General features: G+C 35.0%; 3 protein-coding genes across 3 annotated transcripts; 2 read left to right on the top strand and 1 right to left on the bottom strand.

Moving 5' to 3' along the window:
• Positions 1 to 5,315: 5,315 nt before the first annotated feature.
• LOC126673359 (BTB/POZ domain-containing protein At1g30440) lies at positions 5,316 to 10,411 on the top strand. The gene is made up of 4 exons (XM_050367469.2): positions 5,316 to 6,310; positions 6,854 to 6,923; positions 7,985 to 9,205; positions 9,611 to 10,411. The coding sequence occupies exons 1-4, from the start codon at positions 6,252 to 6,254 to the stop codon at positions 10,160 to 10,162; spliced, it is 1,902 nt and encodes a 633-aa protein (XP_050223426.1). The 5' UTR covers positions 5,316 to 6,251; the 3' UTR covers positions 10,163 to 10,411.
• Positions 10,412 to 10,949: 538 nt separating this feature from the next.
• Positions 10,950 to 13,793, bottom strand: LOC126675537 (protein AE7). Its single transcript, XM_050370191.2, has 6 exons — positions 13,683 to 13,793; positions 13,246 to 13,383; positions 12,450 to 12,549; positions 12,263 to 12,362; positions 11,739 to 11,784; positions 10,950 to 11,314 (listed from the first exon to the last, which is right to left on the bottom strand). The coding sequence occupies exons 2-6, from the start codon at positions 13,376 to 13,378 to the stop codon at positions 11,214 to 11,216; spliced, it is 480 nt and encodes a 159-aa protein (XP_050226148.1). The 5' UTR covers positions 13,379 to 13,383; positions 13,683 to 13,793; the 3' UTR covers positions 10,950 to 11,213.
• Positions 13,794 to 56,442: 42,649 nt separating this feature from the next.
• Positions 56,443 to 71,531, top strand: LOC126673101 (cation-chloride cotransporter 1). The gene is made up of 13 exons (XM_050367086.2): positions 56,443 to 56,871; positions 57,725 to 57,871; positions 58,750 to 58,828; positions 59,130 to 59,221; positions 60,961 to 61,075; positions 61,664 to 61,764; positions 61,951 to 62,012; positions 62,144 to 62,374; positions 64,316 to 64,430; positions 65,404 to 65,598; positions 66,618 to 67,018; positions 68,966 to 69,127; positions 70,329 to 71,531. Exons 1-13 carry the CDS (start codon positions 56,720 to 56,722, stop codon positions 71,414 to 71,416), a joined length of 2,940 nt encoding a protein of 979 aa, XP_050223043.1. The 5' UTR covers positions 56,443 to 56,719; the 3' UTR covers positions 71,417 to 71,531.
• Positions 71,532 to 72,089: the final 558 nt, after the last annotated feature.

The following is a 72,089-nucleotide window of genomic DNA, read 5'->3' as shown; positions in this document are numbered from 1 at the left end:
TTTCGTTTATATCCTGACTTAGGAAAAAATTCATTTATACCCTTTTTTGATTTTTCATTTTTGTCTGTATCCTAAAGAGCTAATTTGACCTCTTTTTATTTGGAAAAATATTCAAAATGATTCTTTATATTTAGTTTATATTCTAATTAAACATTAATATTATTAATCATTTATAATGTTTTCATCCTTTAGTTAATTTAATTTTCAAAAATTTAAATTTTAGGGTAGAGATGAAAATGAAAAATCAAAAAAAGGATACAAATAAACTTTTTTCTAGGTGAGGATATAAACGAAAACATATTATAAGGTGGGAGTTTTTTTTAAGTAATTAGGCCAATAAGATATAACTGATTAGAAGCATGCGTATGTTGGCTTCATATCTCAAAACTAATGAATTAATTCTTTTTTCCATCCATGATTGTGTCTATATATATGTTATTTTTGTTATGTGTGCCTATTCTTTAATTTTGTGGTCCAACTCCAAAGAATACAAATTTTTATTTTACCATTTGTTATTGTAGATGTTTTAATTAATTCATTCAGACCTCAATTTAATTTTGTGCATGTAGAAATCTTTGTGAGTTGAAATAAACTTACAAAAGATAAATGTGTTTAGGGAATTAAATTTTCAATTATTTGTGGGGCACTCATTTTTTTATATAAATGAACTATGGAAGTTTCCGGTACAATTTTCACATTGTTGCAAATAGATAAATTAGTACTAATCGGATGTTAATGTTATTGTTGGTACAAATAAACTTTTTTGGCTTAATACATTTTTTTTTGATAATTAGGGGAGGGGGAGCGTTTGTGGGAGGAATTGAACCCACGACCTTGACAGTTTACTGTCCAGCGCTTATACCATTTGAGCTACAGCTCGTTGGTTTTTGGCTTAATACATAATTTGATTTTAAAATTTGTACTTTTTTATCCATCTAATCTATAAATTTAACATTTGACCCTGAACTTGTTAACTAATTCTTCTTAACTCCTCAAACGGAGATTGGGTCTTAAACGCATGTCAGCAAGTTTGCCATATCACCAAATATATAACGCTTAATACATCGTTTGATTACTGAATTTGTACTAATTTACCTATTTGAACCCTAAATATTTTGTTTAACCCATCACACATCTAAATTTGTTAAATTATCATTCTTAACCCATAAACTTGAGAGTTTTATTTATTTTAATTTACATTTCAGTTTTAATATATATTTACATTAATCAATAACTAATAATAAAAAAATTAAACAAAATATTGTTTTTTTATAATTTATATACTATTTATTTAAATGATATCGTTTATTTTATGTATATTATCAGTTCTAATAAAAATTTAATGAAAAATATGTATACTTTAATTAATTATTATTTTATTTTAATTTAATATTTATTTTCATTTATTCTGCAACTACAACGGACGAGATGAGATATGAATGACCAGGTTAGAGGCATCTTAAATGGCAAGCAAAACTATTATATTTTATTGGTAAATATAGTTTTTATATAATAAAAAATAAATTTTAAATGAACAGATAATAAACATAAGTAAACTATGATATTCATAAAATAAATATTATACAAACTATAAATAAATACTATTTAAAAAGTTAATAATTAATAATTAATAAAAAATAAAGTAAACTAAAATAAATATTAGATTAAATAAAAATAATTAACAAATAAGGTATAATTATTTTTCATTAGAATTTTTTTAAAACTGATAATTTATACAAAATAAATGCAAAATAAACTATATATATAATGGAAAATAAATAATTATTTTATATAAGATATTTTATTAATAATTATTAATTAAATTAAAAAATATATATTACATATGAAATATAAATTAAAATAAATTTAAAACATTCAATTTTAGGGGTTAAGAAGAATAATTTAACAAGTTTAGAGGTCTGATGGGTAGAACAAAAAAGTCTAGGGGTCAAATAGGTAAATCAGTACAAATTCAGGGATCAAACGATGTATTAAGCCATTTTATTTTTCCCACCTAAGTTTTGCTTTTTTGTCCTGACGCGCTAATTTTTGTTTGAATACAAGCATCAAAACCAGGTGGACGAGGAGGGATTAAACATTTAAAAATTATTAAATTCAAAGGTCAAAAGGGATTATTTAACAAGTTCAGAGGTTCGATAGGTCAAACGTTAAATATAGAGGTTATAAGGATAAAAGGATACAAGTTCAAAGGTCAAACTATTTATTAAGCCAGTTTTCTTACTCATAAATTCAACAAATAATAATAAAAAGGATCATTAAATTATTTAATTACATCAAAACGCTTCACTGTTTTTTTCGGGTCTGCCATAGCCAGACATCAAATCCACCCCCCACCGCCGCCCCCTTGCTCGCACTCCTTTCGTGGACGACGAGAACTAGTCTTCCTCCATGTAAGAAGGAGGACCAGATCTGCTCATCCTCCTTCCATGGAGGACAAGACCTCCTCGTCCTCCATGGAAGGACGAGCAAAGCTACTCGTCTTCCATGGAAGACGAGCGGCAGCTGAGGACTCTGGTGGTGGGTCCAAAAAAAACGGTGTTGGATTCAAAAATATTGATATGTCGGTTTTTAATTTATTAATTTAAAAAAAAATATTTTATATGTATCTAAATAAAATTTTATTTATGACTTATTTGAATTTTTTAAAAGTTGAAGGATTTGTTTGAATTTGTTCAAGTAGAAAAGAATATGATTTTGTCCTTAAATTTAGTTGTTTGGAATGTTTTCATCCTTATAGTAATAAATTCGAGTAAAAAAATTCAATTTGGGGTACAATTGAAATATAAAAAGACAAATTAGGGTAAAATTGGAGATTTTCCTACGTCAGAGTGCTATTGAAAAAAAAAAGGTGGGGGAGTTTTGAGTAACTAAACCAAAATATATTAACTTCAATTTTTTTCAAGATATATATAGTCGTGAAATTAAAGAAATAAACAAAATAAATTTTCTCCGGTCATCTCTTCCGCCTTGTTCTTCATCTCTGTTCATGAAGAACAGACCGTTCTTCATCATGAAGAACAGATCGTTCGAACAGATCCATGTCGGATCTGTTCTTCATGAATAGACCCATGGTAGATTTGTTCTTCATGAACATATCCATGGCGGATCTGTTCTTCTGACAGTGGTTGGGTGGCAGCATGTGCGATGGTCGGATGGCGGTGGTGGTTGGGTCGGTGGTTAATTTGGGTTAGATTGAGTTGGGTTGGGTTAACTTTTTTAATTTTTTTAAAATTAAATTTAGGGGTGCATTGAGTGGTTTAACTTTTTAGGATATTTTAATGATGTGACAGCTGACGTGGCGCCGCAATTTTTTTAAAAGAATGTCAGTCGACCAAAAAAGATGATATCATGGATATTTTCGTCCATAGAAAATTTAGCAAGCATCATCACAAAAATCAGGAAATTTAGTTACCTTTTTTTTAACATCAGAGGTTTAAGGCACTGTTTGGATTGAGGTTTTTTAAAATCCATGGATTTTAATAAATCGATGGATTTTAAATCAATGGAATTTAAATCCATAGATTTTAAAATTCCATCGTTTGGATTGAAAATAAAATCAATGGTTTTTAACATTATTTATGGAAAAAAAAATAGTATAACAATCCATCATTCATAAAAAATGGTGGATTTGGACTTTCCCACCTAGTAGGTGGGAAATCAAAACCCTAAAAAATGATGGATTGTAGAAAATGAGGGAATCCATAAATTCATGGATTCTATTAAATTTTTTTTGAGGCAAACGATGGATTTTGTCCAAATCCATTGATTGTTTAAAATCCATCGTTTAGAATCCATCAATCCAAACGGTGCCTTAGTGATTACAGACCCAAAAATCAGAGGTCGTGGGTGATTATTAGCCTATGAAAAATAATGATTTATCTTCTATCCCATAATTGATCGGAAAAAAATATTTCATTCTTTTATGCAGGATCACACTTTCTATAAGAAACTATATCTTTTTTTTACTCTCCTTTTAAGTTATGCAATGCATACAGATTTTTACTTTTAATAAGTTCTTCAAATTTAAGAAAAAAATAATGTATCATCACCAAAATATCCTTTACTATTTCTATCGAATTTATCATTTTCTATTCCAATTATACAGTCTCTTATTCCATTAATATAAACTAGCATTAAAAACTAAAGATAAATTTAGAATAAAAATAAAGCCTCACTGATTCTTTAAAATGACAATTAATTAACAATATTTTTTAAAAACCTCAGTTAAAAGAAAAAGGGAAAGTTGGGATTCCGAATTAAAATTATGAAAGTGGAAAGTTTCAAAATAAAAGTATAAGGGAAGAAATCCTGAATTTTCCAAATTAAAAAAAGAAAAAAATCCGAAAATTGGGGGTCTTTGTTGGTGGTCTCATTCTTGCATGGTGCCCTGAAATTAAAAATGCTAAAGAAAAGAACTACTAATATTATTTTGTTTTCTGATTTTCTCATTTCACCCTTCTAGATTTATATAAAATATCCAAAATATCCAAATTTATATTTTATGACAAAAAAAATCCCACAATTTATCAATTTTCGATCAATAAACATCTTAAATTTGTGTCAGCTTGTCAATTTTGGGATGTAAAATTAATCAAAATTACAAACCATGGGGGATTTTTTTGTCGGACATTTTAATATTTTGTATTAAATTCAAGGGGTGAAGTTACCCTTTATTGATTAATCTTTTGAACATTGAAAATTATTTTAAAAATTAGACATTTTTCTCAAGTCAAGTACTTTAAAATTTGAACCCGACTCTATAATTAACTTGTATAGTTCAAACTCAACTCGATATTAATCTAGTCAACTCCGATTTTTTTTTCATGTCAATTATGAGTATCTCATGAGTTGCCTCGATTCGGTCACACTCTTAATATGTATTCCAATTTTATATCAGTTTATAAATTCCGGGTGTAAACTTATTCAAAAATCACAAACTATGGGTATTTTTTGTTATACAACATAGATTTAGACATTTTAAACTTTTGCGTTAAATTCAAGGGGTAAAATGACCTTTATTGATAAATCTTTTGGAACATTGAAAATCATTACAAAAACTTCTCTTACAACATGAAAATGAGTGGAAAGATTTTATATAACGCATGCACATGGCCTAGCTGGAACAAAACAGCTACCTGTAATGTAACTCTCAAAACGTCACTTATCATTAAACTCCATTAACACCCACTAATCAAACCTAGCAAAAACAAAAACAAAAACCCAATTTTTTTCCTTTTTCTCTGGTCAATTTGTATATTAAGTACACTGTTTAAAGATTTCATTATTACCATTATTATAAGATTTTAAAGATTCTCTCTTTAAACCCATTTTCCAGAACTGTAATGAGTGTGTTTTAAGCAATTGGACCCACATGGTGAGCCTAAGTTTAAGCCTATGTATTTTATAGTTATCTAGATAGCACGGAAACGGAAAAACACAACACTTAAACACGGACACGACGAAACCGTATTATTTTAAGATTTTTTATGTGAAAAATGGAACATCGAGGGTGCGAATTGATTGAATGAAATGTGCGTACTATCTATTTAGTGATAGAAAGAGAAGGAAAGTTGTTTCCTTTTTCAGCTTTTATGTTCTTGGCTCTCATCATTTAAAGTTGAAACCCCATCTTATGTTCACAAATTTCAAGTCTTTTTGGCATTGTATATCATTACATTGCAGACATAATATAAATCTTTTGTGGGTTTAATCAAACAGTGGCTCAGTTGTTGTCTATTCTTTAATGGGTATTTATTGAGTGGTTTTGGTAATTAACTTACAAATTCTTGTTTTTGGAATCTTGATTCATTGTTGGTAGGTGTATTAATTTAGTCCATAGTTGGTAATATTTTGTTTTTTGAAGTAGGAAATTTTGAAAGAGTTGACCTAAAGTTATTGTCTTGTTTTTGTTGACAAGAGTTCAAAGTTGGTGTCTTGATTTGAGTTGCTGTTGAATTTTTTGTGGGTTTGGACAGGATTTTTGGAGTTTTTCTTGAAGTGGGTATGTGTTAATGGAGTGGTTTTTTTGTGTTTTTAGAAGGTTGTAAGATTGCTGAGTCTTTGTGTAGATTAGGGGTTGATTTTTAGCCAAGTATTAGGGAAAAGAGCTGCATTTTGATACCAATTCAAGTTCTTTGAAGATTTGGCTTTGATTTGACAGTGGTGCTTAAGTATAAAGTTCATTTGATTTGGAATTTCTTGGCTTTTTGAGGGTTTGTTGGTTGTAGAAAATGGCTTGTATGAAACTGGGATCTAAAAGTGATGCTTTCCATAGGCAAGGGCAGGCCTGGTATGAAACACTCTTCTCTTATATGTGTTCTGTAATTTCCTTCCATTTCGTGTCGTTTTGTCCTAATTTCACATCTTGTCTCTAATTAACTTCAGTAATGGTTGTTTGATTTCTTGTATATAAACTGTTATATGTTTATGCCCTGAAGTTAAAATCTGGTTTCTACAATGGAGATCCGAAATAGAAGTCACTAAAACTGAGCGAGAAAGCTTACTTGCATTTTTTACTTGCTGTAATGTTGATGCTTCCAATTAGCAATGCTTATGCCTAAAAGCTTGCAACTCTAAGAGTTTTCTATAAAATATGTAGTATTTTCTACTATAAAAGTTTGTGCTGTAGTTTAAAGTGTTATCAGACCAAACTAGATACCTCCATATCTCTTCTAACTTTGGACCTTCGGTGAATATTTTGCATACGATATAACTCGTGTTAAAGCATAATAACGTGCTAGATACAATGTATAATTGTTTTTTGGTAATGGTTCCTTTATGTGAATATTGTGTTACTCTTGTTTAATCTTTCATCTGAACACGAAAATTGTAGGTTCTGCACAACTGGGCTTCCTAGTGATATAATTGTGGAAGTTGGGGAAATGTCATTCCATCTTCATAAGGTGAACTTTTATACCAATAAAATTATATCAAACTTTTCTGTTTGGATAATCTCATAGAACTTTTTTCTTGCTCATGTTTCAAGTCAAGCATAGGTTGCAACCATGTGCATTTGGGGATCTGGTTGGTTATTGATTAACTCTATTACTTAAGAAAATTACATTCTGATAGGCATGTAAACTGAAATCAAACTTTTCTTCTCAATCAAGTCATTAATTGGTCACTGCTATTTCATTGTTTCAACTACTTATTGACCATTTAATTATTGTGGCCGTGTTTGCTAACCCTCGTTCTTTTCTTTCTGATATCTTCTATCTTTGTGGCGGTCTTTGGTTGACTGTATTTCTACTTTTATTGTTACTTCTAGAGGAATTTGTTTGCTTTGCTAGCACAAGCAGATAGGAGGTCTTTTGTTTTCAGATGTGTGTTGAATAAACATAAATATAAACAGAGAAAGTTAATCTATGAACGATGATATAAATAACTTGAAGCCATTGGACTTAGCGGGTAACGTAAAGTCCCGAGAGATAACTGCATACCAATCATTTGTTGCAAAGAAAGTTTTTTTGAAGATCGGAAATGTTTGATGTGTGAAGTTAATCATACTCACATCCATTACTCTTACAAACAATTCGTGCTGTTCATTTAGAAAATAAAATGCAAGTCCAGTTGGTTTTGGTGGTGCAACACCTGCCCCTTCTATGGTAGGACTTAAGTATTAGGAGTATAGGTCAGGCCACATTGTTTTAATGGGATGTCTAATGAAATTTTGCTCTACAAACAATAATGTCGTTTCATGAGAAAAAGCCTTCATACTACCTAAAGTCAGTGACTAAAATTTTGCCACTTAATCATGATTATTTGCAACTGTTCTTTTTTTCTTTCATGTTTCTCCCACGAATTCATCAAAAAAATGATTCAAGATAAGTACTTGTCCTTCTCTCTTTGGAGTCTTTGTTTGACTTTTATATGGAATGGTGGACAGGGAATGCAATTTTGGTCTTAAGCAACTCGGTATATTGTATTCGCTGTATCTTACTTGTCCAGTTTTTTTTCCATGCAGTTTCCTTTGCTTTCTAGAAGTGGGGGTCTAGAAAGGTTGATCGCAGAAGCATCAGAAGAAGGAGATGAAAAATGTGTAATAAATCTCCCAGACATTCCTGGTGGGGCCAAAACATTTGAACTTTTGGCCAAGTTCTGCTACGGTGTGAAACTTGAACTTACTTCCTCAAATGTTGTGTACCTTCGATGTGCTGCTGAACATCTCGAAATGACCGAGGAATATGGGGAAGACAATCTAATCATGCAGACTGAGACCTTTCTTAATCAAGTAGTCCTTCGCAATTGGAAAGACTCCTTGAAAGCACTGCAAACTTGTGATGATATTCTTCCATATGCTGAAGAACTTCACATTACAAAGAAGTGTATCGAATCATTAGCCACAAAAGCATGCACTGACCCAAATCTATTTGGATGGCCGATGATGGAGCATGGACCCATGCAGAGCCCTGGTGGGAGCGTCTTGTGGAATGGGATAAGCACAGGGGCTCGGCCAAAAAATTCCAGCTCAGATTGGTGGTATGAGGATGTCTCAATTTTAAGTTTACCTCTCTATAAGAGGTTGATCTCGGTAATGGAATCTCGTGGCATCAGACAAGAGATTCTCGCTGGATCCCTTGCTTTCTATGCAAAAAGGTACCTTCCTGGTTTGAATCGGCGCCAAGCTGCCAGTGAGTCTAGTTCCCGTTCAATTCCATTGGCTTTGGCTCAACTGTCAGAAGAAGACCAGAAGATTTTATTGGAGGATATTGATAGATTGCTGCCTATGCAGAAAGGTCTAGTCACAACCAAGTTCCTATTTGGTCTACTTCGGACAGCATTGATTTTAAAAGCAAGCCCCTCGTGTATATCAACCTTGGAGAAAAGAATTGGAATGCAGCTTGATCAAGCAACACTAGAAGATCTTTTGATGCCCAATTTCTCTTATTCCATGGAGACTCTTTACAATGTTGACTGTGTCCAGCGGATAGTTGAACACTTTCTTGCCCTGGATCAAATCACTGGCGGGGCCTCTCCATGCTCAGTCGATGACGAGCAGTTGATTGGATCACCATCATTAACACCAATTACAATGGTGGCCAAACTGATTGATGGATATCTTGCAGAGGTTGCCCCTGATGTGAATTTGAAGCTTCCCAAGTTTCAGGCTCTTGCTGCTGCTGTTCCCGAGTATGCAAGGCCTCTCGATGATGGTCTTTATCGTGCCATAGACATCTATCTAAAGGTAGGAACCAACAACCACCTCATTATTGCACATTTATCTTAAAAGGGCTGCTTATTAAAGTTAAATTATATATGATACTATTTACATAGCAATACACTTGGTGGGATCCCTAGAGTTAGACCCAGGTAGGGTGTGTAAAAACCGAACTGAACTGACAATATCTGTTTGGTTTAGTTTTGAAATAAAATCCAAATTTTGATTCAGGTCTGAACCGAATGTAACCCTAGTCGCATTATTACGAAAGAACACATACTTATATATATGCACCTTTTAGTAGCTTCTGTGTCTCTACTTTAACGTGTCCATATTATTTTAGAACATAGAAACATTAAAACATGTTCGAAGACATTTTGTTCATTGGTAATTCAAGCTTGTTAACTTTTACTATGATTGTGGAATTTGCAGTCACACCCATGGTTGGCGGAGTCTGATAGGGAGCAGCTTTGCAGGTTGATGGACTGCCAGAAGCTCTCACTGGAAGCATGCACTCATGCTGCGCAGAATGAGAGACTGCCACTAAGGATAATAGTCCAAGTTCTCTTCTTCGAGCAGCTTCAACTGAGGACTTCAATTGCCGGCTGCTTTCTAGTTTCAGACAATCTCGACGGGTCGAGACAGTTAAGAAGTGGCTTAGCTGGGTCTACGGAGGGAGGAGGCTGGGTCACGGCTGTTAGAGAGAATCAGGTTTTGAAGGTGGGAATGGATAATATGAGAATGCGCGTTTCTGAGCTTGAGAAGGAATGTTCGAGCATGAGGCAGGAGATCGAAAAGTTGGGTAAATCAAAAGGTTCCAGCACATGGGGAAACGTGTCGAAGAAATTCGGGTTTAAGATGAAGTCGCAGATGTGCAGTGCTCAAGAGGGCTCTATCAGCAACCAAAATAACGTTAGTGCTAAAGCTGTGAAGGCAAAAGATAGGCATGGAAAGCACAAGAAAAGCTTATCTCCTGATCGGTAAGACGTGATAACGTTTCGTTCTTCTCCTTTCCGACTTGTTTATTTATCCATTCCAAATTGTAATTGTTATTAGTTGTACTTGCTAACTGTTAGTTCAGAAACTAAAGTTCTATCTCCTTGTTTGTGTCATTCCAGTTTAATATGCTTTTCGCTTTAGTGTTTCTTCCTTGTAATGTAGAGGGAACCCAAAAGAAAATAGTAACTTGGAGTTCTTGTAACATTGGTAATGAATTATGTCTCTTTAAATCCATTAGCCCCTCCTCTTGCCATCTTTCTCACTTGTTTTAAATTCTCAAAGTTGCAGCATTTGATCCTGATATTCTTGATAATTATGGTAATTCCGGGCATGCCACCGGAATGGAATGGAAAACGGTGCTCGGAAAAATACAATTTCTTTAACGTTAGTTCATCCTGATATTAAGAGAAAACCTTTGTGTTTGTTTTCCAAATGTCTCTCATATATTTTTAGCTGTTAAGAGTAAAATCTAATTTCAAACAATTTTAGCTATGATGAGTGATATTAAATGTTAACAAAATTAGCCATTCCTTTTTAAAGCATCAAAGCATTTCTATGTTCTCTTTTTCTTTCACTCTACGTGGCTATTTATTTTCCGAGATAAGTAATATTTCGTTATAAGTTCACTAAATTTAATAATTTCTTACATAAGTGATTACATTTACATTCTATTACAATGAACCAAACACGGTCTTAGAGTAGCAAAATTGACATGCTAGAATACTACAAGCTGTGCAGATAATTGAAATTGTTCACAAACTCTGCTACTAGATGAGAGAAAATGGATTAAATTTATTATTCCTTTTAACCTGCGTATACAAGCAAAAAGATGAACCAGAAAGGATATCTTTTGGTAGCACCAAGGCAAGAATATAACTTATATCTGGTGTTATGCATGGATCCTCCATAAACCAATTCTACAAAAACCAATTGGCGGAATGCAGAAAACAATTATACAATAGTCCTGACTACGACAATCGCTGCTACATAAGATACGCACGCATATAAGTTAACAACTACTTATGAAAACGTATGTTCAAGTATATGATGGACCCAAGCATTCGTCAACCATATCAACTAGGTTTGGGTTTTCCAAGGCTGCAGCCACTCGCTCTTTATCGTTTAGTTGTTTGTTAACTGCATAAAGAAACAACGAAAAGAAATAATACTTATTAATGATTTCATGCAAGTCAAAAGTAAGCAAAAGAGAGAAAATAGGATAAGGTAACATTTCCTCGCAGAGGTTTGATATTTTCATGGATTACATGCACAAGTCTAACATAAATCACATCGCTGAGAAAGCATTATCCTAAGTGAGGTCGTGTAGCAACTGAGGATACTACTACGTAAAATCCACATCAATTAAGATTTTAACCACATTCATGAGTCTAAGCTTCAAACTAATCATACTTATCCAATTAGTTGGCATGGTTTTATTTATATCCATCCGTATAAATACAGGAGTTGTTTCAAAAAAAAATTCCTACCAATTCAATTAACTGACAATAAAACAATCCTAGAAACAAATATGCAATAATCCGCAATAGGAGAGTAATAGTACCTGCAGCTTCAGTTGCATGGCTTCCAGGTGCCACCCTTATATCCACCTAAAGATGATGAATCATAACTATGAATGAGAGGCAAACAGGGAAATCAAGCATTGTCTTGTAAAGTTTAACAAACATTGAACAGATGAAAATATATAAATAAAACAATTATAGAAATAATATCATGCTTTCCAACCGCATCCATCATTTGTGACTATGATTCTTTTATATGCAAAATGTCTAAAATAGACAATCCAGATATGACTAATGAGGCGAATAAAGCTAATTTGTTTTTTCGATGACACAATCCTATATTGAAACAATCAAATGTACCAAAGAGGTAGCTGCAAGTCACTCCAGATAAGTATCAGTTCCTTTGGTAGAAATAAATCCAATATCAAGAACAATTGATTAGACTCGGAACTCAAAGCATCATGATAATGAATGAACTGAATCTAGTTTACAATTAAAAATCCTAAAATTTCAGAATCAGTTCAGTAATTAACAGTTAATATGAAATCTGAAGACATATCAATACCTTGTAACGAGAAGGCAAGCTTCTCATGAGTTTCACGCGCAAGCAAAGACCAATAACTGTTGCCATGCTACAATGCTCAACTGTTGGAGTGAATGTCACTCTGCAAAAGAGCAACATTAATTTCTTACATCACACAGGAAAATCCAATAATGAAGAAGAATAATTGAATTACATAAGCTCTAACTACCTGACATAACTATCATTAACTTCTATTGCGTCTTCTGTTATGACTTTGAGCTCTTCCAAAGAGTAAGGATGCTCGGGGTCTTTTATGTCTCTAATATGATGTAAGAATGTTAAGGAAATATACACTCCAACAAAGACGTGGTTGACTTGCATATTTTTCAAAGGAACTTCTTAATCTCTCTATACAATAATAGACACTGCATTAAAAAAAAAAAATTCAATACACAACAATTTCAAATTACTACAATCTTTAACTAACTAATATCTCAAATGGTAATCAGTTTTCACCACACACTCCCATGCTAGGTAGCACAGACACTTTATCGACAAGGTTTAGTTCGGATTTTACTGTTTGCAGCATGGGAGCGGATTACCCAGGGATTTTCATTCAATCAACGTTTCCCGTTCATAAAACATGTCGGACACTTGACGTTTCAGACTTGAAACTTCACTTTTAACACAGGAAACCTTAAGTACCACTGTTTCTCCGTGTTCAAGTATCTCTTTTCTCCGTGTCCGTGTTCGTGCTACCTAGCTCGCATGTCATAATAATTCTATCCACACATACATAGATCCTACTCTTATGTCTAAAATTCATGTATTAACATCGGAAAACCTTAAAAACTAAATCTTCCACAATCCTGAGAAAGCTATTTAGCAATTTATGAACGGCGAAACCAAGCAGTACATATGCTTCATAAACTTAAATAAACAGGTTTCATAAGCAACAATTAAGAAAAGAAAAAAATTCTACAGTAGATACATATAAAGAAAACCGAAACGGTGAAAAAGGATATCAAAAATTTCCAGTTGATCAATGGGCTCAACAGCATACTCATCAACCGCAGCAGAATCACTTCGAGTACTCCGAACCCTAGACTCGCTCTTCTGATAAACTACTGGATTGGGATTTATAAGCCCAGGACCCATCTTTCCTATAAAAAAAAGAAAACAAATATGTCAAAAACAATGAAGGGAATCTGTAAACCCTAATTCCCTATCTATAAAATAAATTCAAACCCTAATTACAACTTGATGATTTTCAAATTGGATTCAATTCCAAGCAGCTTATGGAATTTCCTGAGCAGTAAACACACCAAGATTGACTAAATAGAATAATAATTAAATTGAACTACTGCAAATTATTCGATTTTTCAACGATAAACTCAAGAAATTTAACAGCTCCTCACAAATTGGAAAATTGATGTCGAAATTTGAGTGGGTATTTGCTTACCTGCAAATTCGAAGCTTCAATTCAGTTTTTTTTTCTTTTTTTTGGAGAGAAAGAAGATGAATTAATTTCGGAGGCAAAGATTGGTGTTTTTGAACATTGATTAATCGTTTCTTCCTTTCTTGGCTAATTTATACCCATGGTTCCTGCACTTATTTACTTTTTGACATTAAAGCTCGATATTTTTATTTATCTAATATTAAATCCTTACACTTTAATTTTATAAACATTATGTTTTTCCGTCGTAGAAATAAAACGCGTGCAGTGCAATAGTGAAAAAAATATTTTTACACTAAAATTTAATCTCTGCACTTTCATTTTTGTTGCTTTTAGGTTCTTAAATTGATATTTTTATTTAAAGTGACATTGTTAAACATTAATATTTTTTATAATAGAGGAACTTAATGTCTACAAAATTAAAAGTATGAAAACTTAAGTATTGAAATAAATAGAAGTGCATGGATTCAATATCAAAATAGAATAAATGCAGGGATTTAAATATGTTTTACGCAAACAAAAAATGGACCCAAATGCCTCCATCAAATTTTTTTAGCCCACAAAACAACATTAACAGTGTCACTGCGGACACAAGTATTCTCTACGATCAGTGAGATGATGTGGACTCCGACCACGATCCACTCCTCTAGCCAGTAACCAAGTGAATATCATCGAGGTAGTTAGGGATGGATAGAGTCTCATACATGCAGTGATGGAAACCGAATTCCACCATAATACGATGAACCGAGTTACATAGGATTCGCCACCGAAGCAAACCTTGAGACTTGCCCAAACAAACTATGGCCCGCTAAGAGCAATCTGAAAGGATTCACCTAAAGTTTAGATGAGTAACTCAATCCCATAGGATTCGGCAAGATTCAATAATTAGATCTAACACGACTCGTCAAAAGATATGGATTCTAAATACAATAAGAGATTCTAGAAGACCCAGATCTCCTAAAATCTCATAGATATTTTCCTACTTGAAAACACATTCCTATTTAGGAGTCTAATCCTATTTAGGAATCTTTCCTTATGGAAACTCAATTCCTCAAAAACATTATGAACCGAACCCACCAAGGCGAACCTCAAGAGTTGCCGAAAAATGATAAGTCAAATAATTATGTTCAAGCTAAAGAAGAACGAGTCCTACGAGGCTCATCCATTTAAAGAAGAATCCATGAGGATTCTCCCAAACAAGCAAAAGATTGAATCCCGTGAGATTCGGTAATCAAATCTGAACATAAATATTCAAAGATAGAATCTGAATATAAGTCAAACTACAATAATCGATAATAAAGGAGATTATAGAAGACTCAGACCTTTTAGAAGAACGAGAAATATATTCCCATTAAAGATCATATTCTTAATCAATAAGTATAATTCTATTTACTAGACTCATTCCTAAATAGACTTACATTCCAAATAAAAATTTTTTTCCTATTTGTTCATATGCTAAGTAGGAATCTCTTTCCTATTTGGACTCTACAAGGTATTTCCTCCACTACTACTATATACGGAGTTTGAGATATGTCTAAACACACAACTACATTACTATAGACACCTATTTTCCGGACAGGTAAAAGGTGATAAAGGATTGAAGCGTCCAATGATGATTTCCAGAGAAATCTGTACGGGTGACGAGCTATCGATTTGGCTTGCTAGAATCTAAGTAGGCGTAATCCGTGCATAGCTGCAAATTTGGAGGATTAAAACGTAATTAGCCGTAAATAGCCTATAAAAATTCAAAGAGATTGTAGTCTAAGTCTAGAAATTGGACTAATTGCAATATCTTAGAAGTTTATCAGCCAATTTGTAAGTTTTACGGACTAAAATTGACCATACCAAAACCCATAAGCTCTTAGAAGCTTTTTTGACACTTTTAGGCACCTAAATTGACTTTTAGCACCTATTTATTTAGCCATCAAGTTTAAATCCGAATTTAATAAATTAATGAGAGTTTTTAGCTAATCATAATACCTAAATGCCTATCACTTCACACACTTTCAACCCTAGAAGACTCTAGTTAACCATAACCCTAATCACCCCTATATATACAGCCTTAAGACGGCTAAGTCAAACGTCGAACCAAAAAGGTAAATACCCTAGTATAATCGATCCCCCCTTAAAAACCTAGGTCTAGCCGCTACACACACATAAAAACTCACTCGATTCCAGTCCTAAAAACACTAAACACGCTTTAATTCTCTAAGAACACAGCCATGCACAGATTCAAAGCTGTATTTCGCATCCACTTTTCCAACAAACGAGTCAAGGACTCAGACCGGTAATTCTCAGGACCCTCTATACCTCATATCAATTTTTATGCTATGATTGTCATTATTGCTGAATTTGTATGATTTAGGATGCATATTCAGTCTCTTTGTTGATTTTGTCATAAAATTGCCATAATTGCCAAATTATGTATTTTTGATAAATTGCACTGAATTCGATGTTCAAGCATTTTAATGGCTGATTTAATATGTTTTGTATGCTTAAATCCAGAAATCCAGTTAATTAGAACGCTTAGTGAGCATGTTTAGGGTGTTTTGAGCTTGTTTGCCATGAACGTTTTATTCCTTAAAACTGCTGTAAATCAATGTTCTTGGTGTTTAATTTGATATTAAACGCTCCCAGAATATCATATTTGCATTCCTTGTATTTGCACGAAAAAGAGAGCTTAGACGAGTGAGAACAGAGAAGAAAACGAACTACTGTCTCTGCTGTCCGAAGCTGCTGCCGCCGCCACCATGCCACACTGTCGCCGCTGCCGGCACTGAAGGGGGCGGCACCATATGATCTTCCCCTGCTCTCCAGATTTGATTTCCAGATTTCCCAAACTTTGATCCAAATTTTGATTTGGGTTTCCGGGCTCGTTTGAGCTCAGAATTAGGCTCAGCTTGAACCTGGACGTAGGGATTTTCATGTATTTTAATTTTATGCATTGTAACAGGTCAGAACTGATTTTAGGGATCACCCAAACTCGGAATCGACCCCGATTCAAACCGATGGAACCGCATCGACGAGACGGACAACTTCCTTATTCTGATCAAGAACCAGTTCTGACCACACCGACGGTCAAACCCGCGCGAGTACAAGACACTCAAAAGTCAACGAGGATTAAAAGTGTTTCTCACCTTGTATGCATCCCAACTGCCCGTGAGCATGTTCGCAATGTTTACCGCTTTCCAAAAAGCATGTCAAGTCTAAATATTAACAAGCTAAAGGATTAACCACGTTAATCAAATCAATTCCAGACAGTCACTTAGACATCTTAGGACTAACATGAAAATGTAGTAATGGTTGAATAGGGCATTAAAGACCACCGAATAAAACTAATCAAACTTAGACTTTTGGTTTAGGCTTTGTGCATGTAATCAATCCAGACTAGCCAGACTTCTGCTATTTGTTAGAAACTGCTAGGTTTGGATGTATGCTTAGGAGTACCTACTACTTGCTTCGATGAACAGTCCAGATCGAGTCATATGCGAGTCTATTTGTTTACACGCTTTCGGACTTGTTTATTTCTAGTGTTATACGATGTGGACTGCTCATCGAATATTCAGATGAGATAAAATGAATATGTCCGGTAAATAAAGCTAGTAACTGATAAGCAAAGCACACGAGTCTCGGAGAGGTCCACGAGCCCGGCCTTTTGGTCTGATGCACGATAATCTTAGCCATAAGCGAGTAAGGTTATCTAATCGGTATAAAAGGCATTTTCATAGTTAGGTGGCGAATCCATTTTCAAGCCATTTCCAGATCAATAAGTCAGTCATAAGCCTGGGCAAGCGGCCCCTGAACCCCGCCGCTCCGCTCACAATTACAATTACTCTACAAGATCTTAAGCTATTTGTAAAGTCTAGATTGACTTTACCATTGGTGTGCTTATCGGAAAAAACGTCCGATCAACGTTTTAACTACTGTTTTGCAGGTTAAACTCGTTGAGAAGGTAAGCTTCATCAATTGGTGCTATATCTGGAAAAAGTTTGACAAACTTCAAATGGAAGAATCTTTTTGAACAAAACTAAATACATATTGGAAGATGAATGTAATACCCCGAATATTTAAAATAAATTATATCGTGCCACGTGTCGTAATTCCGACAAATTAAATTAAGATGAATTTAATTTAATAAAATCAGGAATTTAGATTAATTTATATTAAGCATTTTAGCGGGATTTAAGGAAATAACTTAAGAAATTAATATAAAATAAAATATAAATCCCGTGATGGAAATTATTTCGCCAAAGTTCGCGAAATATTTTATAGTATTTATGGTTGAAGTTTCGAGTCGATCGGAGACTGTTTAAAATTTGGACACGAATGCGTTATGGATTAAATTGCAACTTTTAAAAGGTTTCAAGGATCAAAGTGCAAATTAGCCGATATATATATATAACTATCTTCATTCATAAGAATGAAGTATCCAGAACCAGGAAACTCATTCCTATTCCTTCATCGTCGTTTTCGCCGTTTCGTCGCTCGATCTCCGTTTCTCGTCCGTTTTCGACGTTCTTTAACTCGAATCGATCGTATTTCGACGGATAATCAAGGTAAGCATGTCGTTTTGCCATTTTTGTTTAGATGAATCTAATGATATATCGAGTTAAAAATTTAGGCTACGGAACGGTTTAATCGTTTTAACGATTTAGGATCAATTTTTTAGCATTAGGTTTAGATTTCGTGTTATAAACGTTTTGGAGCGTTGTTTGAATAATGGGTATTCAAAAATTTATCGAGAGCACGTCGGAATGGCCCGGGAGCGAGTCCCGGAGCTACGCAGGTGCGCAACTACGTTGCGCGGCGCAATGATGCATTGCGCGGGCGCGCAACTGCATTGAGCGGGCACACAACGAGGCTATGCGGGCACACAGCTTATTTGAAGCACCTATAAGGTATTTTTGCCCCGCTATGACCCTGTTTTCTGACTTTAAGAGTGTCGTACATTGAAAAGGAAACACGGACTCTGAAAACATGAAATTTGGATATCGAACATGACATGTTCAATTAGGATTTTGATATATAAGGAACCTATGATATGAAATCGATAAAAGGAAATATAACAAGTATCTCGACTAGTATAAGAACACGATCAAAGTTAAGAGACGTGTTTAGAATAGGATTGTGTTATCTAAGTTTATAACTTAGGGTTTTAGCATTAAGTTTACGTTTATGAATTAAACGTACAGGTAATTTGGATAAGTAACTGACGTACCGAAAAGCTACCAGGCCGACGAGATGGAATAGCTATGAGATCGAATGACGCATGGAACCTACGTGATTGATTGACAATATTGCAGTTTTTGGATAGCGGTTTCAGTGAGTTGCATTTTACTTTCGCGTATTATTTATAAAAGCTATTTTTATATATTATGAATGTTAGTATCAAATACATCGCATTTATATTCATTGAATATATTATATATTGTTTTATTGATTGTTTTATATATATGAATCTGTGTACGATCCGAAGGAACCAACTACCTAATGGGTGTCAATAGGCTGTGTGATCACCAGTATTTAAGTCATTCTAGCGTGTCTAGATTGTTGTCGATAATATGATAATGATATGTGATATGTGATAAATATGGAAGTCGGAATATGAATGTAGATACGAGAGTGAACTCGGTTGAGGTATCCCGAGACCCGTATCTAGTGGGTTGAACTCGATTGAGCTATCCCGGGGCCCACAACTTGGGATTAAAAGGTGGTCGCGACTAACGCGGTTGAGTTACCCTGGGGCCGGACCATTGGATATGAAATGATTCGATATGAAAATGATAAGAGTACAAATGGTTAGGAGTTCAAGTTCAGGGTTTCAATCGGATCTATCGCTTGAGAATATTATATTATTTTCTCATATCAAATATTGATTTCATTTACGATTTAAACATGCGATGTTATGTTTTTTTTTATAATCCGATAGTAATTTGTAAACTCACTCAGTATTTTCCCAAATACTGACCCCTCACTTTTGATGTATTTCAAGTGATTGGAGTCGGATCAGACGGACCATCTCCTTTGTGTTGAAAGTCTTTTGACTTACACAAAGTATAAGTCCCTAGAGCTGCAGTAGTCCATATGTGTTAGTATTTGAGTGGAGTTTTGATTTCTATACCAATTGCCATAAATGGAATTGGTCATACTTATGACTAGAAACATGGCAGTGCTGGATATGGGATATCGCTTTGTAAGACCCTGGTTTCTATGAATTGTTTTGTATCAGTTTTTAGAAAAAGAATGAGATTTTGATGTTATAATCATAATGTTTAAATGAGTGTTCTAGAAACGTTTTATACATAATAATATATTTTATTTACGAAAAATTTATTATAATTTTAGGCTTGCTACGGGTTTTAGAGCTACCACTCCCATTCCCTAGCGCCGGTCGCGGCTCAATAATTTGGGTCGTGACAATGAATTTCAACGAGACTGACCCCAAGAACGAACGACCGGTGGAAGTGAATAATTCAAATCTAGTAACCGCAAAAAGGATAGAAGATCCAGCAAATGAAAGAAAACAAGAAAGATGATAAAAAATGCATCTTTGAAGAAATCTTTTTGGAGAGTAGAGGAGCGAAAAATCAAGAAATCAAAGGAATTTTACGTAGCACAATAATGAAGATGGAGAAAGAAATTACGAAAATAGAAAGAACACCACCTGAAATAATGGAGAGAGAAACGACACAAAGAATGAAAGAGAAAACCTCGGACGGAACAAACGAATAGATGAAGAAGAGACTTATGAGGAGTAAAAGAACGGAGAAAGGACAACAAAAATCGTAATGAAGGAAAGCAAAAAACCAGAAAGAATACGAAGGAGAGTACTTAGAGTCTCCACCCAAAAGCAAAACCATGCATGTGGCTGAAGATGATTTGGCGGAAAAAATGGAAAGGCTTTGAAAACATTAAAGGTAAAGAGCTCGATCTGGACGATTTGAAACTGAAGGGCCCGCCCTTATAAGCCAAAATAATGGACATGATCCCTCACAATATGAAATTGCCAACTTTACCAATATTCAATGGAAAAGGTGATCCAAGGGACTACATCTCACGATTCTACGCAACAATGGGACTACTCAATACAATAGATGCAATCATGTGCCAAGTCTTCCCAACTACATTAATGGGCACTGCCCAAAGATGGTCTAATCATCTAAAAGCTAGTTAAATTAAAAATTATACTGCATTATCTAATAAACTCTTGGCCAGATATTTGACTAATATACTAGCAAAAACAACCACAAGCATCCTTCGGGCGTGCAAATAAAAAGAAGGAGAGACTCTCCAAAGTTAAATGGAAAGATTTAACAAAGAAGCCATGAAGATTGATAATGTAAACTTGGACATAGCAACCAAAACACTTCAAGAAGAGACTAGATTTAACAAACAAGTGGATAAACTACTCAAATTTGATAGGTATCGCCCAAAAATATTTTGAGTTAGAGGGAGAAGATCCTTACGAGGCAAGGAGACGAAGGTCAAAAAAATTTAAATTAAGAAAAGTCTAAAGAGAAACAAAAATCAAAGAGAAGAGCCATATGCAAGAGGATATCCAGAGGCTTCCCTCCCTACAACAAGTATGAAAGTAAATCAGGAGGAACAACAGAAAAAATAAGAAAACAAATTGAAGCTACCATACTAGGGAAATGAATGAGGTATGTTAATTTTATTTTAATTCTTAGGGATTTTGACTAGTTCAATTTGAACTTATCGCTCGTTTCTCTTTCGTGTTGTTGATGTTGGATTTTATATCTTTCGATTGCTTTATTTGATCTTAATTAATTATATTTTGGGTTAGTCTTATTTGGTTTCGAATGACAAAATAATAATTAGAAGAATTCTAGACTAGCGGACTAAAGGTAATTACAGTAGAAATTTTGAGGGTGATACGTTGTGGTACCTTATGGATAAGTCTCGGTCTGCCTTTAAGCCTTTTATCTTTCTTTCTTGTTGATATTGAACTGTACATCCTATTCAGTGTGTTATAATTGGTTCTAATTCTATTTTAGCGTTTAATGCCCTCTTTTGCCATTGTTTCTCATATCCGCATTCAGTACTTTCCGTTACATTTTGGATGAGTTTTTCGACCTCTATTTGCTACTCTTTTAACTATTTATGTATTTCTATGTCTATTCTTGTCACAATTTTGCTATCTCTTTATTTCACTCTATATTGAATATTTTGCTTCGACTTCTGCCATTCCATCAATATTTCTATCCCCTATCTTAATGTGTTTAATTCAGTAGTATTTCTAGTTCATTTTCGAAGTATTGCTTAGTAGAGTTTATGCTATCTTTTCCTCTATTAAGATCATCTATGTTTTAACTATTTGAGAAACGTTCCTTTCTCTCTTTTTGTTTTGTGTTTTTAGCAAGTATTTCTATTATGTTTTGATCCTTTTTACCCATTGGCTAGCCTCCTTTTATAGAGTAATTGGTGAATTTTTATTGGTTATTTGATAGGTGCATTCTGATTGGTTATCAGAATGGTGACTTTTGATTGGTTTTAATTTAGGTGATTTTCCTTGCGGGCTAAGGTAGCAGGCTGAGCAGTAATAGCTGTTGGATCTTTGTCCTTTCGTACTCATTTATTATGACTTTTACAATCAACTATGAGTGTTTTAATATTGTTTATTAGTGCATAGGAACTTATAGGAACCATCAGGAGTCGATTCAGAGCCTTCAGGCAAGAATCGAGTTTTTGAGATTTACGCTATCCATGAGGTTTTTGCGAGAGCTACCCAATCTCGGTAGCAAGTGCAACCGACTGTGGCGGGCACGACAAAGTCTCATCTCGAGCGCGACCCAGGTTTCATGAAACCCTTGGTTTGTGATCATGAGTAGCGGGCGCGACTCATAGACTTTGCAGACGCGACCAAGAGATATGTTGAAGGTTCAACGGATATATTATTGAATGGCCCAATGAAGAGTTGACATGTGGCAAGAGCCGTTGGAAGACTATGGTAGCGGGTGCGACCCGAAGGCTGACATCAAAAGTTGTTTTATTTGTTTTTGCTTTTGTGGTAGATTGCTTTGGGTATAAATATAAACCCATTTGCAATGTTTCAAGGTTAATGATTTGCAAACCTTAAAACAAAAAACACACATCTTTAAATTACATTTGTTTTGTTGTAGTTTTGGAGTAGGTTTGTAAACTCCTAAATCATTGTAAGTTAGAGTTTACCTTTGGAACAACTCAACCCTTGTAAGTTAGAGATTAATTTTAGAAAATCTCATAATTGATGTTTAGCTATAAAGCACTAAGTTTGGAGTTAGCTTAAAAAAACTCTTTGTGAATCTCATTTACTAGATTCTAAATCTCAAACTTTGTTTGAGTAGTGGAGTAGGATCGATTTGTGATCCGAACCACTCTAATTCTCTAGTGTCAATCCTCTATCCTTATACTCTTTCTAATTTCTATATTCCTCATTCAAAGAGTTTAATCTTTAGATTCACATTTAAAAACCACGGTTTGCTATACCCTAGGGTCTTTCAGCAGCTATACGCAATACTGAAGTGCATAAGAGGTTTGGCCAGCAGTTTGAAGGAATAGATCCACTAGCATTAAGGGATGTATTTAGAATACTAGGCCAGACTGGTTGGACCCAAAATTTAGTTGTTGTATTTCAAGTTTCTTTTTATTGATTTTTTGTATCATTTTATTATTAATTGTTATTTGATATTGAAATGATTAATGCATTTTAGCTCACTCTTTTATTTTATCACATAATTATTTTAAAGAATTAAAATTAAAAAATAAAGACAGTAATTATACAGTTAAACTATGAATAAATTGATAGTACTAAAAAGTAATTTATAAATTATGTGAAAGTAAACGTAAATTTGTCAGGAATTAAATCGGCCTTTGAATTTCAATTTAATTGTATAAAAGTCCAACAATAATATTAATTTTATAATTAGGTCTAAAAATCGAACACTTACATCACTAATAAATATTGAACGAAGGATCACTTTTCCCCCTGAAGTTGGCACAAAGTATCAAAAACGTCCAAATTAGCAAAACATGATCACTTTTACCCTGAACTTGTCCAAACCGGTTCAAAACACCCCCTCCTCGCTCGTTTGTGATTCACTCGCTGATAAAAGAGAGTGAATTATTTCTGGGGCCCCTGGTGATGCCACGTGGCTGAAAACATGCAAGATTAAATCTAATTAGTCTTCCAACCGTCAAAATTAAGACACTTTTTTCCCGTTATTTTTTTTTCTTTCTTTTCTCCTGACTTGCTTCGTCTTCGTCTTCTCCAACGTTCAACTGTTGTGAGAAAAATTTAGGGTTTTCAAATTCCTTCAAATTAAAGCATTAATCTTCTAACTTCGACCATTTTGAAGTGTCATTTGCTTGATCATGTGTTGATATCGTCATTATCATGGAGGCATTGGGTTTTTTTGAGCACACGCCATTCTGGTGGAACCGACAAAAATGATTTCGGATGAATTTCGTAGGTATGTAGTTTGTGGACTTGAATACCCTCTTGCATTGTTATTAATGGGTGGTTTTTATTTCCATGATTTTTTGTTGTATGGGGGTTGTTTGATCTGTTGTCTGTTTTTGGGGTTTAATATGTTATCTGATATGCAGTTTGATTATTGGATTTTGGCATGTTTGTGGTGTTCATATTTGCTGTTTGTATGTTGTTGTTTGTATGATGTTTAGGTTAATTTTTTTTTGATTTTCTGTCTGTTTTTGAAATGCTGTGTGTTTTCCACTTTAAGAAAAGTTTGAATGTTGGGTTGTTGCTGTCTGTGTGTATGTTAGTTTTGTTTGGTTTAATGTCTTGGTATGCATTGCTAAATATAAAGGTTTTAATTTGTGGTATGATTTCTTTGATGGCAGAATGATGGAAATGTTTGATTGCAATATAAAGGTTTTTCTGAAAATTAAGCATGGAGAGATATTTATATGTGATCCAGAATTAAGATATAGTGGGGGAAAGTATTATAGGCAGACTTTCAAATATGCTCAAGAAATTACTTATGTTGTGTTGTGTGGCATAGTTAGGAGTTTAGGTATGGGCATATCCCTAAAATGTTTTGGCTACCAACTGGGGGTGTAATGCATGAGGATGTTAGAGCACTTTTGGATGAAAATTTTGATAGATGTGTGAAGACTTTGATAGGACAGGGTGAGGAGATGGGGTCTGCAACATTGGCTGTGTTTCTAGATCATAGTATAGATCAACCAAAGTTTCTATGTGAGACTGAATCTAAGGTGTTGCTGTTAGAATGGAGAAAGGATGAGGGCAGTTCAGATAGAGGGGATGAGGGATTGGATATAAAGGGGGCAACTGATCCTGTTTTGGAGGGTGGAACTGATCCTGTTTTAGAAGGGGGAAATGATCATGTTGTAGAGGGGGAAAATGATCCACATATGGAGGGGTTAAATGATCCATTTGAGGAGGGGTTAAATGAACCTGCAGCTGGGGGGGGGGGGGGGTTAAATGATCCAGTAGATGATCAATTTGAGAAGGGGTTAAATGAACCTGCAGCTGAGGGGGGGGGGGGGGGTTAGATGATCCAGTAGCTGAGGGGGGGTTAAATGACCCAGTAGCTGAGGAAGGGTTAAATGACCCAGTACCTGAGGAGCAAGTTGAAGGTTTAGTAGAAGATTGGGCTGCTTGGGAAGATAACATGGCTGGGGAAGCTGCCCACATGTTTGATATGGAGTGGCTTGAGAACTTTACAAATGAGATGGTGAGTGAAGAAGGATGCAGAGACCTGTAACAGGCAGTGTAGCACCAAATGAGGGTATGCAGAGACCTTCAGAAGCCCTAAAAATAATAAGAGGAAGAAAAAGCAGAAGACTGCAGCTAGGAGCAAGACTGCAATTACTGACAAGGGGAAGAGGAAGGTTTCAAAGTGGGCACATCTAAGTGAAAGAAGAGAAATCACTCATAATGTGGATGATGAGGAACAGTTGAGCAGCGGTGAGGAGGATTTTGACTATACAAAAGAGATCGATTATTTCTCAGATGTGGGGGATGAAGAACTGATCCAAGCAAGAAACAAGCTTAGGGAAAACTAAAAGGCCAAAAAAGAGAGGATGGAAAGAGCCCAAAGAGCTGCAGTGTTGGGTGATATGGGAGGTGAACCAGTCCCTGTGGGTGAGGATGTGCAGGAAACAGTTGATGTGGAGAGTTCAGAGCCAGTGGTGTATGATCCTAGCAACCCTAACCCTGCATTTGTTGTGGGCATGTGTTAGCAAAAATGCCAACTCGTAGTAATCCGGAAGTCGGATGTCGATCCCACGGAGACAAGGGGTTTAAAGTGAATGAAATTGAGTTTGATTTTCAATTCGGAAAGCAAAGAGTAGTTGGATTTTTGATTAATAACAGCGGAACTAAAATTAAACAATCACTGATTAGACTAAGAAGCAATTAAGAATTAAACGACTAATTGATTAAAGGATTAAAAACAATAATTAAAAGCGCCTAAGGGTTGCTAATCATGCCATCGAGATTCCTAGGTAATAGGTCGGGTATATGGATATTGGTTCGGGTCGAGCTATCCTAAGGTATCTAAATCCGCTCTCTCGAGCCGGAAATTGACGAACCGACAATTGATTAATGAGTCGAAATCCAAATCACTCTCGCACAATTGGATGTCGACTACAACAATCAATCCGATTAATCCGCAAACTCAAACAACCGCTAAATCCCTAAATCACTCTCGCGCATTTAGGTCTTAAGCTTATGCTTAACGAGGTCTATTCAATTAGCTTAACTCTCGTCCTCACTAATCAAACACAAATCATCAATTAAGGAGCTAACTTAATCCAAGCATTAAGATCATTAAACACAACAAAACCCTAACCCATACAACCCTAACCAATCATCTAGCAATCATATATAGCAATCATAAACAACCCCTAGACTAGGAGTTTAGCTACTCATGATTAAAGTAAAAACAACAACTAAGCAATAGTAAATCAACATAATAAAAGTGAGAAAGCTTACCTCAAATAATAATGAAGAATAATAAAGCATGAACAAGATAATGAAGATTCAATAACTAAGCTTGTATTAAAGATGAATTCAAAACCCAAAATCTGGAAATAAAAGCTTCAAATCCTTAACAATGGAGGAATCTCCAAGAACAAGTCACACTCAAACTAAGAATAATTGCTAGAGTAATAAATGTTGCTACAAAAGAGGCTTAACCTAAAATGTGACATAAGGTGTCCTAATATAGTAAAGCCCAAAAAGGAAATAAAAAACATCCTATTACAAGCTTGTTTGTCCAAAAGCGGAAGTGGGCCAAGAGAGCACAAGACCCAAAACTGATTTGAAATGCTGAATTCTGGCCCTTCTCGATCGAGAAGCTTCATTAAAGTCAGCTTCTCGATCGAGAAGCTTGAAGTCCAAAAACTCTGCTGATTTTTGCTCTTCTTCTCGATCGAGAAGCATGAAGTAATTGTGCTTCTCGATCGAGACCATGCAGAGGAAGAATTCTTTTGATCTTCACTTCGCTCTTTGCTTCAATCCATCTCTCGACTTCCACATATCATCGATTCTTTGCTCTTTTGGACTCAAAAACCCTTCACATATGCTTCGTTTATCCTGAAACACTAACACACGTAATAAGCGATATAATCACTCGAAACATGCGATAAAAGTATACAAAGCAATGCAAAAGTGACTCGTAATATAGGAGTATTTTACTCCTATCAAACCTCCTCACACTAAACCTTGCTTGTCCTCAAGCAAGAAATGCATTAAACCACAACTAACTTAGTGACATTGGCAAGGTTGAACACGCATCAATACTCATACTCCCATACCAAATTGTACAAATGCAAACGTCTAATGTCAACAACTATAATCAATGCAACAAATGAGCAATGCAATTTGTAATGACATAATGCGAAGGCAAAGAGAACACAATTGCATTAGTTTAACATTAATCTTGAACACTCAAGCTATCACCATCGTTTACGGGACATGCGATTATTTGGTTAAACAACAATGTAGAGCAAGTCATGGCAATAATCAAACATAAAAAATTGAACCTAGGCATCAAAATCCTCACTAGGTATCACTCTAACACACAAGTGTTTAGATAAGAAAATTAAGCACACAAACACGGAATTCCCATAGGTTTGCTCATAGTCCTAAACTCCACTACTTAGCTCGGTGATCAATAATTATCTCATGGGCTTGCACGGGTTGTAACGTGGCCAAGGTCGGGGTAGATCAAAGTTGATACTTTAGGCTAAAACTTGACTTGAAACTAGTTAAAACATTAATAAGAACTTGGGCTAGCTTGGACTTTTTACATTTTTGAACTCTTTTTGAACGCTTAACTCAATCTCATGCCTTTATTTCTTTTCTATCTTTCTCTTTTTGGATTTTTTTTCCCTTGCATATTTTTGTATTTTTCTTTCTTTTTATTTCTTAGGCACTAATTTCACTTTTAGTTCAAGTTCACTCTTCTTTATGTTCATCAAGCTATTACCCTCTCCTCCTCACACTAGTTGTCAAGTCAAGTTGGGTGAATGAAAGTGGAAAATTAAGAATGGGATTGTGTTGTTAACATGGTAATATCAACAAAGGTCTAAGCTCAAAATTGGCTATCTAAAGGTTAAAGGTGGGCTTTTTAAGCGGTCTCTAGAATGGTTACACCTAATGCCATAGTCATTTAATTATCAATCACTCAACAATGCAATTTTGAATGGACACCGAGCAAATTCTAGGAATTCCGGACAAAATAACACTCACAAAGACAAGTAGGCTCGAAATAACTCATTATGAAAAATGTGGTGTTATGCCTATTGTTCAATCCCTATGTTTTCATGCCAATTATGCCCAAATTATGCCAACACAAATTTTTCACAATTTCGCACATTATGCAACCGTATTAAGTTTAAACCATCACATCCAAAGATTAATAACTAAAGATCAATTTAAACACTATCCCTTCACACATGTCATATCGAATTACATCCATTAAGCAAGCATTTAAGCATAGTTGTTAAATCTAAACAAATGCATTATGGCAATAAGGCACAAGAGATAATACACATTGATATGGTTCAACACGTTGCCAAGTGACTAATTTTCCTTTTCGATTCATTTCACATGCTTAGTACAAGAGCTTTAGTGGAGGCGACACAACAACCTAAACTAAACTCTAGCAACTAAAATTAACAAAAATAAAACACAACATAAAGCAATAAAAGATAGAAACGAGATACAATTTCACTACCCTCCTCACACTATTTCTAGCTTAGTCCCTTAAGCAAGAAATAAAATAAAACAAGAAATTGTAAGAGATAGGGTTAGAAAATGCAAATCTCGCTAGTCGAACGCCGGGGGTTCGGGGGATGGAGTAGGTGACGGGTAGTGGGGCCCTCCTTGGGCATTGAAATATGCTTGCAATTTTTCCGCTTCCCTTCTTTGCCTATGACGGAGCCGCTTCATTTCATATCTAGTTTCGTTCCAAATTCGTCTTTGCTCCGCCATAAATTGGCGTTGTTCATCCTCAAAGCTACTTCCCCCATGTGAGCTAGTGGCCCATGGTTGGCCCCATTGGGCCCCTTCTTCTTGAACTTCCGGTTCCTCCGGTGCTTTCTCTCTTCTTCTTACCGGCTCCTTTTCTCTTCTAGGTGCCGGTTGTTCTTGATCATGCTCTTGATCACCCTCCTCGTCATGCTCTTCTTCTCCACCTTGACCTCCAAATTCCGCTTGTCTCGCCGCTTCTTGCCCGTGCGCCTTTAGCCATGGGCCTCTTTTGAAATAGGGAACAACATGCCCTTTGTGAACATACCCGGCCTTGTCAAGATGCTTGATATCAATGGAGCGAGACGGTATCGGTGTGAGTCCTTCGAACTTCTCATTTGGGACGCCAAATTCTTTGGCTATCCGGGTGACCAACCATCCAAAACCGAGCTTTGTACCCGCCTCCGGAACATCGAGAAAAGAGGTAATTAAGCGGTTTGCGGAGTCAATCCGACAATTGGCCACCTCGGGATGCATCATAGCATTCATCATCACAACCTCGGTTTCCCCCACCTTGTTGTACTCGTGACGCCCCCCGAAAGTATGGCCAAGCCATTTCACCGCCACCACAAGAGCGGTGTCCTTGATGTCGTTCACCTTGGCCGTCTTCGCTTGATAGCCCTCCAAATCCGATACCTCTTTCCACACTCCTTTGTAGTCAAATTGCCTCGGGTTGGTGCGCAATCCATCCGCCTTCATTCCGTGCTTCCTTTTTAGAGCGAGTACTCCTAATTCGTATTCCACTCCAAACATCCTTACGATTAACGAATTAGAGTACCCTTCCTCTTTTTTAAGACTTGTGAAAAACTCCCAAGTCAATTCCTCATACCCTACCTCCGGCGCTTTAGCGAGTGTGAGCACACCCAACGGCTCCAAGTATTGTTCCACTTCTTCGATTAACCCCAAACGACCCATATCTTCCCAATCAATTTGATAGGGAATGGCGAATTTTTGGCTCTTCAATTCTAGGAAACGCTTGCCTTCTTCGTCGGAGCGGATCTCGAAGGGTGCTTCATATTTCCTTGTGAGGGAACCCGGTGTGTTGGGTCCCACAACTGATGCACCGGAGGCGGTTTTCTTCTTTCCTCGGAGAGGTCTCGGAAGGGGGGCGGATGCGGTGGCGGCGGACTTTCCCTTGCTTTGTCTTGAGGTTCCAGCCATGATAACTATAGGCAAAAGGGTGGGTAAATATGTGTTTAGGTTGAAGTTTGGTGGTGGTTTAGGTGGTGATAGGGGGTGGCCGAATTTTACTTGAAGAGAGAAGAAGCTATGGTGTTTTTACTAGAAATGGAAAAGATGAAGGGAGAAGATGAAGTGTTGGGGTTTTTTAAAGATAGAAATTCAACTTTGAAATTTGAATATTCCTTGAAAATGACATTCCCTTTCTTGTGCTTTGTGTTTGATGTATCCAAGGGCCTAGAATGAACCACCTCACACCCCCATGTGCAAATGTTGGACCTAGGGAAGACAAAATTGGCAAAAAATTCGAAATTCAAATTCTGGTTCAACATGCTTCTCGATCGAGAAGCACCATTTAAACTGGCTTCTCGATCGAGAAGCTCCTTGAAGGAATTCCCTGCCAATTTTCCCCTCTCTTCTCGATCGAGAAGCATAGGCAAAAAATGGCTTCTCGATCGAGAAGCCCCTGATTTCTGCACAACTTCTTTCAAAACTTCATTAAGTCTTGTCCAATGCTTCCCAACTCAAATTAGCTCCATGCTTTTCTATTTTCTACACATCAACAACATGAACACCCCGACATTAAAGAGAACAAAAGATGTAAACAAAACTAAACTAATTCAAAATGAAAATTTCTCAAAGTAAATAACTAAAACGAAAGAAATAAGTAAAAAGAAAGAGGATCTAACCGCTTGGGAATACCTCCCAAGTGCGCTTGTTTTAAGTCAAAAGCTCGACCGTTCTTGCTTGTAGAACTCATGAGGCGGGGTCAAGATAACATTGTTCCCCCTTTTGATCCGTTAAAGGCCCCAAGTAAGGCTTGCAACGGTGTCCGTTGACCTTAAACGTTTCACCTCCTTGATTTTCCAATTCAATGGCACCATGATTCGCCACACTCCGAATCTTAAATGGCCCACTCCATCGGGACTTAAGCTTTCCCGGAAACAATCTTAACCTCGAATTATACACCAATACATACGTTCCAACTTCGAAAGTTTTAGGGGAAATGTGGGCATCATGCCACCGCTTGGTCTTCTCCTTGTAAAGCTTCGCATTCTCATATGCCAAGAACCGGAATTCCTCCAATTCATTCAATTGCAACAAGCGTTTTTCCCCCGCCGCTTTTAGATCAAAGTTCAGCTTTTTAATCGCCCAATAGGCCCGGTGCTCTAATTCCAAGGGTAGATGACATGCTTTCCCATACACAATGCGATAAGGGGTCATACCTAATGGCGTTTTGAATGCCGTGCGATATGCCCATAATGCATCGTCAAGCTTCAAACTCCAATCCTTGCGAGTCCCATTCACCGTCTTCTCCAATATCCGCTTCAACTCCCGGTTAGAGACCTCAACTTTCCCACTTGTTTGCGGATGATAGGGGGTAGCAACCCGGTGATACACATTGTACTTTTTCATTAATGCATCGAATTGCCGGTTGCAAAAATGAGATCCACCGTCGCTAATAATAACCCGTGGGGTACCGAACCGATTCATCAACCTCTTGAGGAACTTCAAAACTACCTTGGCGTCATTGGTAGGTAGAGCTTCCGCTTCCACCCATTTCGATACATAACAAACGCCAACTAAAATATATAAGTTCCCATGCGACATCAGAAAAGGACCCATGAAGTCAATTCCCCAAACATCGAAGATCTCTACCTCTTGCACGGAAGTCAACGGCATCTCATCCCTTTTAGAAATGTTCCCAACCCGTTGGCACCTATCACAATGGCTCACAAAGTCCTTAGCATCACGGAATAAGGTAGGCCAAAAGAATCCGCTCTCCAACACCTTGGCGGCGGTCCTCGCCACTCCATAATGACCGGCATAATCGGATGTATGACAAGCCTCCAAGATAGGCATCATTTCCTTCAAAGCGACACAGCGCCGCAACATTCCGTCTCCACATTCCTTGAACAAATACGGCTCATCCCAAAGAAACCTCTTAGCATCGGAAAGGAACTTCTTCCTTTGATGGTGCGTCAAATCTGGAGGCATTACCTTAGATGAAAGGAAGTTAGCAATATCGGCATACCATGGAGTTTCCATTTCCCGGATCACCATAAGTGTTTCGTCCGGAAACCACTCGTTGATTTCCATACCGATAGGAATTGGCTCCGGATTCTCGAATCTAGACAAATGGTCCGCCACCACATTCTCCGTGCCCTTTTTATCCCGAATCTCGATATCGAATTCTTGCATTAGGAGGATCCATCGGATTAGTCTTGGCTTGGCATCTTGCTTGGTAAAGAGGTATTTCAAAGCGGCATGGTCGGTGTAGATGATACACTTGGACCCAAGCAAGTATTGCCGAAATTTATCTAAAGCAAAAACTACCGCCAACATTTCCTTTTCGGTAGTGGTGTAGTTGAGTTGGGCCCCCGCCATTGTCCGGCTTGCATAATAGATCACATGCACTTTTTTGTCCTTCCGTTGACCCAATACACATCCCAAGGCTTGATCGCTTGCATCACACATAAGCTCAAAAGGCAAGTTCCAATCCGGAGATGAAATAATAGGAGCGGTCACAAGGGACTCCTTCAATTTCTCAAAAGCCTCTTGACACTCCTTGGTGAACTCAAACGGGGCATCCTTTACTAGCAAACTCGTTAATGGCCTCGCAATGGATGAGAAATCCTTGATGAACCGGCGATAGAAACCCGCATGGCCCAAAAAAGCCCGGACTCCTTTAACCGTCACCGGAGCCACCAACTTCGCAATAACTTCCGTCTTTGCCCTATCTACCTCAATACCCGCTTCCGAGATTCTATGCCCGAGCACAATTCCCTCTTCTACCATGAAATGGCATTTCTCCCAATTAAGCACCAAGTTGGTCTCCTCACACCGTGCTAGAACACGCTCAAGATTTGCCAAACAACCATCAAACGAGTCACCAAAAACGGAAAAGTCGTCCATAAATACCTCCATTATATCTTCCACCATATCATTGAATATCGAGGTCATGCATCTTTGAAATGTGGCGGGTGCGTTGCATAGACCGAAGGGCATTCGTCGGTACGCAAAGGTACCATAGGGACATGTGAACGTTGTTTTCTCTTGGTCATCCGGAAAGATCAAGATTTGGTTGTAGCCGGAATATCCATCGAGAAAGCAATAGTACTTGTGACCCGCCACCCTTTCAAGCATTTGATCGATGAATGGTAGCGGGTAGTGGTCCTTCCTAGTCTCCGCGTTCAACCTTCGATAGTCAATACAAACTCTCCACCCGGTAACCGTTCGTGTAGAGATTTGTTCCCCTTTCTCGTTCTCGACCACCGTCATTCCTCCCTTCTTAGGTACGCATTGAACCGGACTAACCCAACCACTATCGAAGATCGGATAAATAATCCCGGCATCTAGAAGCTTTACTATTTCCTTGTGCACAACCTCCTTCATATTGGGGTTCAATCTTCTTTGCCTTTGAGTACAATTCTTGGCTTCATCCTCAAGGTGGATCTTGTGCATCACCACTTGAGGACTTATGCCTCGAATGTCGGAGATTTGCCACCCCATGGCTAACACATGCTCTTTCACTACTTGCACAACCCTCTTCTCTTGTTCCGTAGAAAGCTTGTTGGAGATGATTATCGGCAAGGTTTCATTCTCCCCCACAAAAGTATACCGGAGATGAGCCGGAAGTGGCTTCATTTCAACAATTGGTGGTAACTCGGAGGATGGAGGAGTCACACCATCGTTCTTGCTCAAATTTTCCGGCTTAGGTTCATCATCTTCGGTGTATGCATCACTAAGATCATCGGAATGTAAGACAACCTTTGAAACTTGCGACATCTTCCCCCTTTCTGAGCTTCTCGATCGAGAAGTGGACTGGGAGTTGCTTCTCGATCGAGAAGCTCTTGGTTGGAAAACTCTGCCAATTTCACCTCTTCTTCTCGATCGAGAAGCAAGGTGTAATTGTGCTTCTCGATCGAGAAGCTCCTGGGCATAGGTGAAATTGTCAAATTTTTCCAACGTTCCCCGGTTGAATGCTTCCACGTTTTCCTCGACTTGATCCCTCATAACTTCATCTACCAAATCAACCCTCATACACTCTTCTTCCTCGATGGTACTCCTCATTGCTTTCTTCATATCGAACTCAACCGTTTCCTCATCGATTCGCAAGGTCAATTTCCCACCATGCACATCAATCAAAGCTCTCCCGGTGTTCATAAAGGGCCTCCCTAAGATCATTGGGCATTCCTTATCCACCGCATAATCCAAGATCACAAAATCAACCGGGAATATGAACTTATCCACTTTCACAAGCACATCCTCAACAATCCCATACGGCCTCTTCAATGAGTGATCCGCTAGTTGGAGTACCATCGAGGTGCTCTTCACGGTTTGATCTCCACATAATTCCCTGAAAAGAGTTAGAGGCATAAGATTAATGCTAGCACCAAGATCACATAAGCAATTTATAGAACTCATAGTGCCAATAGTGCAAGGTATAGAAAAACTCCCTGGGTCCTTCAACTTAGCCGGTAGATCATTCAAAATGATTGAGCTACAAACTTCCGGAATGGGAACCGTTGCACCACTATCCCAACTCCGTTTGTTGGTAATGATATCCTTCAAGAATTTGGCATATTGCGGCATCTCTCGGAGTGCATCCGCCAAGCTAAGGTTAATTTGCAATTTCTTGAAAATCTCAAGGAACTTATGAAACTTTTCGTTCCCTTGAGCTTTCCTTAACCGGCTTGGAAACGGAACCGGTGGTACAAACGGTGGTGGCGGTGGCGGTCTCACATAAGGCTCTTCAACCTCAGTAGCCACCTCCTCACGCTCCCTTGGTAATTCTTGGCTTGAGCTTGCTATATCAATCACAATTTGGGGTTCATCTTCCTCCACAACATGCTTCTTCCCATTTGCTTTCTCAAGGTTTCTCCTACTTCGGAGCTCTACCGCCTTAACATGTTCTCTAGGATTATTTTCCGTCGTGGATGGCAACCCTCCTTGAGTTCTACCTTGAAGTGAGATAGCCATTTGAGAGATTTGAGTTTCCAAATGGTGAATAGTGGAAGCTTGGTTCTTCTCCCTTTGCTCCATTTTCTCTAATTTCTCAAGCACCTTGGCAAGCACATTTCCCTCATCCGTATTCCGTGGTTGTTGAAAACCGGGAGGATGTTGTGGTCTACCACCGTAATTGTTCCCATGGTTTGGGTTTCCTTGATAGTGACCTTGTTGTTGTGGAGGCCTATTATTGCTTTGAAAGCTTGAACCCGCTTGATTAGACCCTTGAGCATTGCCTTGCCCCTCTTGATTTCTCCACCCGAAGTTTGGATGATTCCTCCACCCGGGATTGTAGGTGTTGGAATAAGGATCATTTGCTTGTCTTTGACCCCCGACATAGTTTACTTGCTCACTCAAAGCTTGCCCCGTAACTAGGCATTCTCCCCCCGAATGGTTGAAATCACCACAAAACTCACACCCGACTTGAACATAAGCCACCGGAGCATTTCTAGGCGCAACTTGTTTTTTCAAAGCATCCAATTGTGCTTGAAGTGAAGCATTCTTTTCCTTGATAGCCTCCATCTCTCTAACTTGGTCAAGCGTCATTACCGACTTTTGACTAGCCGGTGCCCTTCTTTCCGTGGGCCCCCATGTGCTACTAACCATGGCCAACTTTTCTACCAACTCAAGAGCCTCTTCATACGTCTTTTGCATCAAAGACCCCCCCGAAGCCGCATCAATAGTGGCTCTAGTGGTGACATTCGTTGCATCATAGAAAATTTGAATCACATGCTCCTTGTTAAGCTTATGATGGGGAACACTCCTTTGTAAATCCTTAAAACGCTCCCAAGCTTCATAGAGCGACTCCCCGTCGAATTGCACAAACTCAAGAATGTCTTTGGTTAGCTTTGTTGTCTTGCCATGTGGAAAGTACTTGTTAAGGAAAGCTTGAGCCAACTCCCGCCAAGTATGGATCGATTCATTTGGTAGAGATTGAAGCCACAAACTAGCTTTATCCCTCAAAGAAAAAGGGAACATCCGGAGCTTGATTTGGTCCGCGGTTATCCCATGAAGCTTGAACGTGTTAAGGACCCCCAAGAACTTGGCTATATGGGCATTTGGGTCCTCATGCTTCAACCCAAAGAAAGCACAACGGTTCTCCAAGAGTTGGATAGTACTCGGCTTGATCTCAAAAGTTGCCGCTTGAACCGGCATAGCAAAACATCCGAACGTGGCATTATCCACATCCGGCAAGAAGAACTCGCCCAAAGTTTGCCTCGGTTGATTTTGCACTTGCGGTTGCACCCGAGGGCGAACCTCCCTTGGTCGCTCTTGTTGCCTTTGTTGATTCACATTCTCAAGTGGAGGAGGGGGTGGATATTGTTGTTCCCCTTCATCCACTAGAGGATGGAATCCTTCCTCTACCTCATAATCATGTCCGTCACCCTTCATAACTAAAGGAATCCGGGCTCTTCTTCTCACGCCTCTTTCGTAACTACCGAGATCCTCTTGAAAAGGTTCTAGTGGGAGATTAGCACGCCGTGTATTATGCATACACAAAGGGTAAATTCCTACACAAACAAGGACAAGAGAACCGAGCGTAAATCACGAAAACGCAAGAACGAACAATAAAAGTGAAAACAGAAATTAACGCTAACTCGACCGAATTTCAAAATACTTTCAATCAATTAAACGCAACCTAATCCCCGGCAACGGCGCCAAAAACTTGTTAGCAAAAATGCCAACTCGTAGTAATCCGGAAGTCGGATGTCGATCCCACGGAGACAAGGGGTTTAAAGTGAATGAAATTGAGTTTGATTTTCAATTCGGAAAGCAAAGAGTAGTTGGATTTTTGATTAATAACAGCGGAACTAAAATTAAACAATCACTGATTAGACTAAGAAGCAATTAAGAATTAAACGACTAATTGATTAAAGGATTAAAAACAATAATTAAAAGCGCCTAAGGGTTGCTAATCATGCCATCGAGATTCCTAGGTAATAGGTCGGGTATATGGATATTGGTTCGGGTCGAGCTATTCTAAGGTATCTAAATCCGCTCTCTCGAGTCGGAAATTGACTAACCGACAATTGATTAATGAGTCGAAATCCAAATCACTCTCGCACAATTGGATGTCGACTACAACAATCAATCCGATTAATCCGCAAACTCAAACAACCGCTAAATCCCTAAATCACTCTCGCGCATTTAGGTCTTAAGCTTATGCTTAACGAGGTCTATTCAATTAGCTTAACTCTCGTCCTCACTAATCAAAACACAAATCATCAATTAAGGAGCTAACTTAATCCAAGCATTAAGATCATTAAACACAACAAAACCTTAACCCATACAACCCTAACCAATCATCTAGCAATCATATATAGCAATCATAAACAACCCCTAGACTAGGAGTTTAGCTACTCATGATTAAAGTAAAAACAACAACTAAGCAATAGTAAATCAACATAATAAAAGTGAGAAAGCTTACCTCAAATAATAATGAAGAATAATAAAGCATGAACAAGATAATGAAGATTCAATAACTAAGCTTGTATTAAAGATGAATTCAAAACCCAAAATCTGGAAATAAAAGCTTCAAATCCTTAACAATGGAGGAATCTCCAAGAACAAGTCACACTCAAACTAAGAATAATTGCTAGAGTAATAAATGTTGCTACAAAAGAGGCTTAACCTAAAATGTGACATAAGGTGTCCTAATATAGTAAAGCCCAAAAAGGAAATAAAAAACATCCTATTACAAGCTTGTTTGTCCAAAAGCGGAAGTGGGCCAAGAGAGCACAAGACCCAAAACTGATTTGAAATGCTGAATTCTGGCCCTTCTCGATCGAGAAGCTTCATTAAAGTCAGCTTCTCGATCGAGAAGCTTGAAGTCCAAAAACTCTGCTGATTTTTGCTCTTCTTCTCGATCGAGAAGCATGAAGTAATTGTGCTTCTCGATCGAGACCATGCAGAGGAAGAATTCTTTTGATCTTCACTTCGCTCTTTGCTTCAATCCATCTCTCAACTTCCACATATCATCGATTCTTTGCTCTTTTGGACTCAAAAACCCTTCACATATGCTTCGTTTATCCTGAAACACTAACACACGTAATAAGCGATATAATCACTCGAAACATGCGATAAAAGTATACAAAGCAATGCAAAAGTGACTCGTAATATAGGAGTATTTTACTCCTATCAGCATGGTGTTCAAAAATGCACATGAGTTTAGGGAAGCTATTAGGAAGTATGCTGTGAATAGGGGTGTGGAGGTTAAGATGGTGAAGAATGAACCAACCAGGGTTAGGGGGCACTGCAAGAAGGAGGGGTGTGAATGGCACATTCTGGCTAGTAAGATTGGTGCCACTGGAGACTTTGTGGTGAAGACTTATGTTCCTCAGCACAAATGCTTCAGAGAGTTCAAGATTAGACAAGCCACTCAAAAAAATTTAGTGGACTATTTCAGAGACAGGATTACCAGTTTTAGCCACTTAAAGTCCAAGGAGTTAAAAGCAAGGGCAATGAGGGAGTTGAAGATTGATGTGACTGACAAGGCCAAGAGAAAGTGTCTCAACTAACCAGTTGGAAGCTGAGGTTCAAAAGAGGATCGGACAGATGCAACAGAAAAGGCAAGCTGCTGAGTCAGCCCCTAACCCAGCCTTCTCAAGGCCTACTCCTCCTACATTTTGCAGTGTGGGTCCCTAGGCTTTTTCAAGGACAGTATCTAGCCAGTCACTTTCCCAAACTGATTCAAACTCAGTCAATGCACCAAATCCTTTCTCCAATTTGCAGCAGTGCACTTCCATGGGATCTCAACTGTCACAAGATGGCCACTCAGGGGTACAAAGTAGCTCACAAGTGCCTCCAATGCAAAGGATGCCCAACATGGGACCTCAACAACAAGCACAGAAGCAAAAACCAAAGAAGAGAGTGAATACCCCTTTCAAACAGCTAGCTCCTAAACCAAATTGGAAGCCATGAACTATTATTCTTTTATTTTATATTATAATTTAGTGTGTCTCAAAACTGTTTTTATGTGTTTTTTGTAAAGTTTGTATGCACATTCTGCCATTATATGTCAATGTGGTGTGAATGAAGGACATATTTTGTAACCTCAGTTGGTTATTTTGTTAAATACAAGTGTTTTGTGCCATTCTATCAAATTCAACTGTTTGTTAAAATCAAGTGTTTGTGACAATGTGGTGTTTAGATCCATTACAAATAGGTTATTTTACGTTATTATTTTCTGTTTTTATGGTTCAAAATCACAAAATTTTCAAAAGGCTATGAAGGTTGTATTTGATCCTAATTAAGTAAGTTCAGGGGGGGTTTTGATCCTAATTAACAAAGTTCAGGGGGGTTTTTGATCCTTGGAAATTCATGTTCATGTTCATGTTCATGTTCAAGTTCATATACACACAGACACTCATATTTTCAGAACAAAGGAAAATTCAGACCAGAAGCAAAAGAAATTTCATTCAGATCGATACAAGTTACAAGCCAATTTTCATCATATTCATATAACAGCTGCAATTACAAAAAAAATTACAAGCATCAACACACAGATCACTAAACCAAATCCAGCAGCAACACACTAGAATTTTTTCTTGTATTTCATCCCTTCTTCTCTAACCAATTTAACCAATTCAGCAGCATACCTCTGACCTTCCCGATCTTCAATGTAGCTGAAATTCTCTTCACCCATCCCCATTTCATCAAGCTCATCTAATAATTCGTTAATTACATCCTTGGATCGACTGGTAAACGGTTCTTCATCAAACCACTCAAATAAACCACATCCAAATACACCATTTTTGCAGCCATAAAATCTTCTTCCAGGATTTTCTCTTATCCATGAAACCCAAACCGGAGCTTTCACAGAAAACCCACATCTACAGTAACGAGCTCTTCCCTGATAGTTGTAATCAAGTCTGCTAGCACGCCTCTGTCGAGGGCGATATTGTCTCCCAGATCTAGCTGAAGAACCCTGGGAATTCGACCCACTCGACATCTTGAAGAAGGGAAATTAGGGTTCCTGAGTTTGACGAATTCAATTTGAAGATTAGGGAAATTAGGGAAATTAGGTTTTCTTTTAATTTGGGGATTTTAATTAGGAAACATGGATCAGATTACCCCCTCAATTATTTATGAAAATTCAGCTTTTTGATTGGTGGTTTGTCAAAACCATTGTTTGAGTTACACGCGCAAAACTGAGATTGGGGAGGGGGGGTTTTGTACCAAAATTGACAAGTTCAGGGTAAAAGTGATCCTGTTTTGCTAATTTGGACGTTTTTGATACTTTGTGCCAACTTCAGGGGGCAAAGTGATCCTTTGTTCAATAAATATTAGTGGCAAAGCTCTCAACGACTCACCATATTGATATGAAGCCTTATCTATCTTAAAGTCAATCTGGTCATAATCAACGTCTTGGTGCCCTAAACCTTCCACACAAGTAGTAAAAAATCCCAAAACGTCCATTTCGAACTTATAACCATCTGTTTTGCTGCTTTTTGAAATTCACCATAAACCCTATTTTGAGAGGTTTATTCACCTCCATCTCCACCCTCACCCTCAAGTATCTGCTCCCTAACTTTTCTTCATCTACTTAGACTAGAGGTGCCATATTCTTTGTTATTCGACTAATCGGGATGTTAAAGATACGAGTCCAAAAGGGAACCGTATCAAATATAGTTTCAGTTGGTGATACGTCTACATCAATATCCTTCAGGATAATCAAGTAATTATCAAAACTCCACGGATTCCCTTTAATCACTCTCTCCTTATCACGTATTGAATAAAATTGAAATACAAAAACATTTTTCGGCCATTGTTTTATTCTAAAACCTCTGTTTAACTTCCACATAGAATTAAACCTTCTCCTCATTGCCTCTACATTCATTGATTTGTTAGTTAGAAGTTTTCCTGTTAAAAAAAAATAAAGAAATTGCTTTGACTTCATATTCGTTCTCATTCTCCAAAACAACAATTGTTTTCCTCTTTTTCCTTTAAAATTATATCAGTAACTTCTATTGGGACATAGCCTACCTTTCTTGTCATCAAGCCAGACCTTAACTCCATACGAGGGACATAAACCTTCCAAATGCAAGACAAAACCGACCTATCAAAACCCTAGTGACGGAGGAGTCCTAGGTTTTGGAGGAAACTATATGTTAGCTCAAACTGTTACCTCTTTGATATATGTATTTTAATGTGTTTGATTATATAGCATTTTCTCTAATCTATTATTATTCTTTAAATCTCATTTTGAGAAACGAATTTAATAGATATTTTGACATACAAAGACAAGATACTTTTATAACTTAAGAATATAGTTTTTTAAAAATTTGTTATGAATTTTCCCTAAGTATCATAAAAATTAGGATTAATGTCATAAATATTCGCCAACTTTACACGTTTTCTCATTTTAACATGTCGTTTAGAAATCGTCATTTCCATACACGAACTACCAACTTTTCTCAAATCCATACACCATTCAAAAATCCGGAGAAAATAGCTGAGTTGGCAACCAGATAATGACTTGCCATAACGAACCGGATAATGACACATCATCAATTTTCGCCGGAGTTTTGAACGGTGTATGTATTTGAGAAAAATTGATAGTTGGTGTATAAAATGACGATTTTTAAACGGCGATTTAAATGAGAAAACGTGTAAAGTTGGTGAATATTTATGACATTACCCCTAAAAATAATTAAAGTTTTTAAATATGTACCAACAAATTATCGCTTAAATGATATAGCCATTGGATAACATCATGCCAAAGTCGTGGGTTTATTTCCTCTTGCAAGTTCTCCTCCTTCCCCATTATTAATTAAAAATATATATCATATTTTTATCAATTAAACTTTGTGTTATATATATAGATATATTTTGAAAAAAACTTTATATATATATATATATATATATATATCTAACCCATTGTCTAAATGTAATAAATATAAATTATAAAGGAGATATTGGCAAAACAAATCATAATATTTCAGCTTTATAGCGATTTAATCTCATTTTCAAAACGTCATAAAACAAATCCTAACTTTTTTTTTGCATTTTCTAGCCCAATCTGTGTTCCGACAATTCAATAAAATTCTAATGTAGCAAAAAAAAGGGGGATAAAATTGCCGGAAAACGAATTTGGGCTATAAATTGAAAAAATAGAAAAGGTTATGATTTGTTTTATAACGTTTTAAACAATGTGATTAAATCGCTATAAAGTTGAAACGTTACAATTTATTTTGCCAATATCTCATTGTAAAATAACCAAATTGAAAGAACATAATATTTTATTTAGTATTTATTACAAATTTTGATATGTTAATGTATTTTTCAAAACTAACAAAAAAGTGGGGAAAATAAACATAAGATATGCATGATACACTTGTATGAGAATGAAATTCATTTCTTAGGCATAATTCCAGGGACATTAAAATGAAATTTTCTTAGCACTAACATTTTACAATTAAAAATATGGATAAGTTCAAAAGGAAAATCGATGAAAAGAAAAATAAATTATTAATACAAAAATTAAAAACTAAATGTTTAAATTGTGAACAATCCATTCTTCTTATTTAAATAAAGTATAAATAAAAATAGGTCAAATGACTAAAAAAAAGGTCAAACCTTTTATGAAAGTTTCACAAAAATTAAAGCCTTTCAATTTTATTCAATTTGTTCTGAAATACATGATTTCATTTTAATTATATCCAACTACATAATATTGCTTATGTGGCGCTGATGTGTGGCATGCCACATCAGCGCCACGTAGACGCCACATGAGCAAAATTGCATAGTTGGACATTATTGAAGCGAAATCATGCGTTTTAGGACAAATTGGATAAAATTGAAAGGTTTGAATTTTTGTGAAACTTTCATAAAAATTTGTCCTTTTTTGGTCATTTGGCCATAAAAATATTGTATTAAAAAAAAGATAAATACATTTTCATAGCATAGTGTTTTGTAATTTTGTTTTTTGGCGCAATATAATTTTTTTAATAGCAGTGTTTAGTGAAAATGATTTTTTAGAAAAAAATTTCAATTTTTGTAATAAATAATGTATACTTCTAGTAAATTGAATTAATTGGTATAAAATTAAATTAAATTTAATAGTTACTTTATTTTAAATACAAATTAGTCTAAATTTAAATAAAAATAGAAAAAATATATAAATAAACTGTAATAGTTATTTATTTAAAATTATTTTATTTGTTTTTGTCAAATTATTTTATTTGTTGAGTTATTACAGTTAGCCTCCATAATTTATATTTCTATAATGTGTGTGTATATATATATTGTATTTTTAAAAATAATAAATTTGTGGCCCCATTAAGTTATTTGTCCTTCAATTAAATTTTATTTTTTTCATTTTAAATTTATTTTTAAATAAGCAGCAACCACTTAGTAGATAGTATTTGAATCAATGTTATTTTAAAATTTACTTTATTTTAAATATATGATAAAATAGACTAAAAAAACTGATACTTAGTATGCCAAAAAATATATAAATATCATTCTAAATAGAATAATAAAATATTAGTTCAAATTAATTTTAATTTGAGTACCATTTTATTATTTTACTTTTTATACATGATATATAATTTATATTCATCACAATTTTTTTTAATGTCAGTGATTTTTTTTAGAGTTAGTTACATATAAAATCATCATCTTTATACGAAATCTCAAAAGTAACACGACCTTCAAAACGTGTTAGTTCAAAGCACCACCTTTCATTTCTTTTCAACAACATCGGTAATTTTTAGTAGCGTCTTTTGCTAACGTGGCATGACACGTGGCAGACCCAACGAGTTTCCAAGTAAGCGAAATTTTACTTAAAAAATGTTTACATGTTGTTTTGGAAAAAAATGAAAGGTGATGCATTGAATTGATATGTTTGAAAAGTCGTGTTATTATTCAAATTTCATGTAAAGGTAATGATTTTATATGTAATTAACCCTTTCTATGTCTTTGATAAAAAAAATTGAGATATTTTAAGCACAAAACTTTAGAATACAATAATCAAATAACAGGACTCGACCAACTAATTACATTTACAACAATAATTAAACTCAACTAATAAGCTAAACAAGAGACTGTCAATTCCGATACAAATTAATGAATGCATCTGAATTGCTCTTTCTGGAGAATATCTTTAGGATAATATCTAATGAATCCAACTGGCAATTGTGTCATCAATAACAATATTCTTTTAAAAGAATCTTTTTCCGTCTTCCTAGATGTGGTAAATAGCACACACATAGGCTATTCTTTTTATTTTGGTCATAATACTTTTCCTTATCGTCTCCCGGTTGAACCAAGACCACTCTCTTTTCCAGGTCCTAACTTCTCTGCAAAACATATAAGCCTGCAAAATCCTCTTGAAAATACCCATAGTAACATCACAGCTGAAGAATAAATGCTCAGTAGACTCCCTATCACAATTACAAAACACATAATCATCATCATCAATCTACCCCCATCTCTTTAACTTGTCTTTAGCCCTAAGCTTCAACTTAACTGCAAGCCAAACAATGAAGCCCTGTCTAGAAATATAACTGGGACTCTAGATAATTTTTCACGAAGACACTATATCATAATTCTTCCTAACGAGATTTCAAGCAGTTTTGACAAAGAAAACATACTTAATTGGTCATAATTTCAAGTTATGTTATCATTCCAATCGACATGAATGTTAAACTTTCTTTCTTGATGATTTTACAAGCCTCTTTATTGATCTCGTCAACATGATTATGAAAGTTTCAAAATCTTCTTCTCCACACATCCTTAGCGCAAGCCATCTTAGCAATACCAACATATATGATTGAAATATTAAGGAATAAATCAACCAAAGCTTTACCGTCCATCCAAGGGTGTCATGGCTCAAATCCATGAGACGCGACCGGTGCTAGAAAATGGGAGTGATAGCTCCGAAACCCGTAGCAAGCCGAAAATCACTATAAACGTTTTCCGATAAAACACATACGATTATACAAAATACGTTTTCAGAAATCTCTTTGTCAAACATATCGATAACATATCTGAAAACCATCATCATGATATAGAAACCAGGGTCTATATAAATCTTTCATATAACGATACGATGCCCTGTTTTAAAACATATCTCATATCATAATTTTCAATAAATGATCAAACGGTTAACAACATATGTATATTTTATTTTTTATAAATTCGCATCAAAGTTAAATGCAGACATAAAATCATTTGACTTAACATAGGTTTAACATTGGTATCCACTACAGCTCTAAATAGGAACTGAAACTTTCCATGACTGAGACTTCCGGAACAAAGTAGGAAGCTCGACCACTTCGTATCCAATAATCCCAACTGTTGGGGGGTGAGACAATGATGAGTGAGTTTACACGTTACAAATGGTATTGTATAAAATAACACTGCATTTAATACAAAACATATATATCGTATTCTAAACATTAGATCAGATCGGAACCCTACTCCCGATACATGTCCCGACCTATACACACTATACTAGTACTTAATGATATTGACTTTCTTAGTCGTTATGGTATGGTCCCGGGATAGTTTAACCGAGTTAACTGATACCAGGTGGTATAGTCCCGAGATAGTTCGACCGAGTTACTACTACCACTTCTTATTTCTAACGATCGATCGATCGATGTGAGTCCCTAGATAGTTCAACCGAGTTAACTCATTAGATACAGGTCCCGAGATAGTTCGACCGAGTTACTACTACCACTTCTTATTTCTAACGATCGATCGATCGATGTGAGTCCCGAGATAGTTCAACCGAGTTAACTCATTAGATACAGGTCCCGAGATAGTATAATCGAGTTAACCTCGTATCTATTAAACAAAACGATTACTATTCGAAGTTAGTCAAGACTCATCTTAAGGACTTACTGGGACACTTGTGATCACACAGTCCTATTGTCATGATCCAAATTGAAGGATTGCGACCAGCGCTAGGATATGGATATGGTAGTACCAAAACCCGTAGCTAGCCTTACAAAAATCATATAAACACATAAACCTGCAAGAAACCACTGCTCGGGGGCAACCGAGACTCCAGCCTAGTCTAGCAGTTCATAATAATAATACTTAAATAATAATGCTCAGCCAACTCCGAGACTTTAACATGGTATAAATAATAAATCCAGAGTTAATAATATAATGTCAAAGTAATAATAAATCCAGTCTGACCAATCCGATAACAAACTAGAATAATAAAGACTTTCTGTTACTATTGCGGTCTAAGAATAAAATCAGTAAGACATCTTTATTAAAATAAAATAAAACCTCCGAGGAGAGTAAAGAATCAGAGACTAGATATCGCTCAAAATCATAAACGGGGTCCTGAGTTGAGTTCATACCACTATTTACATTTATTAAGTGGGAAACCTTTAAAACAGATAAAACATTTTATATAGGCATTACGAATAATAGTTGGAACCCTAAACCACAAATATTCTAATTCATATACTTTAATAAAAAAGGCCCGGTTCCGGAGCTGAGCTACACCGAGTTACTCCTGACTGCAGTTAATCCATAAACAGAGTCCCGAGAGTTGTGCTACACCGAGTTACTCTACCAGGTCCCGAGAGCTAGGCTTCCACCGAGTTATCCCAAATCACAATATACCTTCCCCATCCCATTACCCGTGCGCAAGCAGTCCTAATGATTCCCATTAGGTAGCATGTTCCAACTAGCCATAATAATAAAACAATTCGAAATATATGTATTTATATATATAGCAAAATAACAATTTACCTAATAAAGCGGTGAATAGTAAATATAAACTTAGTGCTTGCTATCTCCGTGATAACCTGGCAAGAAATCTAGTCCTGGTTCGTCTTAGAAGCATGAACGGCCGAAGAGTCTAAACAAATATAAATAATTATTAAAACGGACCATAACTCTACATAGTACTAGACACCACATAGGATTAGCACAAACAATAAGTCAAGATATAGCCACACTGAGTAAACACAATATTCCAAATAAATTATAATGCCATAAACAATCAAGTCTATTGAGTCCCGTTTTAAAATCCGCTTCAGAAAATATTATTTAAATAATTATTAAATAATAAATCGTATAAATTTCTAAATAGTGGTTAGCCGAGTTACCGATAACTACTAAGCTACCTTACATGTCGGGCGACCCAAATCTAACCCGACCCAAATATTTATCAAATTATAAACCACAGTTTATCAAAATAACTTTGATAAATAATAATTAGAATTAAAAACAGAACTTAAGAGTTTAAATAAAATAACCAATAACCAAAATTTATTACTTAAATAAAATAAGTGGAGAAAACAATCTAAAACCTAAATTGAAATTTAACCAAATTGTCACATCAAGCCAATATCCTCAAAATAACAATAATTACCCGAGTAATTATATAATTATAGGAAAATAATATAAATAGCGTTTTCCGATTATAATTATCAAAGATAATTTAAATTATCATCGCAACTAACCTTATTTTTAAAATAAAAATAATGAGAACAATTAGCAATTTAGAAATCAAAACGACAATTGAGAGTTCGGTTTCAAAGAGGTATTAAATCAAATCAAACCTTTGATTAATTATATAATAAGCAACCAATAACCATGAATAATGCAAATATCCATAATATTTTGAAGGCTTAATTACTTAAAAAAACCCTCACTTTTAATTTTGTTTTCGTTTATACCCTGACCTAGGAAAATTGTCACAAATACTCATGACCTTGTCTTTATGTTTCACCTCTACCCCAAATTTCAAAAAAAAGATGATTTATTGAAAATAACTAAATATAAGGGTTATTTTATACCTTTTTCTAATAAAAAAATTACATACAAATACTTCATCTATAAAAACGCTCAAATAAGTCCTAAAATTAATTAACTTTTTAATTTAAATAAAATAAAATAAATAAAATATTTTTTATTAATTACAACCTATAATTATACTCCAATTTAAAAAACCGCTAATATTATTATTTTCAAAAAAAAATTCGATTTTTGTATAATTAATAACATTGACGTGTAATTAGAATATATACTAAAGATTAAGAACTATTTTAAACTTTTTTTCAAATGAAAAAAGGTAAATTTAATACCTCAAGGGTAGAGGTGAAACATAAAGACAAGATCATGAGTATATGTGACAATTTTTCTAGGTCAGGGTATAAACGAAAAAGAAGTTAAAGGTGAGAGTTTTTTAAGTAATTAAGCCTATTTTGAATTTATAGTTACCGCCGTCAAAACCAAACTTCAATTTCAAAAAGTTTAACCATGAACACTTTTATAAATAAATAATTCACACAACACTAATAACCAAAATATTAACCTCAGTTTGAAAATAATCTATATATTAAGAATGATAAAAATGAATGATTAGTATGGAATCATGAAGAAAAACAAACAACACCTTACTTTAATACCAAACTAATATCGCCAATTACTCAACTAAATCAACAAGAAATCATGAGCAATGAAAGAACCCAAAACTAAATGTACTCAAACCTATCTTAATCTTTGATCACGACAACACAATCAAACATTACTACTTGAACAAGGAACAAAACATGCAAGGAGGGCAGCCAAGACATATCGATTCAAAACAGTGAATCCAAACCGCAACAAGAATAAGGAAAGGCATCAATTCAACCATAAGCAAATCGATTCAATGAAAACTCTATCATAATCTCAAGCAATTTTGCAAACAAGGAGCATGCATCAGTTACAACCTAAGGAATCACATAAATAACATTAACAATGAGGCAAAAGTCGACAGCAACATGAACAAGAAACAGTTAACAAATTTATTTTAAAAACGGTAAAACGACGGCGCTTGGTACGGAAGGAATAACATACTGAATTACGATTTCCAAGTTTGGGATCGAAGAGGGCTAAGTTAGCTACGACGACAAATGAACGAAACTAGATTCGGTGCTAAAACGAATGAGATACTAATCAAAGAACGGAAGTGTCGATAATGAAAGTATAACTGAAAACTAAGATTAAGAACTTACTGAATTTGGAAATAATGGAGAGGTTGAAGATGACCGATTTTTTGGAATTTATAATGAGCAAAGACAGCTAGGGTTTGAGAGATTTATGAGGAATGATTTTTTTTGTTAAACGTTTCTTAAATAGGAATTAAAATAGGGTTAAGAAGACACATATAATTAAGGAAATAAGAACAGGTGCTACTGCTTAGAATGCGAGACTTGCTCTCAATTCCTATGGCTAAATTAACAATTGCATGGGCTACACTTTGCATGGGCTACACTTTGCATTTGCATGGGCTACACTTTGCATTTGCATGGGCTACACTTTGCATTTGCATGGGCCTAACTTTGCATGGGCTTATTCTTGCATGGCTTAATAAATTAAAGTAATTTATGGCCAAACCGACTCAACCCAACTGAACACGAAACGAACCACGACCGAATCAAAGAACGACTCAAATTTTTACTGAAAGCTCGACGGAACAAACAAAAAAAATATACGGGATATTACATTTCCTATAGACGGCCAATAGGTAGTTCTTTCTCTCGGATCACACACTAGTTTTCACACTCTTAAGATAATCAATAAAACGATAAACAAATAGATATATTACGATAAAATCGTACTATAGGCGATGCAGTTTAGTACTAATACTTATAATATCAAAAATAACGTTTAAGTAATAATACACAAAAGTAAAGTGCAACTCATAGTGACCGCTATTTCCATATCCCTATATTTAAGCTTCAGATAAGTCGGTCCGTCGAATGTCTTGGTGTCTTGACCCGATAGCTCGACTATACGAAGATTTAAAGACAATAGGTGTCGATCGATTCTTCAAATATGCTATTGTCGGTCCGATAGCTCCTCAGGTCCTCTGTTTAATTTATAAACATCAATCTTAGTACTAAATCTTAGGTCTAATATTAGACTGATACCATGTTTTCATTCAACTTACGGAACATGAAAATCTTAATCATTTAGCTCGTTGTTTTCTAACAACTCGATCTCATATGATCTTATAATCCAATATTATGAATACTTTAACTTAATAATCATAATCCAAATAATTGATAAATCACTTGTTTATCAAACCAATGGTTCTTTTATCTAATGTCCTCGGTTAACTTTAAAGTTCGTTATACGAAAATTGATGGTTCGGGTCGAAACTAGGGCAAATATGCCCAAACGATATTTCTGGCCCCCGTGCGGTCGCACACGTGCACTGTGCGTTCGTACAACCCCTGAAATTGCGTTCCGAGCTGCTCTGATGCGATCTAAGCTCTAAAAATGCTTAAACACCAATATACTAACAAAACCCAATTCAATTAAACAATCAAAAAGCCGTTTATTTAGAGAAATCGATGATTCAATGTCGTAAACCCCAATTTACATACTTTTATCCATTTTTCATCACAAAAACTCCATTCTTCTTACCTCAAGAATTGAGTATAGCCCCTAACCCTTTGTGAAATCCGGAAAATCTAACATCCGAATCGATAACTCCGTTAATAGTTTCATCCACATGATCAATCTTGTTTCCAACCTTAAATTTGATGTTGAATTTGAGTTTGGAAAAGTTTAGATGAAGATTTAGGCTTTGGATGTAGGTTAGGGTTTGATATTTTTGCTCTCTGATCGTTCAAAATGAAGAAATGACTTAATTTCACGAAACTGGGGCTATTTATAGCTATGTGCTGTCAAAACAGAGTGTGCATTCGCACAAATGGAGTGTGCATTCGCACACCCTCATATTTTCAAGATATGCGTTCGTACACCTACTGTGTGCGTTTGTACACTATCCAAAACTTGGCATATTCAAAATTTTAATGGTCGGTTTATAGATTTACCTCTTAGCAAGGCCTCCGTCAAGTTTTGTCTTGATCCAACAGTTCAATTAGGAGAGATCATTGTTTTACTAAACAGTGTCAGTGTGCCAGCATCATCTGCGCATTGTCTCGAAAATTCTTCAAAAAATGAATCGAAATGACTCCAAATTGTACACTCATTATTGTATTCCACATATGATTCATATGCATCCATGTTCCTTTGATAATATATGTAATTCATGTTCGGTCAATGGTCCAATTGCTTAGTGACACGTAGTCTCCTTTCATTTTCAAAATACACTTATCATGAGATCTTTAAATTTCGATACTACTTCAATCCTGTAGCATATTTAACTTTATTTCCAAAGAGTATCTCATATATAACACGTATCACATCGAGATTCCGATAATTCAAATATCATATATCAATAAATGACGTCGGTATTACAAAGGGTCATGCCAAAAATAAAAATTTTCTTTACGTAAGACATACTTAAAACAGTCTTTGGCCTCCATCCTTAACTTAATCAAGCTCCTCCAATTCCAGCTAACTACCAAAAGTTTGATAATTTCTTAAAAGCTCATAATTTTTAACTTATTCTTGATGATTTGCTGAGCTTAGAGAGAGTACTTGAGAATAATTAGGTTCCAAATATGTTTCATAACAACCATTTTATTCCAAAGAACCATATATTTAACTCCTAGTCACTTTTGCTTTTCAACATGCACACATCTTTCCAAGCACCTAGATTACCAAATCTGAACTTAGTTGTCCCTTTTGTAGATATACTTCTTGCATAATTTCTCAATTCCTTTGGTAATAACAAGAGAAAGAATGAAGATAGAATTTTAGTAAACGTGCATGCTAAACAACACAACATTCATCCGATGCAATCTGCCTGCAAAGGTTAAATGTCTCACAGTCTAATAAGAAACTCTCTTGGTAATATTATCAATTAAATCATTCCAATCAGATTTAGCTAGCCTTTTACTAATAAGAAGAATACATAATGATAGGCATGGTTCTGTCTTTAAAATCCAAATCTTGCAATATTTTATCTCAGGTATCACTATCAACTCCACTGAAATAAATACAGCTTTTTGGCACATTCACTTGTAACTAATAGATTCTATGAAAGTTCTCAAGGACATTAGAAATTTGCTTGATTTGCAGAAGATAAATAGATCATATGAAAAGCACATATGCTTATTTTTCAACTTCTTACACCTAAATAATAGGTAAACTTACTATCACACATAATAATGAAAGCTCTTGATCGGTACTCCATAACGAGAATAAAAAGCAAATGGAATATGCGATCTCCTTGTCTAATACCACAAGCCCTAGAGAAAATTCCTTTAGATCTTCCATTAATCATAATAAAATAGGTAAATTCTGATGCAAACCATAACCCACTTGATAAACCTATCATGAAAATTAAGACCAATCATAACTTCTTTAATGTATTCCCAATGGATAGAGTCATAAAATTTTCTTAAATCAATCTTCATAACACATTCTTCTTCTTTTTCTGACTGTATAATAATTAACATTAACTCATGAGCTAATAAATTATTAATTCTATTTTTTCTCCATGGCGCAGAGCGAGACTTATCCATAAGGTTCCCAAAACAATTTATAAGTATAGTATAAATTATTTTAGTGATGCATTTATAAAGCACATTACAATAGGCCTAAAGTCATTAATTATTTCAGTATTCTCATTTTTGGTAATAATGGTAGTTTTTAATTGTTTTAGCATCTTAACATAATCAAAAAAAATTAGATGACATCACAAACATCTCCTCGAACAATATCCCAACTTTTCCTAAAGAATAAGCTTCCGTAACTATCAATTTTATAAGCTTTATCGATACTAATGCTAAACAGATACCAATATTAAACATTGTACTTTTGATTTCCAAATCTGAGGTACGCTCACACAACATCACATAATACTCATCTGACAGTTTATTTCTAACTGACATGATACGATTATTAAAAGTAATAATTATCCAATCAATCTTGAAATAAGCAATTTTATTATTAGATTGCTTTTGTTTCACAGATTTGTGAAAGAACTTGATATTAATATCACTAAGGTTTAACCATTAGAATCTAGATTTTTGCCTTTAGAAGTTCTCTTCCTATCTCAACAACTTCTTGAAATGAGCGACAATAGCTTGTTCCACATATAAAAGAATATGATTCAATGGGTCTTTTTGAATTTGCTCCTAAATAGTCTTTAAAGTATCCATGATATATTCACCACTTGAATAGAAATATCATTAAACTTATTCTATTAAACCTTTTAAAATCTATTTTAAGCTTCTTCAACTTATGAACGATATGATACATATTAAAATCCTTCATAAGCTCATTCTAAATGTTTTTAACAATCTAAAGAGCTCATTGCATTTTGTTTATATATATTAAAGGACCAGAATGGCTTGTAGCTGGGAGCGATAGACTCATTAAAACTCACAATAAGAGGAGAAGAGTGACTATATATACCTTGGTTTAAAACTTTGGCTTCAAAATTATCAAACTTATTAATCCACCCTTTAAAAATTAATACTCTGCCCAGTTTCTTCCAAACCCTATTATCATCATCTGATTATTATTCGAAGTAAAAAAAATAGCACACCACTTAAGCTCAATCAAATTGACATCATTTAAATAGATTTGAAAATCATCACAATCATTATGAGTTGCCATATTAACCCCCCCCCTCCCCCCCACTCAAATTTCTCAAAATTCCTCAAGATAGTATTGAAGTAGCTTAACGCCACTTAAGACTCATCAGACCCCATATAAATCTCCTTAAGGCCATCCCATAACCTTTTCTGTTAACAGTTAACACCATAAATGAAAGTGTAAATAAAAGATTTATCCTCTCCATTAACTCTACAACGAATCAACTGGCTAGTTTTATCAATACAACTAGTATCGACTTTATTATTTTCATAAATCACCCAAATCTTACCAAGCTCACCACGATTATTATTATTAATATAACTTCAACCATCAAGTTTAAGCATCTTCGAAATTCTATTAATATTATTAATTCTTACCTTAGTTTCAATTATAGCAAGAATAAATAATAGAACATTAACAATCTAATTCCTAATCTCTGAATGCTTGATGGTGTCATCAAACCCCTAATATTCTCAAATCCTATCATTTACCCCTACTAAAAGGTATATTAATTTCCTCAGGCCTTTTTGTCTCTAAGCATTCACATCTTAAATTCATTAGCTTTGGGCTCTCCATTTTCAACTGAGCATTATTATGATGTTGGTTAGAAATAACTTTACTTTTATCTTTAGCAATAGTAAGGCTTTTTGGCTGGCTATCTTGTTTCAGCTCTTCAAGGGCATTCTTATCAACTTCCTTCTTTTGATTAGCTTCTCCACCATCCCCACTTTTAACACCATCCATATAAGCCTAGTCCTTAGTCTCTCTTTCTTACTTTCAATTTCTAAACTTTTATGAATCCACACTTTCTCCTCTGGTTTATAAGCTTTACATTATAACAACATGTCCATAGTCTTACATTTATAGTATGCAAAGGGTTTCCATTTATAAATAATATTATGAATAAATTGGTATCCCTTTTCATTTATAAAAATAACTTCTTGAGGAAAGTTTCTTAACACTTTCATTTCCATTAGCACTCTAGTATAGGCCAATCTACATAAATGATGGGTACATTGATCTCTGTACATTGCTTTACCATATAAGATTGCCATCTTCCCCAACATATTGGAAGACTATAATTCCACAATTTAGAAAAATGTACGCAAATATGGACTTTACGGAGTTTATTCACCTCAAATTTCATTTTCAGTTGTCGTTCCTCTAATATAGGCCTCTTATAAAAAAAGACGGGTCCATCATAGAGAGCCTTCAGTTGCCCATATTCATCTTAAACTATGACTAAAAAATCTTATGATTAATCTATATTACTTCTTACAATCCTATATTATTCCATGTATTCATCACAAATCCTTGCAATCGAAAGAATCTAGGTTCAATACCATTTATAGAGCGTATAACACATGCTTCCACCCATTCTCTTTGTCATTTACTTAGTCTAAATGAAACTTAAACATATTCTTTCCATTGCCTAAGGCATGTGAATGATATTGAAATTTAACACCATTATTCTTTACCCTATTATAGGCAAAGGGAAAACTTTAGTGCTATTATAATTATCAGGCTTAGCCCCTACTTCATCCTCATCAAAATTCAACCAAAATATATAATCAGAAAAAATCGAGATTCAAACATTATCAATCTAGCTTTTTGATAAAAACTTTTCTCAAACTTTTCTCACTAACCACCAATTTGACACTCTCCAAACCATTTTTTCCAAAATCATAGCGCATTCAATGTTATCATCTATACCCGCATTAACCACATCATTCAACATCATTATCGGCCCATTCATCGTCCCATCTTCATCTTCCAGTCGTTCCTCCTTAGCAATAACCTCAACAACTAACTGTAGCTTAAAATCGAACAACTCATTATTCTTCAGAGTCAAATTTTTCTTCACTCCCCTCTCCATTTTGAGAACCGATGTATGTTAACTAATACAAGCTTAATTTGCGTTGAAGAAAATTTTATAAATTTAAAAATATAATAAAAATTGTAAATATAAAAAAAGTACAATCCAAATAAATTATAAAATTGCCTAAACATGAATATATTACTTACCTCAAATTTTATTAAATTTATTTACATCAACCGCACTAAATAAATTAGAGCAGATTACTTTAAGGCCCCTCACGTTTGTCATAATTACAGTTTGGTAACCCTTGTTTGAAAATCAAAGGATTTGGTACCTCAGTTTTGATTTTGTAAACTATAATGCCCTTCTCTAAATATAGGTACCAAATCGTTAACGGAATGAAACGTGAGTTACCAAATCGTTTGCAAAATGTTTGAAAATGAGGTACCAAATCGTTAAAATAATTAAATGTGAGGTACCAAATCGTTTACATAATTGAAACTGAGGTACCAAATCGTTTGAAAGTAAATATCAAATTATTAACGGAACTAACAGAAGGGTCTTATAGTTTAAAAAATCAAAACTGAGGTATCAAATCGTTTGATTTTCAAACAAGAGGTACCAAACTGTGAATTATGACAAACGTGAGGGGCCTTAAAGTAATTTGCTCAATAAATTAAAACTTCAATATAAGCCAACGTTTTAACTTTTAACCCATTATTCATCAAAATAAAGAAAATTCTTTTTAACCATCCGCCATCACCATGACTAATTTTCCCTCTTTTGTTGGGATATAAAATGAGAAATAACACAGCTGAAACTGGTTTTTCCTCTCTTCTAATAATTTTCAAATCAAGTCTGCTCAATCTTTTTTTTTATCACTACTAAACAATTCATAAACAAAAAAAAAATCAGATCCATTTTTTACTTTTCTTGAGCATTTCTTTAGCATTAAGATTTGATTTCATTTTCATACGTTATTGATTAGATCTATATTTCTTTTCATTTCCGAAGAAATATAGATCTTAACCACAAATGGATAACAATGAAGATGTAGAAGGCGGCGGCGGCGGAATTGAAGACGAGTTTCGCGCCAAGCTCGGCCGGAAGTACCGTCCGGTGGTGGCGAATGATCGCGCCGTTCTTGAAATGTCGTCAATCGATCCTGGATCTTCTTCTTCTCACAAGTAACTACATCCATTTCTTTGTTTGTTTAATTCTCATCTGCTTAAGTTCAAGTCAGTAACCGTTAATTTTTTTGACTTATGCATCTGGTTAAATGTTTGTTTATTTTATCTATTAATGCTGTATTTTTTTTTTTTTTTGCCAAAGATAGACCTATTTTACTTGTTAGCGGGGGTTAGCGGGAGTTAATTATGATTATATACAATTCTTTTTAAATCAGCCCACTGGCTGCTGAGGCCTGGGTCGAACCCAGGACCTCAGAAGGATGTCTTAGGAGCTTTGCCAACCAGGCCAAAGCTCCCAGACTATTAATGCTGTATTGATTTGCTCTTTTGTTAGAAATTGAATTAGGTAAATGTCAGTTAGTAGTTTTTTTTTAGTAGAAGTTAGATTTCTTTCTCTGTTATAGGCAATGCTTGCTCTCTCATCTTTAGTATGTTAGGGAACTTCAAAAAGAAAATAATTAATGTTAGAAAGGGAATAATTATACAACCACGTCATTCGTGCAACAAACCGATGAGGCGTTTGCTATATTGGAATATTTAATGATTAAAAATTAAGCAATAACTAAAGATTCTATTGCAAATGCTCATTGGCTCCTTGTAAAAAAGGACGTGGCACAACCGTTGCATGAGTTAAACACTCAAAGGAAGGTTAGAGCTTGTAGAATTCAATTTATCCAACTTGAGATAGAAAGGCACTTTGCAGGAAATTAAAGCAAAAAAAATTGACATGATATTGCGAGATTTCAATTGCGTGCGATTTTTCTGTTTAACGAGCTATTTTGATGAGCGATCTTTGTAGTGGTGATGATGATTTTTTAGATTGTGATTACTGAGTAATTTTACTGTACAGGAAGGTGGGGTCTCAGGCGAACATGCATCCTAATAGTGCAAGTCAAGTGGAGATTCCTGCTAACGGGGGAGTGAATGGAACGGACAGAGAACACAAGTTAGAATTGTTTGGTTTTGATTCTCTTGTGAATATTCTTGGTCTTAAAAGGTACATTGCTTTAGTTTTTATCCTAATTCCCTGTCTTTATTTCTGTCATTTTGTTATTTGATGGAATTGTTTTCCCCGAATCTACATAGTTCCATAGCATTGTTGTGGCTAGAATGGAACAATCTTTATAGGCTAAATTATTATAGGTATCTCTGCTAGTAATGGGTAATGTGGGAAGAAATTTACGACCATCCATAGCAGTCATGTCAACTCTATTAAGCTATTCAGTAATTCCTTTTGGATATCACTTTGTTTTGACTGATCTTAATATTGGTGTTTTTAATGGATTGCAAACAATTGTTTGACACTTTCGACATTCCATGCACACACAATAGAGTAGATTAATTTGTATTTGGAGAGGTCTCTTTTTCTTGTGAAACACTCTTTTCTAACACGAACAAGATACATGCAGTCATGCACTTAAAACTGAAACGGGAAGTATTTTAGTGAGAGATTATATATTGCCCGATCATCAGTATTAATGAACTCTACTTTAATTTTTCTATTGGGTGATTTTGTCGTTTGATCACTAGTAATATGAGTTCTACTTAAATATATCATGATCTTTAGTTTGGGTAAATATGCCACTACTTATTGTATTTTAGGGAATTTGTTGGCTCAGCATGTTGAGCTGGATTGAGCAGGTTTCGAAGAGCTGAGTTGCAAGACTAAGGAACTACTAGGCCAACAGGGACAACTATGGCGGGGGGATAACCCTAATTTCTTTTACAAAAATGCACTGCTAACTTTACTTAGTATCTGTTAATGCTTATGAGTACCCTGTCCAGTCTTCCTTTCTCAAAAGTTTGTTTATTATACTTCCCGTGTTTTTTTTTTATACTTTTATGATTCATACCTGCTTTTGACTTTCTTGGCAGTATGACATCGGAGCAAGTGGTAGCACCTTCCAGTCCTAGGGAAGGCGAAGATGTTTCTAGTGCTTATGAGCCTCCTAGGGTATGCTCATTTTTGAACCTGCAACTTTTACATTTGTCTTCTGTCCCAAAAAATTCATACTTGTCATTTTATAAATTCTAAATTTAAATTGTGCCTAATAATGAAATCAGCTGGATTTCACAGATGCATGCCATTTTTCACTTTTTGGATCTGATTACTGTACAAAGTGTCATTTTCTATTGCCAGGCTTTAAAGTGGAGAACCTTATCATATTAGTTTCTTTTATTGTTGTTTTGTGAATGTAGGATTTAAGCATGCAGTAGCATTTCTTACATATTTGCACAATTTTTCTGTCTTGCAGGCTACTGATTTTAAATTGGGAACATTGATGGGTGTTTTCGTCCCATGCTTGCAGAACATACTGGGAATTATATATTACATCCGATTTACTTGGTAACTCTCTTAGAGCTAGATGATCTCTTTCTCAGAATTCATCTTTTGGGAAACTATTGGTATGCGAGGTTTCTTTCTAATTCAGATTTTCACGCCTTGAATCAACTTTAAATTGTCATGCCAGAGCTGTTGATGCTCATCTTAAGGACATAGACCTTGATCATGAACATTTGTACGAGGAAATGTGGCGACACCTGTCTTTTCTTTTTATGGATGAATAAAACATATTTATAGAAGATAATACAACCATAAAGAGGACTAGATTTACCATACAAGAAGTCAGGAAAATTTCTAACCTTATTGATAGAGAAAGAGATTATCCTACAGGAAGATAAATCAGTAAAGGAATCTTAGTTTAGGTTATAACCTACAAGTCTTATAATGAACAGAAGAAAAGCGCATAAAAATGGTATCGAGCCAAGAAACTTCTAGAAAACAGCCATTGAGCCAAGTGCAAAATATTGTAGCAAATTGAGGAAGCATATGATAATTCTCGAAGAGTCTACAAGTATGCCCAAAATAATCATGCCACTCTATTGGAAAAGCACAAAAAGAGTTTTTAGAAAATTGGCGGACCTAGATAAAAATATTTGGAGGGGCCGTCAATAAATTATAATTTCAGTTGTAACTTAAAAATATATATAATATAATATAATATAAAATATATATTTATCTTTTATTTATTATCACAAATAAATAAAATGAATTGCATAAAATTTTATATATATAATATCAAAATATAATTGAATAATAAAAGATTGCATACGATATTGTAAGAAACTAAAACTATTTGGTTAAAATAAAGAAAACAAATTGATTTTCATCAAAATTAATTAAATCCAGAAAAAAACTACCAAGGATAAAAAAAAATTATATAATTTTTTTTCAGGGACCTAATTCGGATTTGGGGTGGACATGGCCACTTCTGATCTTAATGTAGATCAGTCCCCGAAAAAGGATATGTTAAAAAAACCTTAGCTTCCTTCTTCTGACTGAAACCCCCAAGTGGATTTTTCACAGTAGTTTTCTAACACTTTGGAAAATAAGGCCGGTCATAATGTCCTCTTTTATAGCTCCAATTTTAGGATTTATGAAGATTTCTGCCTCAATTGGAATTGGTTATTTTTGGGATAGCTCAAGTGGGAGCACAAGTTATTTTACATAATGAAATTGAGGCTATCAGCCATACCATATAATATAGATTACTGTATTGCAGTTTTGAACATGAGCTGTTATCTATAGTTGCCAAAGAGTAGCAAGTGCTGGTTAGCGCCTCAGTGGTTTTAACTTCTAGTAGCTAGTGGGCTTTTTAATATCTTTGTGAGTTACTTATGAGAGAATGGTTTTCTGTTTGTCTCTTGCGTTGTGGTTTCATGTAATAAGAATCTCTTTCCTGGTTGGTTGCCACAAATATGATTTTGAGTGATTGTGAAAGATGCATTTGGAGAGATTTGAGCAATAATGTTGGCAGGGGAGAGTGAAGATTTGATGGTTTTGTGTGATTTGGATACTTGTGCCACTTTGTTTAGAGTTGAGATGGTAGTTTAATGTAAAACAAATAGTTTATATAGTGGTACCTATTTGGAGTGGGTTCACTGTCAGTTAACTTTCTTTCATATTCCTCATCTGTTTTTTTCCTTATATGTTTAGAGCAGCAAGTCTGTTTTGTACTAACTTAAGTTTCACTGCGTTTCGATTGATTAATTTAATTACTCTCTCCCGTCTTGTCAACATTTCAGGATTGTTGGCATGGCTGGCATAGGAGAATCATTATTGCTGGTGGCATTTTGTGGTTTGTGTACTTTTCTGACGTCAATTTCATTGAGTGCTATTGCAACAAATGGTGCAATGAAGGTACAAAATAACATCATTAATGCATTTGCTTTTCCATTTGGGAAGACTATTTGTTTTCCGTAATTAGGAAAATATGTTCTTTTGCCTTGAGCCTAATTATGATTTAGTAGGTAGTTCTTATATTCTGGAACCATGTGCCTGAAAGATGTATTTCACTTCTCCAATTTTTTTCTTTCCAAGTATTGTATTATTGTTTGTGAAAGTTTTGCTGCTGTTTATCCTGAATCTTTGTTTCAAGTAATGGGAAGATTGATTAACATGAGTAACATTTTCTATGTGTTTGATAGGGCTTAAGCTTAATGTTAAAAAAAATCGGACTAAGGTATAGCTGTTTGTACTAGTCACTGATGCAACTAATGACTATACTATACTGGAGATCCTGTATGATGAAATTTCATTCTGAATTTCTAATGCTTAAGTAGAATATGTTGCACATGTTACTCATTCTTGATGACCTTGCACTAGATACATGGAGATTGATACTTGTAATCCGAATGTGCTTGTGTTCAATTTGCTAGCAGCCATCTTTTTTTTAAGTAGTTTACAGTGATTTGTTTTTAAGCAACTTGGTGTCGTGTTTGATTTCAGGGTGGCGGACCATATTATCTCATTGGTCGTGCTCTTGGCCCTGAGGTTGGTGTTAGCATTGGACTATGTTTCTTCCTTGGAAATGCGGTTGCGGGATCTCTGTGAGTAGATCTTTTAAACATTTCCGCGATTCTGCATTGATATGTATTGAAGTGTGTCTGAGGTCATGACCTTAAGAATATTTAGTTGAGGCCTTCTTAGTCATTTTGTTCTCTTTGTAGCTTCATGCAGGAATTGTTAAGTTCTTTTATTCACATGTATGCTTTTTCTTTGCTTGTGTGGTTTAGTTATGTGTTGGGAGCTGTAGAAACCTTCTTAAAAGCTTTTCCTGCTGCTGGCATGTTTAGAGGTACGACTAAGTTTTTTCTACAGTAGGCAATAGTTGATACTGTTTGTTAAACAACTACCATATAATTTTGAGATGTTGGAAAAAAACTTCTTATTTTTTTGTTTTGTTTTCCCTCCATGTTTCCTCTGTAGAGACTATCACTAAAGTAAATAATAGCACAGCAGCTGTGGGACCTATAGAAAGTCCAAGTTCACACGACCTACAGGTTTATGGGATAGTTGTGACTCTCATCTTATGCTTCATTGTATTTGGCGGCGTGAAAATGATTAATCGAGTGGCACCTGCTTTCCTCATACCTGTTCTGTTCTCACTGTTATGCATATATATTGGGATGTTTCTGACAGGGAAGGATGATCCAACAAGTAAGTATTTTATTTCTATAGATACGCTTTCCATATGTTCATTGTGCCGATTGATATTTATTATAGTATGCCAAGAATGACTAGTAAACATTTTCTATCTTTGGCATCATGCATTAGGCTGAACTTAAATGTTGATATGCACTTATCAGAGTTATAAGGTGCAAGACATATCAAGGAGCTAAGAGGTCCTGGATTCTAGGCACATCTTTGCACCTCAAAGAGGCAAGATGCAAAAAGGAAGATTTTTTTTAACAAACTTTATAATATAAGACGGCCAACTAGCCAAGCGTATGCAATTTGTGACATAAACTTGGCTTAAGTGTTTTTTGAATCCAAATTAATTATTGGCAATGAACATGTTATAGAAACTAAAGATTATTGTACTACTACTAACTAGCAATATTCCTGCAAGTAACCATAACACTTGCTCATCAAGATAGTCAATCTAATTTTCTTTTTCAGCATTATTTCCACTTTTAGATTGATTTTTATTTTGAATAAAATATTTAAATCGAGAATTCTTGAAATTGAATATGCTTGTCATTTTTAAGCTTTAGAGGACTACCGATAATATGCTTTTACATTTTCTGCTGGCTGGGTGTGCTACCAAGCAATAGTAGTGGTGGATGTGTGTACCACAATTTTTGTATGTAATTGTTCTTTCATGGTCAGCCTTTGCAAGCTCCTCTTAACTCTGCTAGCTCCAGCTACCCCATCCTATATCAGATAACTAATCTGAAAAGTTCATCTTCAGATTTTTATGGCCTTTTCGTGTTCTTGATTTTATGTAATCTAGATAGGTATACTGTGAGCTGTGAAATAGAACGGCATGATAATGCACAGATATCGACATGGCTATATTAAATTATTTTATATACCGGCGGTGAATAAAGTTCTTATGTGTGCATGTTAAATATGTTGACTAGTGTCAGACACATAGTGGGAGCATGTTATTGCTGTAGAATGTGGGAACTTCAGTCTTTCAAAAGTCTTGGTGATTTATGGATTGTACGCTCTTGATTGATCGTTGGTATGGAAAGTTTGACGCTGCAAATAAAAATTTAGGTATATCAATGCTGCACGGAAACACACACGGAAATGGTGAAACAACTTTTTTTTTAAATATGAGAAATTAAAACGTAACGGGGAATATTTGAGTAATAAAAATATAGGGATATATTATAAATATTAAAAATTATGAAATTATATATATGTATATTGATTTTTATTATAAAAAATGCATTTTCATGCAAATAAATTATTGTATATTTATAACAATCAATGAAATAAATAACTTAGAATGTAGAGATCGTGTTTTTAAAAAGAAACAAAGTTTTTGTTTGTGAATTATGAGTTGGTGAATAATAAGGTTTGTGAGCAACTAATTAGGTTTTTTTACTTATAAGCTTTTTAGATTTTTTTAGGAGACAAGTTATTTATTAGAAAATGAGTATTTAATATTTATTATTTACGGTAATGGTCCCAAAATGTTTTGTATGGGTTTTTGAGAGTTTCGGAAACGGAAAGTTTCCGAAAGCTTCTTGAAACTTTCCATAATATTGTGCGGCTTTCCCGTGCCCTGCGTCTGATTTGAGGTGCACATCTCATGAAGACATCCTGCTTGATACAGGTTTAGATGTTGAGAATCTTGAAGGCATGTGCAGCCATGTTTTGCTTGCTAGTTACCATATCCAAACAGTACTGACTTAATTATAAATTAGCTTTAACCTAATCTCTTGCTCTAATTTTGAATTTATTAGTTATCCTTAAACTTTTCGTACTGTAACATGGAAATTAAATCATTTTAGATGAACAAAGTTATCATTCAGCTTTTGTTTCATAGAAATGTGTGCTGTGAATATTGGCATCTTTTACTAGATTAAAATTGTGAACAGTTGGGTGCTAAAATTAATCATCTTACACTTGCGTTAATTGATGCAGCTGGAATCACAGGGTTGAGCTTGAAAAGCTTTAAAGATAACTGGAGCTCAGATTACCAGTTTACTAATGATGCTGGTATACCTGATCCTGAAGGAAAAACTTATTGGAATTTCAAGTATGTGCTAATATTTTTTTAATCTTGTTGCCATTTAAAGTTGATCGTCTTCTTTCGATTGGATGTGAAATTATTTTCACGGGGGTCTTACGATAAGTCTTGTCAGTCTAGGCCTCTCTTTCCATGCTGGTCGCAAAATGCTTATCCTACTATCGGCATTAGGCCACTAAAGGAATTGTTTATTGTTCTATGAAATTCATCTATTCAAATGTTTGCTATTCTAGTACAGAATGCCGGAAGGACCTTATAAATGCACATTAATAGAAGAGGCTAAACAAGACCTTTTGTTGAATTTGAATATATGAATTTTGTATTTTGCTGAGGCTGAAAATGCGTTGATGGGGCTGAATAGTTTAGATATAACAAACTGGCTGCTGACTTTAGTTCTTTGATCAGGATCCATCTGTTTGAGAATTATTATATATGCCAGATGCATTGATAAATAAAACACTCATACTCTAAATTTCAACAGGGATGAACCTTTCAATTTGGAAAAAGGGTTTCATGTGAATAAGTGTACTATAATTTAGTGAACTTTTAAACAATCCTCTCTTTCAATTTAATTCTTAGGTAACAGAGAATAGAGAGCCTGCTGCCAATATAGAAGAATCAGTAACCATTTATAATATAACAATGAGACTAGGCATAATTTTTGTGTCTGATTCAGTTGTCTGTTAGAATATGTATGAAAATTCCTGGAACTTAATTTTAAGCAATTTAATTTTTATGTGATTTTCCTACCCAAAAGAAAAGAAGCTAAGCAACCATGACCTTTTATTTTGATGTGCCAACCTTGGATTGAATATTTAATAGTTTTCTTCTCGGCTTACATTTGACATTTGGTGCCTCCAAATTCTGATGTGTCAACAACCTATTAGATGAAGTACGATAATGTATTTTCTCAAGGAGATGGCTGCAAAAAAAATTCTTTTAATTTTCTAACCTCTCTTTCTTTCTTTCCTTTTTATTCCAGTGCCTTGGTTGGTCTATTTTTCCCTGCCGTAACTGGAATTATGGCAGGTTCTAATAGATCAGCATCCCTCAAAGATACACAGCGTTCAATTCCTGTTGGTACACTAACCGCAAGTCTTACAACTACAGCAATGTACCTGATTTCTGTGTTATTTTTTGGAGCTCTTGCAACAAGAGACAAGCTTTTAACAGACAGGTAATTGTGCTTGTCTTCTACATTGATAGGTTTATAGTGTGAACATTCGCATCTTTATTTACCTTCTACTTTAGATAAGAATATCTGTTTGAATCCCTCATGTAAAATGTTAATATTAGCAAATTCTGGACTGGACAAATTCCCATGCATATCTGCAAGCATATACTCCCTCCGTCCCAATAGAGTTGTCCACTTTGCCTTTATCACACAGTTTAAGAAAAACAATTATTATTTATGGGTTTTGTAAAATTTTCCTTACTTTTCTTGTCATACCCCTATTTAATATAGGGTCACTTGCAATTTACTTTCAATTTACTCGTTAGTGGATTTTAAATAGGGTAATATAGGAAAATTGAGTGTAAAAGTTAGTTATTTTTAAAAGTGGAGAAGAGTTTTGGGACAATTTTTTTTTCTGAAAGTGGACAATTTTATTGGGACGGAGGGAGTATATCATCATTAAAGTTTTCAGCACTGCATCTTCAGTAATCATTTTTTGTGTATGAATGGCTGCAGATGTCCATTGGGTTGTCAATCCTGTTCTTATTTTTCAGATCATATGCAGCACGTATAATTCCTTTTATATATACATTGATTTAAATCTTGTCATTAGATGTGCTAATCATGCTAAGAAGAATACATAGATTATCTGCTAGAGTAATTGGGATGTGAATGAAGAAGTTTTTAGTTGATCTAGAATCTTAGGACAACTTGTTATTCTGCTGGTCTGAGCGTTGAAATTGTCTCTTGCTTATGTTCCTAAGTGCAACAGCTTGTTTGGCCCTCATTTTCATTTCTTCTAAAACTGTACTTTTTACATAGTTCTAATGTTTTCCTTGATTTCTTTATTTTTCCCTCGAAAGAATTTTCTGTTTTCTTGATTTTCTTTTTGAAATCGTTGAATTATGGCTGATGTCTTGATGATAAATATGTAGTGCATCTGCTGGTTTGGGTTGGGGAATTGGACTCATATTTTATCCACTTCTACTTGTCTCTGTTGCTAAACTGTACCATTAATGTAGGCTACTTACAGCTACTATTGCGTGGCCTTTCCCTGCCATTGTATACATTGGTATTATACTTTCGACCTTAGGAGCAGCTCTGCAAAGCCTGACAGGTGCTCCACGCCTGCTTGCCGCAATAGCCAATGATGATATTCTGCCAGTTCTCAACTACTTCAAAGTTGGAGATGGGCACGAGCCTTATATTGCTACCCTCTTTACAGCATTTATCTGTATCGGGTGTGTCGTTATTGGAAACCTGGATCTGATCACCCCAACTATTACTATGTTCTTCCTCCTATGTTATTCTGGTGTGAACTTGTCTTGCTTCCTTCTAGATCTTCTAGATGCTCCCAGTTGGCGGCCACGGTGGAAGTTTCACCACTGGAGTCTCTCTCTTCTCGGAGCATCACTCTGCATTGGTATGCCTCATTCTACATTCTCATTATTTTGTTTTCTTTTGTTCTGAATTGAGGACTAAAGTTCTTGGATCTGATACACAGTAAAGTATTATTGCTGTGCAAGTTCCTTTGAAATCACAAATTTTTAACCGTATAAGTGAGAAAGACCAATGTTAAATTGGTCTTTTTATTTAATTTGAAGGGAGAGGAGAAACCTCTAATGGTTAAATTTGAACTTTTGCTCCTCTAAATAGCCCCATTTCTTATCATCACCAAAACAAAATACCAGGCTGTATTGAATCTTGAGCTGGAATGAAAAAGATTGAGGATCTCACAAATATAAGAAGAATTTGATTGATAAAATGAAAATAAATAAATGATGATACCGAGTTTCATTTTAATGTTAATAGTGTCATTAAACTTTGTTTGATAATTTAAGGTAATTGAATCACTAAAAAATTATCTCTGCACAATTACTTATTTTGTTAAGGGATAATCACTATCATTGTTCGAGATTAGGTCGATTTATTTGTTGATATCTGACTTTCTAAAAATCAACTAATTCCCGCTGACATTTGATTCCATTTATTGATAATTTTCTTATATATTATTTTTTCTGCCAATGTACTTGGATAAACAGTTATATTGTAAGTAATAAATCTCAATTTGATGCTAAAGTCATTTTCTTATTAAATACGTCCATAAAGAATTTTAACCCCTAAATTTAATAATACTATTAAATTAACATATTATCAAAAAAATTATTTTAAAAATTATTTTAAAATTTATTTTTTAAATAAAATTCTTTAAAAATTAATAAAATAGAAATATAAAAATTATATTACATGTTAAAGATTACTACTAAAGTGTGTACAATTTACAAAAATGTAATTAAATTTTATTACATAAATTAATAATTTTATTAGCCACTACTCCTTCCGTTCCATTTAAGAAGTTTCTTTTTATTTTACATAAAGATAGCTTGAAAAGTACAGAACATTCAAATGAGACTTCTTAAATAGTACATCATAAAAGTGATAGTGAGACTTCTTAAATGAGCATTATTTAATAGGACGAAGGAAGTATTCGTTTTCTCTAAAAAATTAATTTTATAAAAGTTCTCAGTATATAGTGATGTATATATTTAAATAAACACTACTAATAGTAGGGAATGAAGAGAGTTTTAAAAATAGAGTTCAAATGGAAGGACATTGCTAGAGTAGGTAATGGTGATGGTGCCATTATAATGAATCACATTATATTCAATAAAAGTATGATAAATAAATGAATCTCATAATTTATAAAGTATATTAAATTAAAGAACTTCTATATAATTTTAATTAATGTTATATTTTCTAATGTAACATAGGTTATTATTATTGAACTTATTTTGGTAACTTGATGTGATTAATAAATTCTTAAGTTTTATAATTGTTTTTACAAATATTCTATATTTTTTTATCAATTTTTATGACTTCCATTTTTACTGATTGTTAAAGAATTTTATTTATAATTTTTTTCATTTTGCAATGATATGTTAATTTACTATTATCAATTAAAGACGTTAAAATTATTTATAGATTTATTTTAAAAGAATGAGGCAAATTAAATATTACTTTCTGACAATCAAGCTTTTTGACCAACTTAAACGATTGAAAAACAGATGGAAGAATGATTGGCAAACGTCCATTTCAGGTTTACAAATTCAGGGAGCAACTAATGAATTCGACATAATCTCAGGGGTGATAAAAATTGTCCATTTATTAAACATGAAATTGGTAAATCCTTAGTAGATGTAAGATTGATCAATAAGCCTTATAGAAAAGTGAGATGATGATAAAAACTCTTAGTGATAATTGCATAAACAATGTGCGACTTGCTTGAACAAATTTTATGCTCTCTGCATGCTCATGAGATTGGAGATGTTTATAAAAAAACTATGCTTAATGTATCTTTTTCTCCCTGCAGTTATTATGTTCTTGATTTCTTGGTCATTTACTGTTGTGTCTCTTGCTCTTGCGAGCCTCATATATTATTATGTAAGCATCAAAGGAAAGGCTGGTGACTGGGGCGATGGTTTCAAGAGTGCATATTTTCAGTTAGCTCTCCGCAGCCTTCGGTCTCTTGGAGGTATGTATCTGTTACTTAAAGGAAGCAAAAACATGTGCTTGCAGGATGTAGAATTTTTGTCCCTCACGGTGATATTTATTAATTATTAGTTTGTAAAAATTTCTTATTGCATGTTGATCTTTGTTTAATTATTACTCCGTCCATCCCAATACAATTGTCCATTTCTCCCTTATTTTTTTTATCCCAAAAGACTTGCCATTTCTAGTAAAGATCTTCATATAGTATTTAATCAGGGAATAATAGGAAAGATGAACATAAATTTGTAAAAAATATGAATTGTGTGAAAATGGCAAAGTAGACAGTATTACTTTTAATCAAAATACTGTTTCTACAGTTGGTTAATGGATTTGACTGAAAACTCAGCTATGCAATACAGGGGCGGACCCAGCCTTTTAGGGTGAAGTGGCGTCCGCCCCTGCAAACTTTTAGAAAAGAGTATTTTAGTACTTTAACTTTTTTTAAAAAAAATATAATTATTATAAATTTTACCAACATTCTAACTACTTAGTTGGGTATATATATGCATCATGATTTGATATATAATTATATATTATTTTTATATATATTTTTATTTCTATTATGATTAGTTATATTTTCTACGATAATTTTTTTTTCTGCCCCCTCATTTGAAATTTTCTAATTCCGCCCTTGATGCGATATCAATGATTCAAACGATCTAATTTACTAGTAATATCATTTTATTGCATGTTATTCCGTTTATCATTTTTAATTGAGATATTGTCACTATCCATTTAATTATTGGGTGCTACTTGCTAGAATTTAACAATGCAATAACAATTGTTCATACTCATGTTTTACTCATTAGTGAAAGATATTGTATAGTTCTCTGCTGTTTGAAACATATAGTAGTGATAAAATTTTACGGTCTCAATACGACATAATTGCTTAGATTATATCATCCATTCTTCTTATCGTTTCCAAGTATTGTACTTTCCTATCTATCAAACTAATGGTGTCAGAGCCGTGGATGGCGGTGCTGCATCACTCTCATTTGTAAATTCCTCGATCTTTCTTGGGATAAAAGATATGGATTTGAATCACGTCGTTGCATGATTTGTTTTTGTTAAATGACTTGACAGCCTCATAATTAAAAATGTTGAACTTAAATTTACTTCGTTCATTTCCTATTTGCATGTATTTGTATCCTTCCATTGTAATAGATATATCATTGCTTTTACAGCTAGTCAAGTCCATCCGAAGAACTGGTATCCCATCCCTCTCATATTCTGCCGGCCTTGGGGAAAGCTACCAGAAAATGTACCTTGCCATCCCAAACTTGCTGACTTTGCAAATTGCATGAAAAAGAAGGGCCGCGGGATGTCTATATTTGTATCTATATTAGATGGAGATTACCATGAACATGCTGAAGATGCCAAGGTAGCCTGCAAGCAACTTGATACCTACATTGAGTACAAGAATTGTGAAGGTGTAGCCGAGATAGTCGTAGCCCCCAATATGGCTGAAGGGTTCCGTGGAATTGTCCAAACTATGGGTCTCGGTAACCTCAAACCCAATATTGTGGTGATGCGGTATCCTGAAATATGGCGTCGAGAAAATCTAACTGAAATTCCGGCCACTTTTGTTGGGATAATCAATGATTGTATTGTCGCGAACAAAGCGGTTGTTATTGTGAAGGGTCTTGACGAGTGGCCTAATGAGTATCAAAGGCAGTATGGGACAATTGATTTATACTGGATTGTACGGGATGGTGGTTTGATGCTTCTTCTTTCCCAGCTGCTTCTTACAAAGGAAAGTTTCGAGAGTTGTAAGATTCAGGTGTTCTGCATTGCAGAGGAGGATTCGGATGCGGAGGAGCTTAAAGCCGACGTTAAGAAATTTTTATACGATCTTCGGATGCAGGCTGAAGTGATCGTTATATCAATGAAATCATGGGATGCGAAAGCAGAGGGTGCTCAGCAAGACGATTCGCTCGAAGCATTCACCGCTGCTCAGCGGCGAATTGCTAGTTATCTAGCTGAGATGAAGTCGAGAGCTGAAAATGAAGGGACTGGTTTGATGGCCGACGGGAAGCCTGTGGTAGTGAACGAGCAACAGATTGAGAAATTCCTATACACAACCCTGAAATTGAACTCAACAATACTAAGATACTCGAGAATGGCAGCGGTTGTGCTTGTGAGTCTACCACCGCCTCCGGTCAACCATCCGGGCTACTTTTACATGGAATACATGGACCTTTTAGTAGAAAATGTGCCGAGACTGTTGATGGTAAGAGGGTATCGTAGAGATGTTGTAACTCTATTCACATAGTTGACAGTGGATTTTGCTTTACCGTAATATTCCTCATTGTTCATATGTTTTTCTTTCGCAATTTTGTAGTTATTATGTTAATTTCATTCTTTTTTATACCATCATTTTCGCTAAAGCGGCAGTTGCTGTTCATCTTATTAGTTGAAATAGTTGAAATTTTGAGTTGTACGGTCCGTAGTATGATGTACATTATTAATTTTGAGAGGGATGTTGAGATTCATTGCAGCATGTTTAGCATTATTGCTATCTCATTCACGTGGGTATTGGACACCAATTTTAAAATTTAAGTCCGGCTTGACCTGGATACGAGTTTGTGTTTTGAGTGCAAGTTTTAAGATATACTAATTCGATTGTATTTTTTTTTATCATAAGTCATATTTATTCAAGAATTGGAATTGAGGGATAAAGTCACAATGAAGATGTTTAGTGTTTGACTATTTGTAATGAGAAATATTTGTGTGAATTAAGTTCTACACGTAGAACTATGAACTGTCTATTTATCGTATGACATGTGATAATAATAAATGTGATATTGAGTTTAGAGCCTTATGGATCAACTTAGGAGACCAAAATTCAAAGTTTTTCCGTAGAAGCTTAATTCAGAGACAAGAGTGTATGAAGGAGGAAATTGTTAAGCATTATGAGAATTTTATAGGGTCTACTGCCCTTAGTA

The sequence above is a fragment of the Mercurialis annua genome, linkage group LG3 (assembly GCF_937616625.2).
Source record: "Mercurialis annua linkage group LG3, ddMerAnnu1.2, whole genome shotgun sequence".
NCBI lineage: Eukaryota > Viridiplantae > Streptophyta > Magnoliopsida > Malpighiales > Euphorbiaceae > Mercurialis > Mercurialis annua.
Note: the sequence above shows the minus strand (reverse complement) of the source record. Positions and strands in the feature narration are given on the sequence as shown.

Excerpts from the sequence above, each read along its gene's own strand:
- LOC126673359 (XM_050367469.2), top strand. The coding sequence starts at position 6,252 with ATGGCTTGTATGAAACTGGGATCTAAAAGTGATGCTTTCCATAGGCAA. Across the intron at positions 6,311-6,853 it reads CATAGGCAAGGGCAGGCCTG|GTTCTGCACAACTGGGCTTC; the intron begins GTATGAAACACT and ends CGAAAATTGTAG. Across the intron at positions 6,924-7,984 it reads TGTCATTCCATCTTCATAAG|TTTCCTTTGCTTTCTAGAAG; the intron begins GTGAACTTTTAT and ends TTTTCCATGCAG.
- LOC126675537 (XM_050370191.2), bottom strand. The coding sequence starts at position 13,378 with ATGGGTCCTGGGCTTATAAATCCCAATCCAGTAGTTTATCAGAAGAGC. Across the intron at positions 12,550-13,245 it reads TGATCAACTGGAAATTTTTG|ATCATATTAGAGACATAAAA; the intron begins ATATCCTTTTTC and ends TAACATTCTTAC. Across the intron at positions 11,315-11,738 it reads CCATGCAACTGAAGCTGCAG|TTAACAAACAACTAAACGAT; the intron begins GTACTATTACTC and ends TTCTTTATGCAG.
- LOC126673101 (XM_050367086.2), top strand. The coding sequence starts at position 56,720 with ATGGATAACAATGAAGATGTAGAAGGCGGCGGCGGCGGAATTGAAGAC. Across the intron at positions 56,872-57,724 it reads GGATCTTCTTCTTCTCACAA|GAAGGTGGGGTCTCAGGCGA; the intron begins GTAACTACATCC and ends TTTACTGTACAG. Across the intron at positions 69,128-70,328 it reads CAGCCTTCGGTCTCTTGGAG|CTAGTCAAGTCCATCCGAAG; the intron begins GTATGTATCTGT and ends TTGCTTTTACAG.